The following is a 60948-nucleotide window of genomic DNA, read 5'->3' on the forward strand; positions in this document are numbered from 1 at the left end:
GAAAGGGAACCACAGCAAGCAAAGAAGCGGGCGGAGGAGTAGCCGCTGTCACCACCGCGTCTCTTCTCTCTCTCTCTCTCTCTCTCCCCGCTTCTCTTGCTTCCCCGCCGCTCCCCCTTTCCGAGCAAGTTGCTTCTCGGCCCCCGTTGCAGCTCGAAGGGGCAGCGGCCGGGCGGGTCCTTGACTCCCTGCTCCCTCCTTGCCTCCGCCTAACCTTTCCCGAGAAGATGCCGCCGCTGCCGCTGCCGCCGCCGCCGTCGCGGCTGCTGTAGGGTGGCTTGCTTGGTTAACTCCTCCCCATGTTCTTGCCGCCGGCTTCGGTGGCTCTGCTTCGCAGGCCGGGTAGAGGATGCTGTCCTGCTCGGTGCGGGGCCGCGACCAGGGCATCGCCGGCCGTTTCCTTCCCTGCCATTCCGGCCCCCGGGGTTCTCCGTGCCGCAGTTGGTAGCTCCTTCGCCGAGCGATGACTTCAAAGCATCAGGCGGACTGGATCCCTTACAGGTACTTCCCAAGGCGCCAGAAATGGGCTATTCCTTCTCTTCCCCCACCTTCTCCCTGGGCGCGGTTTCGAAAGAGGCCGGGAAGGGTGTTTGTAGGCAACAGTGTCATCTTAAATAAGTTTTGTATTTAATGCTGGGGGACACACAAACACACACAGGCACACACGCACCACCCTAATTAAATGAGAAGCTGTAAGTAAAGTTCTTTTGACATTCTTTTATAGGATTAAATAAAGGTACTTCTAGGAGGTGAGGAACAGAGAGAGCACCAGGCTGAGGGATAAACTAAGAAACAAGCCCTGCAGGAAAGGAGTTTTCATGAATGAAAGTGGCGAATAAATAGAAGTAGTTTGTTTCATTTGGGAGGAGATGTGGCCATTGCATTTTTGAAACGGCATCCTTTTAAAACACCAACAATTAACACCCTGGAGATGTCTGGAACTATTTTTAATCTCTATTGTACATCACAGTCCCTTGGAAGGGCTGGAAATCTTTGTTTCTTTTTTTTGAACTGACATGCGCAGCCAGTTCCTATTATTGCTTTTGTGTGTTTGCTACAGGGTGATTCTTTGGTGATGTGTTCTAGATTTATTTCAGTGGGTCAGATCGTGATGGGGTATTCTCATATGCTGTTACTGTCCCAGTTTCTCTTCAGATAAGTAATAGGAGTGAATATGTATCAAGGCCACTGTGCTAGCTCATGCTGCTCCATTATTATTTGCATCCATTCTTTTTTTTCATACTTCTTCCCCTCATTTATCTGCAAAAGTTTATGGCATCTAAGATAATTTCCAAGATCATTGCAATACGCATGACACCTGTGAAATTTCCTTTTCTTTAATTTAAATGTTACTTGCTGCCCTCAGGAACAGAGGACTTTTGTGGGTCAACATTGATGGTAATTCAAGATCCTTGATGGGTTGACAACTGCCTTGTATTTGACATTCAGTTCTGTTCTTCACGGCTTTCTCCAAAGCTAATTTCCAAATTTAAATTCTTTCTGTAGAGGAAATTGATGAACCCAAGGATTATTTGTCACAGGCGGTAAATGCATAGATCCCTTGTCATAAACATCATATATAAAAATGCATACAGCTTTCATGTAGTTACTTACAAATAATTATTTAGGTGTGAAGTATTTCAAACAAAACTTGTGGTATAGAATCAAATTCCAGAATAGATTGACATCTATTCTTCCTTGGAATTTATCTGAGGAATCTTGTTTTCTATGCTGGATCCCCCCCCCCCCAATTACCTTTAGGTTAAGATGATCAGAAACAATTATCTTATCAAATAAAATATAAATTTTAAAAAAGCAAAAATTAAAAGGGCTTTCTTTAGAGATAAGCAATTATAATCCTCCCTCCTAATCCAGTGTTTGTTGATCTGGGAATGGGTAAACAAGTAGATTTTACATAGGATACCTCAATTCTTCCTCTCTCTCCACTGAATTGTTTTGCTTGGACTCCTACCTTCCTATATAATATTGGCAGTCAAATACTTCTGCTACCATTCTTGCTGTCTTTGTGACGAGCAGGAATTGCCATGGCAGCATCAGCTGCTGTTGTCGGTAATTGGTTCCTTGGTTGCTATAAGCTACCAAAGCCTCGGCTAGTTCTCTTTCTGAGCAAGCATATATGCATGCCTCAGAAATAAGTGAAGAACAGTGCTTGACACAGAGGGCTAAATCCCCTTGCTTATAATGCCTCCTGACGAGGCAAGGAAAAGAACCCTAATTGATTGGAAACTCAGAATTGCTGTAACAAAAAAGTTGACAAGAGAAAGTGGATTTCTGTTCATACCAGAAATTCAGTAGATGTTTGGGAGCATGTAAAACATTCAAAACTTGATAGAAATAAAATAACTTTATTAACTTAAGCAACATTATCTGTCCCAACTTTACATCCATAATGCTAACTATAGTATGATCACTATCTATGCTCATTGATAAGAGCCAATTGGGGATACTTTTCCCCCTAAACTGGTGCTTTCTACAACTTGCTGAATGAGAGTGGTCAACATCTGGTATGCAGGCTCTCTGCACTTTTCAGCCAAGTTTTATGGCTTTTGGAAAACAGCTAGATTGCACTGTTACATTTCTAACTCAAAAGAGAACACTGAATTTTATTTCCTATAATATATGTATGATGGAACTTCATACATGGAGCTTTTTTAAAAAAATCACATTTGTCAATAAATTATATCTGTTCTGGACATATAATAGCATTTTTCTTCTGACGGTATCTCTTGTTAATATTGCTAAAATATTTCCCTAGATTTTCTTTTATGGAGACATTTTTTTTTAAATGTAGCAACTAGAGTAACAACTGTTCATTGGAACAACTGTTCATTTTGGGAAAATTGGTCCAAAATGCAACTATTAAATTATCAGTTAGTGTTAGCTGCCAGCCCTCATGCAGGAAGAATTTCACAATTATCAGCCAATGTTCAAATTTGTGTCAAGCTTCTGATTTTTCTTTTTAAAGCCTAACTCAGCGTTAGATGATTATTTGATGGAATGTTATTCAGTGATTGTGTTCACACATTATACTTAACCAGGTCAGTTAAAAATCGTTAAAATGCTTCATTTTAACCTGCAGTTGTTTGTGGTTGTTGCTGTTTCATGCTTTCTTATTATGTGTGCTGCTGTACTGATTAATTTTTAATATTCTTCCTTATTGTGAAAACATGCTTGAATTAAAGAAAATATGAGCTAAATAAGCAATGATAGAAAGTAAATATATTCTAAATTAGATTTGTCCTGTGGCTGGATAGTTCATCGTTAATTTTTTATTACTGTAATGGCTCCTTTGTTTGAAGTACCTAGAGATGTAATTTTTACTTGTAACTGATTTTCTTGCTCTGAGGTACATGTAACATTTTTAAAGGGTGAATCACAATTATTAACACTTTTTTTTCTCATGAGGAATTTAAAATAGCACATAGTTGCTTGCACAGAGAATGCATTATTTCAAATTTTATGTGTATGGTTGTAGCCATTCTAGTCAGTGTTTTTATCTCCCACAGAGAAAGAATGCACTCTGTATGCAAAGTGAGAAATCAGATCTCAGCATGGAGTGAAAATAAACTGTATACAATATTTTGGAAGCAAAGATTGTAGCATGCTGTATTTTTAAAAGAGAGGGGCAATTTCAGTTCTAAAACAGAAGGCTGAGGACATGGTCAGATGGTGAACGATGCAACAGCATTTCTGAAACCAATAAGGTATTAACTGATTGAGTTGAATAGAATATCAGCTAGAACCTCTGTATACTGACAGCACTTTGAATTGTGTGGAAAAAAAGGTTTTACATAAATACCTCTGTTACCTGATGGTTTAACAGTAGCTACACTATAGGAATACTGTACTAAGAATACAGTAGCACTGAAAATATTTTTCAGGAAATGCAGATCAGTTAGAAAACAAAATATATTGAGGCCCTAGAAAGAGTACAAGGAGGGCAACAAAGATAATAAGGAGCCTGGGGGCTAAACTGTAGGATAAACAGTTGACAGAACTAGATGTCTCTAGCCTAATGAAGGGAAGGACTAGGGAGTGAAATGATAGTAGTCTTACATCATTTAAGGGGCTATCATAGAGAATAGGGAGTCAACTTATTCTCCAAAGCACCTGAGGGCATTAAACAGAGATCTAACCTAGAACTAAGGGGAAATTTCCTGACAGTGAAAACAATTAATGAGTGGAACGGTTTGCCTCCAGAAGTTGGAGGAGGTCCATCACTGGAGGTTTTTAAGAAGAGACTGGACAACCACTTGTCTGGAATGGTATATGGTCTTCTGCTTGAGCAGGAGATTGAACTAGAAGACTTCCAAGGTCCCATCCAATTTTGTTATTCGATGTTCTATGAACTCAAACCTATGTTCATCCTGAAGATTTGCAGAAAGATAGTAGCAAGAGAGAAATAACTGCCTATGCTATCACTTTAGCAGCCACAATTTTATAGAAGGCTTTAGAATATGAATAAAGAAGGTAATAAATGTTTATCATTTCCCTTCAAAGCATCCTTTTTCTGTTCCCTGTTTTGTGTGCTTGAAAAACATAATGCAGTTGTTGTATTATTATTTTTTCATATGTAAAATTATTGTCAAGCACCAAGAATCAGGACCACTGTGCTGTCCTGCTCACTCACACATAACAGTGGTTTAGCGGGTTTAATATTCCCCAGCAATTCCCTTCACCAAAAACTCAGAACTGTTCCAATTAAGTCCAGCCAAAGGCAGACTAATGCTAGTCCACAGAGCAATGGCCAGTGAGTTCAGAAAGCACTTGAAAGTTTCCCAGACAAGATAAACCCACAAGACAAAATTAAACCCACAATATAAGAGGGTTTGCAAGGCACAATCCAAGTCAAGGCACAGTGTCATCCAAAGCAAGGCAAGGGTCACAACAACCAGGAAAAACATATCTACCCTGTTTCCCCGAAAATAAGACATCCCTTTATAATAAGCCCAATCGGGTTTTTGAGCGCATGCGCTAAAATAAACCCCCCCTCAAAATAAGCCCTCCCCCAAAATATTTAAACGCATGTGCAGCCGGTCCCTGCCATTTCATCTGGTTTCCTCCACGTGCCCCAAAATAATAAGACTTCCCCGAAAATAAGGCCTAGCACTTATTTTGGGGTTCAAAAAAATGTAAGACAGGGTCTTATTTTCGGGGAAACACGGTAGGAAATGAATACATTGTTCCCAGCATTATCTCCATCTGTCTTCTGTGCTAAATAGACAGTTTCCAGTGCGGCCCATCAAGAGGGGTGAGTTTGCCTCCTCTCAAGTAATCAGATTGACTTTAGCTGTTCCTGCCTTTTCTCTGCCCAAAGTTTTCTTAGATCAGGAGCAAGAAGGCAGTTCCTCTTCCTCATCATGCTTTCCTCACCTGAAGCCTCAGGGCTGTCCTACTGCAACTGTGCTTCAGCCAAATTCCTTTCAGACGGTTGCTCGGAGCCATTGCCCAACTCCCCTCTTGACATGCCTGGAGCTGGTTCATCCTCCTCTGAACTGATAATTGTAATGTAATATACTTGGATGTAATGTAATGTACTTGGATGTAATGTAATGTACTTGGATGGGAATGTAATAATTCCAGGATGATTCCTCTCTTGACTCCACCACCACACTCTACTTCTCCTTCTCCTACAATTGTTTGCAAATTACAACATGGAACATTAGGTATATAGAAATTCTGTGGGGGGGGGGGAGGAAGGGGCGTTTCCTAGAAATGTAAGCTCATATGCTCTCTATGTATGTGCTGGGCATTAAGAAAATTATCCACCAATCTTTAATAAGTTGAATAGACTTTATAGCTGCAGATGGTAGTACATAAAACAGCATACACACAATATGTATTATTCAAACCTTACTGAGAAGTGGAATAAAGTGGGACAAAATATATGCATCTGTTCTTCATTGTTTAAATTACTCACTATAGCTCTGCTAATTTTACAGAACATTCTGTAAAATTCGGCATGTCATGAAGTGGGAGAAGCCACTGTATGACATCTAATACAGCATTTAAGCATATCTGAAATGATAATAGGTATTGTTGCAGATAATCTCCTATAGAACAATATTGTTCAAAATATTCTTTAGTTATCCTATAAGTTGAAATATTTGCAATTACAGATTTCTGTTGTGACTATCCTACTTATATTTTATATAATTGTCCATGTTGTAGGCTGGCCAGATAACTGGGCTTCTTGTAGCAATAAAACATCAATATGTTCCAACAATAGGATGAAATAAACAATAGGATGAAATAAACAATCTTTAAGGAACAAGAACAGTATGTTATACAGAAAATTTAAAATTTGGTGAATTAAAAGTGCACAGAGGCAGAAAAATAAGTGTTTTGCTAGGAAAATGCAATGTTTGTAGGGCAGACAGAGCTGGGTAGAGCAGAGGCACTACCTTTTCCCAGTGTCTATTTATTAACTGTATTTCTGCACTCTCTGAAATGAGTCTTTGTTTGTATCGATTCACTTTAACTACCATGCTCCTGTTCATTTATGCAGTCCAATGAGCCTGACTCCATTTGATTCATGAATATGTCCAGGTAGATTTCTGGGCAAAAATATGGAAGTGGTTTGCTACTGCCTTATTCCAGATTCTCTCTGTCCAGCCTAGCCATCAGTCCATGGTCTCCCATCTAACTATTAACCAGTTAGTTAGTTAACCACCCCATTTCACTTTTAGACATTGAGCTGGGGGGGGGTTGGACTAGATGACCCTTAAGATCCCTTCCAACTCTGTTAATCTGTTAAATAGATCATTCCATTGTTACAGTTTGAATGCCTCCTGCCAGAAGTGTTACACTAGCTGTGCTATATATCAGTTTAAATTTCCATTAATTATCATTTAGGTAAGCATCTCTTACATCTAAGAAAAATGTAATTGTTATTAAGTAAATGCTGATGAAAAAAAGGAAATTTTCTAGCCTGACATAAGGTAGCATTCTTATTGTGCTAATTGTAAATAAAAAAGGTTTCATCATGTCAAAATTTCCTCATGCTTTGCTGAATGCATAGGATTGTTTTATATTACAAATAAGTAATTAGTAATATAAGAACAGATGACTAAAGAAAATCTGAATGTAGCATGCTGAAATCCATTCCTGAACTAATCTCTAGTTGACATTTTTCTTTGCCACATATTCATCAGGGAAAGTCTCAACTGATTTATATTCAGTAGGATGGTTGGATTTGCTTGGACATGCAGAAGAAAAAATAAGAAATAAAAGCACTTATAAATATGCAGAAATCTTCCAAGTGAATTTTAGCACTGATACCGGAACTAAGAATTCTGAAATTTACATTGACCATATGGAAAACATATCCATTAGATTTATTCCTAACATCCCTACGCTGCAGCTTGATCTCCCATGAACTCATTTTCATTCCATGCCTGATCTTGGGCCTCACTTTCTTCTCAACTGCAATAGTAGCTTAGCTTTTTTGTGAAAGTGTTTTTTTTAAAATATTAAGGGAATTATTTTATTGTGCTAGGAATGACATAGTGTAGCAGCAATGTAGTTTATACTGGCGATTTAAGTCTGAGTTCTCTGCTCATTTTCTTAAACTGTATTGTGGAGCGTGGATTTTTTTAAAAAAGTTTGTATATAAAGTGACCTTAATATCTGGCTTGTGAGCAGCAAGCAGTTCTATGTATTCTAATCTGGTCCCAGAGCATCCATATCTACTCCCTTGGTGTTTCAGCACCTTTTCCTCATAGGAAGAGAGTGAGATGATTTCCTACTCTCCTACAAACCCTTTTCCTCTTGGGTGTCTTTAAAATATGTCCCAGAAAATCATCCAACCTCTTAGAATGGAGGTTTTAAAATAACTTTTAATATAGTAAACTAATTAATAAAGTTAATTAGCATCAACATATATGACTATAGAATTAATGGAATAACTTCCAACTTAATAATCATAGTTATACTAATTAGAGAAAGGAGAAAAAGTCAGCCTGTAGACGGGCACAGGTTTCCCACAGAAAGAAACAGCATGTCCGTTTTCACAATTAGACATTTCCTCCCTAAAGATTGAATTTACTTTGAAGGAAGCTGTCCTGTTGATGATGTCATGTACCATCAACTTAAAAAATTAGAGATACTTTCTCAAACTGAATGGTACAGATTCATAATGATATAGGTACTTCCCCCAAGGAGGTTTATCCTGTCATGATCCTTCTGTAAATCCTCTACCAGTCTTTATTTTCATTCTATAACTTATTGCTACAGAAACAGGGCCCTTTCTTCCTTCCCAAATGAAGAAAACTGAGAAATATATTTATGTATTACTTATATTCTGTTTTATCCTCAGACAATCAAGACAGCATACATCAGCAGCCAGTATTTTCCACACAACGATCCTATGAGATTGTTTGGGCTAAGTGCTCTTCTGAACTGCAACCATTAACTGCATTAACTAATTCGTTCTGTGTAAACTAGCAAGGAATGTTGTTATTTTTTAACTATTTAATCTATTTAATTGTGTCTGTCTCTTGGTAACTTTATTGCAAATGCTCTCCATGCTAACCTGTCAAGCACACCTTCTTTTAATTGTTGTATGTTCAACTTTCTATCAGATTTGATGTTATCAAGCCAGTGTATTCTTTGCTTGTCCCTTCTTCTTTTGTCCACTAACCTTTTCTAGCATCATTGCCTTTTCCAATGACTTTGCATGCATAACATGGCCAAAGTAAATCAGACATACTCTTACGATTTTAACTTCTAGTTGTGTGTCTGTTTTTTTTTATGATTTAACATCTCTCTGTGATTATTCTAGCTGTCCATGGTACATGCAGTAATTTAAACTAGCACCACAGTTCAAAGGTGTCAATTCTTTTTCATCAGTCATTTTTGGTGTCCAACTCACACCCTAAGTCATGTTGAGTTATTGCCATAAAGTGTTCTGGTGAGATTCTTTTACAGAGTAGTTCACCATTGCTTTCCCTAATCCTTCCCATTTATACGTGATTGGGACCGGCATATGGTTGATAAATCAACAGTAAGGCTGAGTTATCAAGAAATGAGGTTGGTTTAAAAAGTCCTTTTCCAGATTTCAAATACATCTCCCTTTTGGCCACAGAATTAGTAAGAATTCTGCCTGACTAAGGTTAACATGGCTTGGATAGGTGATTCTTTTCCCTGCTTCTTTTCCCCTTTCACCCATTCCAGGAAAGAAAACCACAATTACCTTTCTTTTTCCACATCTCTTGAGATTCTTCTAGTCACTTGGATTAGGAAGGAGGAACTTGGCAGAACTGTAGTCAATTTTACTCTGTTAAAAAACAATAACACCCAAATGGCCAACTTTTCTGTTCTGTGCCAGTAACTATAAGTACAAGAGGCCAGACTTAGATCAATGGTCTTGACAGTGACTATAAATCTCACCACTGTGCAGGAAAGCTGGAGTTCAGGAAAAACAAACAACCTTACTTCAGAAACTGAAGTTTTATGTGGACAAATCTAAGATCCAGTCACGAGAGCAGAATGTAGCCTCGTATTAGTCCAGATGTCAGCCAGGGAATCAGATATTACACACACTGAGGAAGCCAGGTCCAAGGTTGGAAAGATTATTTGCTTACATGAGTTTGATTCTCAAGCCTTTCTTTCACAGTACTGCATCAGCCCATGCCTACTTTCCTGAGTCATAGCTCTTTCCTTGGAGAAACCTTGCTGAACTTCCCTGTTGTACTCACTCCATCAATCTTGTGCAAGGATTCAGGACATTTTCCTGTTCAGTCTCTGAAACTGTAGACTCAGCCTATTTATGGTTTGGCTGTTGGTTATGTGATTGCTCCAGAAGTGCAGGTTCATCATGTAGAACAGAGGTTCCCAATCTTAGCAACTTTAAGATATGTGAGGAATTCTGGGAGTTGAAGTCCACGCATCTTAAAGTTGCCAAGATTGAGAAAGAACTTCTACATCTGCTGTAGAAGATCTTTCTTTTTCTGACTTATTGGCAAATATCTGAGGGACCCTGAGTTGTGAAGTCTTGCTCTTCCAGTTCAGAGTCTGATTCATCAGATGGGGCCATATTAATTTCATCTGCTGGATCTGTTTTTTTTACATAGTCATTTTACACTTTCCCACTCAGTTGGCCTACTCTAGAGGAAGAAACTTGGCATTTTTTTATTATTATTTTTTTGCCGGTGTTATACAATTAAAAGAAATCAGGCCACATTTCACCATTCTTATGCTAAATCTGTTAAAGAAAACAAACAAACAAAATGTCCAGCATTTCACTGTTCCACGATTGAACCATGAAAGCAAAAATAAAATGGTAAAATTATGTCAGACACAATAGCAGCTCCGTACAAAACAGCCATTAAAGGCAGATGGTGGGGGATGAGGGAGAATGCCAGGCAAAGCATAAAGCATAGCGAGCCAGTTAAAAAACAGTATTTGTGTAAGAAAGTATGAAGTGCAATGAGTGAATGGATCAGACTTGCTTGTCCCACTGGAGGAAGAAATACACTACATTTGAGGTAGAACAAAAAAATTCAGGGGGAGGGGACCCTCTCAGAGGTTTGGGGGTGAGCTGATAGTAATACAATAGATTCCTGCCATCTTCAAATAATAGGGGGAAGGAACATTCTTGAACCAAGGCAAACAGGAAGTGTGAATCAACCCTAAGAGACAGTGACTGGCCCAAGGTTACCCAGTGACTGGCCCAAGGTTACCCAGTGACCTTTAATTGCTGAGAATGGACTTGACCGTGGGCACCTCCTGTCCTATCCTAACACCTCAACCACTGCTTAACATTTCCTTCCTGAGGAAAAATCAAAGCCTCAGAAACCCGGTAAGCCAGACTCGCCAAGGACCAGAACAAGGAGATCACTCTTTGGGGGGCTGAAGAAGAGGGTGGCATCTCTTCCTTTGTTATGAAAGATAGCCAAGGACTCAGGTTTAGAGGGTTAATACAGTAAAAAGTGCTAAGTTGTGGGGAAGAATGGTTAAACTGTATGCACCCTACCTGGATGAACTCTTTATTTTCAAGGACCTCTTCTAGAGAGTTAACTGATGGAGATGAATGCCTCCAGTATAGCTGAAACTGCTGTCAGATATAATGGGAGAAAGAAATTAGGGTGAGGAGGAAAAGCCTGTATCAAGACAAGGATCAGATTTTTAAAAAAATGGAGCTCAGGGTTGAAATGTAACCAGAGAAAATGTTTCAGACATTCACCCTCCTTAATTCCCACAAAGTCCTAGTTTTCATGAAGGAGGGAGAAGTACAACCAGACTATATTGATTTATTGATTATGTGCCACGAAGTAGTATTTGACTCTTAGCAACCATATCAATAGATTTTCTCCATGTGATCTACCCTTAACTTGGTCTTTCAGATCTTCTGACAGTGCACTGATTGCCATTGAAACTGCTTGCTATTGGTCATCCTGTTCTCTTGTCTTCCATTTTTCCCAGCATTTCATACTGTACCAGAAAACTAGGTTTTCGGATAATGTGTCTGAAGTAGGATAATCTCAGCCTAATCATTTGGGTCTTTAGTAAGAAGTTTGGATTGATTTGTCCAGTAATCCATTAGTTTGTTTTCTTGGCTTTCTACGGTATTCTCAAGAGTCTTCTCCAACACCAAAGTTCAAAGACATCAATACTCATTCTGTCCTGCTTCTTCAAAGTCCAGCTTTTGTTTCCATAGAATGTCACAGGGTATACTATGGTATGCACAATTCTGATATTTGTTTAGACATATCATGGCATCTGAATATCTTTTCCTAAACCTTCTGTCACTATGACCTTATAATAAGTGTGGTATTGGCCTGCATGGCTTAGGTTTCCTAATGTGATCTGTTTTGAAGGGATGTCATCAGATCAATTCTAAAGGAATATCTTTGATTTGGCCTGTCTGTATCTGATCCCCTGTCTACTTTTGCCTTTCATGCCGAGTCCCCACTTCTGGAGTTTCCCTCTGAAATTGAGCTGGTTAATTATCATTACTTGCTTATTGGACCGCTAGCCTCTTGGATTGGCTTTCACCTAATTACTTTCAGCCTAGAGTTGTCAACCTTTCTTGATCCATTTGTAATCTTGCCTGAAGGCACAGGTACCCACTAATTAAAAAAAAAAAGAAAACCCAGGGCAAAATCTTGTAATAACTATCAAGTTTATTAATGAAAACTATGTAATATTTTGTAATAAAATTACGATAGCTTATCCCTTTGGTTTATTCTGTATGGCATCCTGAAATCTATTTGAAAATGAGTAGCTGAAGATTCAAGTTGCTCTTTGTAGAGATGGAACCTTAGGGGGAAGACTAGCCTAATTGATACGTATGAATATGTCCTGCCATTATGCCTGACCTTTCATGGTAAATACCAGCATCCTATTCACAGAGAATATATAGTGATGTGTAGTCATTTGTAAAGCACAAACAAGGAATTAAGCTTTGCATTTCAATTACAAACAGCAGGAAATTTTACTTTGGCTACATAAACAGTACTACTTGGGGAAATACACCATGTTTAGAAATAGCTACTCAGAGCGCTAGGAATACATGACTATAACTTGTGGTATTATAAACAATCTCTAGATGTCTTCTCTTCAGTCTATTAAAAATGCAGGTACATTGTTATTTCAGTAAATGTGATCAAATATCCTCCTTTCCCTGTCAAATTCCTGCTTGGTGTTTAGGCATGATTTCTGAAGGAATAAAGGAGTTAAGACATGATTAGGCAGATAGTCTGTTTACATACTGTGAAGGATGAGATTTCTCCATCTCTGCATTATAGATTAATATTACTTAGTAGGTCTTTCATTTTCTCTATTACCTCTTGGCAGTTTTCAATAGTAGGCTTAGAAATATGACCCAGGATCTGATCATAACACGTTTGTGCAGCAGTAAATATTATTCAAATCAATGTTCTTAATATCAGTGGAAATAAGTTTAGCAACTGAAGATTGGATATTTTCTCCTCACTAAATGTAACAGAAATAAATCAGGCTTTTATATTCCTTGATGAAATAAAGCAATATTGTGTAGAAATAAGTTGCTTAGAGCTTCTGTCCTATACTGTATATGAAAGTACAGTTCACTTAATTCAACAATGTTTACTGTTGAGTAGACATATAACATTGTACTATATAAGTCCCATTGTTTCCCAAAGTCCTATTGGTTTCTCCGGACTGTGAACATTAAAGACTTTAGACATTTATGTTGAACTATTGTTGTCATGAAAACTTTCAACGCAGTTGATGTTGGAAAGCAACTGTACAATGAATTCATTCTTAGCCATTTTAATGAACTTGTGCTTTGCAATCACTGCCACCCTTAGTACAGTTTTTATAAACACAATTGAAACATGGAAATTATCATCTGGGATTCCTTGAGTTATTTTAAGTACTTGATTATTAATTGGTAACACTGTTTGTTCTAATTGCTTTAGGCATATTCAAATTTGTTGTACTATCTATTTTTCATACTGAGCATTGATGACTGTAATTTTATCTGTAATTGGAGTTGGTACATGTTGATAATCCTCCACGCTGCTTTGGGAACAAAGTTGTAAAGTTTAGCCTAATGATTTAAGATATTGGATATAGATTGATGGGATTCATTTTCAAATCCTCACTTGGTCAAAGAGCTCCCTGAATTATTTTGGGTCAGTCAACCTCTCTGAGCCCAAGCTACCTCACATCATTATTATTGAAAAGATAAAGGGATGCCCTTTTATCTAGTGGGAAACAGATGTGCATCTCTTTTGTTGCAGCTTGTCTTGTATCCACTAGGTCACACACTACTCAGAAGCTTCTATTTTTATTCAAAGATACGTTTTTTAAAAATGCCATGCTAATGTGGCATTCTGTCTTTTTGTTGTAGATTGAGTGGGACTGTCAAAACAGAATATCTGAATCGTATTGGGGGAATCTAATACAAACTTCTTTCTGCAGTTCAATTTTTTTTTTAAAAAAAAGAACCCTTGGTTAATCAACTGTTCTTAAGTCATTTCATTGAATTTGCAAAGGCATAACATTGTAGTTTCTTAGAAATTGTATAAATCTGTATTTATAAAAATGCCACTTTTTCTCTGCGGTGTTTGGCAGAGGCATCAGCCTGATCAATTTCATTGTCAGTTTTAATTCAAGCTGCAGTCCATCTTCCTCCTGATACTTGACTCTTCTCGGGGAAAACAGTCTCAGCAACACCTGTGACTTTCTGTATAAACGAAGCTCCTAGTATGAAAAGAGCCATGGTTGGGCAGTAGTTAGAATGCAGTAAAGGTAAAGGTTCCCCTTGCACATATGTGCTAGTCGTTCCCAACTCTAGGGGGCGGTGCTCATCTCTGTTTCAAAGCCGAAGAGCCAGCACTCTCTGAAGACGTCTCCGTGATCATGTGGCCGGCATGACTAAACGCCAAAGGCGCACGGAACGCTGTTACCTTCCCACCAAAGGTGGTCCTTATTTTTCTATTTGCATTCTTTACATGCTTTTGAACTGCTAGTTTGGCAGAAGCTGGGACAAGTAACAGGAGCTCACCCCGTTATGTAGCACTAGGGATTCAAACCACTGAACTGCCGACCTTTCAATCGACAAGCTCAGTGTCTTAGCCACTGAGCCATCGCGTCCCTATTAGAATGCAGTATTGTAGGTTAATTCTGCTGACAGCCAACTGCCAGCAGTTTGGCAGTTATAGTCTCACCGGCTCAAGGTTGACTCAGCCTTTCATCCTTCCGAGGTTGGTAAAATGAGGACCCAGATTGTTGTCATCATTTTGCTTTTATTCTGAAAAAAACCCTTTCCTAACATATTTCATCATCACCATATATAATTGAGGCGTTAAAAAAAAATAAGTCACTGTTCATGGTTCAGACACATAGAATCTTCTTGTTACTGCTGTTGTTTTTTGGCTATGTTTTATTGCATAATTTCAGTTATTAGTGTTTTTGAGCATTTTTGGAGAGCTTTTATTCCATAATCAATTCCCTAAAATATTCTTAAAACAACAGTTATGGAAAGATGGGGAAGGTTTTTTTTTTAAAAAATGCACATATATCATTTAGAGTTTTAAGATGTCATCTTTAAAGGAAGAAAGTCAGAATTTCAGTGTCTCTGAATTAATTTCAAAGCTTCTTTTCTTTAAAGGAATGGAAAAAGACTGTATATACATATTCATATACAATTCTGTAATTGAATTTTGGAAATGCAGACAGATTGTTAGAAACTAATTTCTGCCCTGAAGATTAGCATAAAATGACTAGTTGAAACAAGCATTTTCTCCTGTGCAGGAAGGAGCCTGTAGAATTTGACAATAAATCTCTGAATCAATTTTGAAAAGCGCCTTAAGTATTAGGATTACAATAAATAAATACACATTATATATAAAATCTGCTTACTCCAACTCAGCAGTGTAACAGACTTAGTTAGAATAAAATGTATGTGGTTTATTGTTCATTGTAATATCTTGTACTAATATCAAATAGAAAAAAATGTGTCTCTCGAAACTGGGTTCTAAAAGCAGACTTAAAAGAAAGGTAAATAAAATCCAAAACTCTATCATTTAAGAAATGCATTGTAGCATATATCTGGTTCAGCTCTGATAGGCTAATACATTTCAGATTAGCTAGCATACTTATTCAGTCTTTGTGTTTTTCATGGAAAGAAGAAATGATGGTCTCAAAAGCCCTTGCCAGTTTTCTTTTAGAAAATATATATAATTTGAGATGTGCAGCAGTAGTGCACATCTGCTTTCTACGAACCATGAAAGGCTTTAAACTCTAAAATAGAAGCACAGTCATGGCAATTCAATAGATGACAAGTTTTCTCTCCTCCTCCCATCTAATGCCAAACATTTCTGCTTTGTGTCCAAATGCTACAGAATTTCTGGAGTCTACAAGAAGGAACCCAGCGTATATTAACTGAAACTTTCTGTTTCTAATGTAATGTTATTTGAATTGATGCTTCTGGCCAAATATATAGTTCCTGACTTGCAGAGCTGTTGTAGATGCAAGATATTTTTCTGTTGATAATTGTATTTCCTGAGAAGCTTGACAGCAATTAGATGGGTACAGAGATAAAGGCTCACCCTGTATTTTCTATTTATGAAGAAATGTTTGTTTTGTCATTTTATTTTTTATTGTTTGTTTAGAATTTTGATATTTATGGCTTATCCTTGAACTGTTTGATGGCTACTTTTGAATTTTCCGTGTTTATTTTTTTTTATACTAAACTCCCAAGTCCAATGAAATTGTCAAATAATTTTAGGGCTGGATTTATGTGCAAATATATATATATATATATGTATATGAATAAGAGAGACTCAGAGAGAGAGAGAAAAGGAAACAGCTTGGAGTGGGTGGGGGACTTTCCCCGTTTCTGGTTCTCTTCAATTATTTCAAGTTCTTTTCCAAATCACCCGAAGGCCAGATAAGGAATAATGGATGGAAACTGACCAAGGAGAGGTTCAACCTAGAAATGAGGAGGAACTTTCTGACAGTGAGAACAATCAATCAATGGAACAGCTTGCCTTCGGAATTTGTGGGAGCTTCGTCACTTGAGACTTTCAAGAAAAGATTGGACTGCCATTTGTCAGAAATGGTGTAGGGTCTCCTGCTTGAGCAGGGAGTTGGACTAGATGACCTATAAAGTCCCTTCCAACTCTGTTAATCTGTTAATCAGGTTGCCCCAGAAAAAAAGTTTACTAAGAACATTTGAAAAAAACCCTGAAATAATTGCCTATCGATCTTTGTAGAATTTATCTTTGTTATGGTAGAGTGATAATGATAGCTTTACAAGGGTAATGCAGTAGTATGGTACCTGCATTGAAATGGCTAATTCAGTTGAATGGGGGGTGTGTGTGTTCAATGAGGATTAAGCTCCCTGGGTTTGTTTGTTTTTTTAGTCCATTGTGTTTTGCAGTATTTTAAAGGATATCTGCAACTGATATTTGGGGGACTGCCCAAATTATTAAATATTTTTCAACACCTACTATCCTATACCATCATGGTTTAAGACCAGCATAGATCTGTAACCCATACAGCATTATTCTCCAAAAGGCTAGGAAGGGCTACTTTGGAAGAAACATCCTCTCCTTCTCCCACTCCAAAAACAACCTGTCATGATGTCATTTCATCCCCCCCCCAAGCATTTTCTTTGGTAAAACAAAATTGAAGGAATTAGTGGGGAAAAGCAGAAGAGTTCCAAATAAGAGATGAGAACATTTGAGCCTTCCCAAACTATATTCCCTTGAGTAAAATTCGGTGAATATATTGTATGTTATGATCTGGGAGGGTTAGTCTACCTTATTGGCAGAGATCTTACTTTAAAAGTACCAGTGGAAAAAAATTAAGATATCAATCAGGCTGGACCTCTTGACACACCTTCATCTTTCTAGCTAGAGAGGTTTTAGCTGCTCTTCCAAGGACCTCTCCCATAGTCCTTCCATAAGCCTTTCCCTTGAATCCAGCTCTAGAGAAAATAGAAAGGAAGGTGCTTTGAATATTTTTGCCCAAACCCCAGAAATGGAGAATTTAATACACCTTGTGCCAGATATAAAATAAAAGTTATAGCTGTACAGTGGTGAAGTCTTGCCCATGGGGAAGGTTTTAATGAGAAATTCCTATTTGAAATGTATAGACATAAAAGGAATATATTGGAAAAGGAGAACGCAAGACACAGCAATGGTCATAAATATGAGTCAGTTGCCAAGCATCTAAATTTTGACCCTGGAAACGCTGCAGTGATTGTAAGTGTGAAAAATGGTCATTGTCACTTTTTTCAGTGCCATTGTAACTTTGAACCATCACTAAATGAACTGTTGTATGTTGAAGACTGTACAAATCTTCCTCTAAAATTCCTCTGCGAGGGAGATGGGCAGTAAATAATAAAGTGTTGTAGAAAAAGAATGAGAAATCTTCCTGACCACTTTCCCTAAAGCTTGCTCACTCCTATTTACTGCAATATAAAATCATTTGCTGACTAAAGTGTTGATTTGTATATAGATTTAGAGCTGTTCTCCAAAACCAGGTTTGGCTTTGAATACTCAGGAGTTTATATACTGTAGTGTGAAGTGCTCTATTTCAAACTCTCGGATGCGTCTGAAATTTACAGTGAAGTGGAAACGGATTTGAAAAATATCAACATGAAGTGGACACATTCCCTGCATTGTACTTGTCACATAAGCACCATTTATCTGTCTGTGCTTGTTGGGCATTTATTAAAAGACTTTTATGCACATTCACATACACATATATCTTATTCACTTCTGGGAGTAAAGTTCTATTGAAGTCAAATGTTAAAAATATGGAATAAAGCAACCGTAAGCTGTATCCAATTTTGATAGATGTTTTATTTTTAAATAAATTATGTTCCAGTACTTCAAAGAACCTTACATATGCACAGAGGACATGCAAGCACGTACAAGTTTCTTTGAAATAGCATAGCATATTTCTGATAAAAATCTGGATTTTCTTCTGTTAGAAGTGCTTTATGCTACTAGCAATATAGCCAAGTAATCTATGGTATAAATCAAACCTTATATTTTTCAGAGGGTAGATTCCAATCAGGGGAAGTATGCATTAGTTTTCCAAGTTTGCAGCATGGTGCACATATGCTATGATCAGCTTTAAGCTCAGATAGTCACAAAACTACAAAACCTAGAACTGCTTAGAGATCTAGAACTGAAGATAACAGGAACATCTTGGTCAGATTTAAAGACCTCTGGAACTGGCCATGATGCTGAAAAAATTATGTGCACAGTGATATCATGATGCATACCCCATCTTTTCATAATTGCTTTCCAATGTCAGGCACAAGTGCGTAAATCCCTGTGTTAAGTCACGTTCCATAATTTTCCTCCTCCTTATTCTTCCCATAGATGCCTGTAGTCAAAAGTATAGATCCTTGATGGCGAACCTATGGCACATGTGCCACAGGTGGCACCCGGAGCCATATTGATGGGCACGCGAGTGTTGCTCTAGGTCAGCTCCAGTGCGCATGCGTGCGCTGGTCAGCTGTTTTTCAGGCCTTCCGGTCCCACCGGAAATTGGCAAATGGGCCATTTCCAGCCTCCGGAGGGCCTCTGGGGGGGTTGGGGAAGGCCGTTTTTACCGTCCCCAGCCTCCTAGAAAGCCTCTGGAGCCTGGGGAGGGTGAAAAACGGGCCCACCATGCCATTGCGTGCCAAAAGCATGGGGAACATGGGGGGGTCGTGCGCACATGCATGGGGGGGAGGGGCACATTGAATTATGGGTATGGGCATGCGACCCCCCCACTTCCCCCTGCTTTTGGCATGCAACGGCAAAAAGGTTAGCCATCACTGGTATAGATGATCTTATAGTAACCTTTTTACATGGCTATCCTTTGGCTATATAGTAAGTTTCTTACACGACTATTCCATGGCTGTGGAATAAAGAGCAAAACAGAAAAGTCTTAATGTGGAATAGTCCTTTATGCTCTCTGAGCTTGTTTTCTTGCAATAACTGAAGATGCTATCTACTTTGGGTAACAAAACATCTGTAATGCACCAAGACAAATTCCTTGTGTGTCCAGTCACACTTGGCCAATAAAAAAAATTATTCTCTTCTATGTAATGAAACATCTGCAAGAAAACAACAAAGCTCATAGAGCATCAAGGACCCCTCATTACAACTTGGATCTACAAATATTCTCTTATCAGTCTTAATATTCATTGAGTTATCCAGCCAGACTGTAACTAATTTTGTGATGGTTGTAAAAATATACTTTTCAAACAAATGTGTGATAGCTTTTCTTCTCAGTTAAGAGTTTTGCTAGACATCATTACTGCTGTCTCTTGACTCAAATGTGCAGTTTCTAGATCTTAATAAAGCAATGATGCAGTGGTGTTCCAGTTTAAAATGTGGCATTGATCTTATTCTTCACCTGGGAATTTGAATCGCCCGCAAGGTTATGTTTGTTTCTTTTTATAGTACTCAGTCCTGAAAAAGGAATGCGAAATAACCACCCAATTTCTCCTCATTCAGTTCAGGAAAATTAAAATACGCTTAGTAGCAGTTTCTGTACCGATGTCCTGTTTCTCACAGGTGATTCCTCGGAGTTCTCAATTCGGCCAGCGTTTCTAGGTCGTGTTGCATTGCTGGGAGATTTCCCCACACCCAGCTATGATATCAAATATCAAATATCATTCAAATGCTGATAAAGGAGCAAAAAAAGTCTTGTAGAAGTTTTCTAGAGATGTGCCATGGGTTCTGTCTTGAATACTAAAATAATACTAAAATAAGAAACTCCTGTCAATGAGCTGTTAAATCAGGGGTGATCTGCATGAGAGAGTCCATACATGAAATAAATTATTAATCACCAGCTCAGGTGGAATGACTGAACTTTCCTACAAAGATTGCCCTAAAGGTAGTCCTCAACACAATTGGGACTGGAAAATTCATTGTTATATGGTGTGGCCGTTAGGCATCATATGATTGCACCCAATTTTATGACCTTTTTTTTTTGCCATGGTCATTAAGCGAATCATTGTAATAGTTAAGCAAGACAACAGTTGACTATGATTGGTGACCTTCCCTGCTGGCTTTCTCACTTTGCTTGTCAGGAGATAGTTGAGAAAGTTGCAGATGGTCGCATGACTTTAGGAAGCTGCAATTGTTGTAAGTGTGAGCTGGTTGCCAATTGCCTGGATCATGATCAAGTGGCTGTGAGGATGCTGCGATGGTTTTAAATGTGAGATCTGGTTGAAAGCCACTTTTTTCAACATTGTCATAACTTTGAACAGTCGCTAAACAAGGCAAGGAGTGCCTGTATTAAAATAATATAAATGCACTTAGGCCAAATTCTAACTTCATTTTCACCACTGTGGTTTCTGCAGGATATAAACTTTAAATGAACATATAACCTTTTAAAGGAAATTATTTTGAAACTTGTCAGATATTTAGCAAGGTGCATTTATTCTTTGAAAAGTGTGTTATATCAACCCTGTTATGAAAGGTGTCTAGCACTAGCTGCAAAATTTCATAGCATAGTAAATAGATTGGAGCCTCCTAACAGAAAATTTTGACATTATTTGATTCATTTTTTGATTTGTTTCAATCATTTAGAGTCTCAGATTGTGATATTAAATGTCAGCATGAAAGTATTCCCATTAATCATGCAAAACTTAGTTATGCACTAAAACTCACATTGCATAGGTAGAAAGTACCAGCAACTTCTAACAAAATGATTACTCCATGGATCAAAGCAAGCGGGATGTGAGAGATCTATGAATAGACTTTTCCTCAAAACCTTACCTGCAGTTTTCTTAGCAAGGTTTTTCAGAAATGGTTTTCCATTAACTCTATTCTAGGACTAAAAGAGAGTGAGTGGCTTTGTGCCTAAGATAGGACTAGAACTCACAGTCTCTTGGTTTCTATAGTCTTGTGCCTTAATCTCTACACCAAATTGGCTCTTTATATTAAACCATGCTAAATCTCTATTAGCTAAGATGTCTTTCTGCTGCTTGATCAAGATTATTCTTTTGCAGAAGGAGTATAAGTGAACTGTATTTTGGTGTTTTAGCTCTTCATTGCTGTTAGGGTTTCATTTTTATTTGTTTGAATTTTTAGTATCATATTAATTTCTTTTAATTCTCTTTATGGTGAAAAGGGATTACAACCATGTTAATCTACTCCTACTGTGATGTTATTGTAAGTTTGCATACAATGAACCTTGTGTATAAATTATATTATTGGATCATAATAGTTGGCTCTGATGAATCTATGACATCAAATTCCATCATGGCTGTTACTCGCTATGCTGAGGATATTATGTTTGATCATGCATTTTCCCCTTCATTGGGAAGAGAGATCATCTGCCTTGAAGGAGATGATGAAATAACTCTTCTTCTTTTTTTTCTTTTTTTTTACTATTTAAAATAACTTTAGACCAGAGTTAGCTTCATCACTTCCAGTGAAGGTAGGTCTGAGAGTGATGGTAAATCAGCTATTAGTACAGCTGTATAGTTTTCTGGGTCTATTTCAATTTGGTGTTCAAGAAAGTCATGACATACATATGTACTAGTTAGTCTAGTGGATGATGTTATAAAAGCTATATTTCTATAGCTTTTGATGTCATTAGCCGTCCTGGACTGCATTGGGAAGGGTTTTTGGGGAGGGGTTGGGGGAAGAGAGGAGAGAAGCAAGCAATGGCTCTGCTATCTACTACTACTAGTAGTATAGTTCTGCTTCTATCCTGGAGACAGATGTGTGATGAGATATTTGGGGAACTCTTCCATCTTGCAGCCCCTGTACTATGTGGTACCATAAGGTTCCTATTCTGACTGTTTTAACATCTGTATGAAGTTGTTGGTACGATTATTAGCAGGGTGGATAAAAATCGATGATTTTGTAAAAATAATGAAAAAATTGATTTTTTAAAATTTAAATCAGATTTTTAAAATTTTTTATCAAATTTATTTTAATAAAATGCTTTTTGAGTAAAAATCTATCCAAAGATAGTTTTCTATTTAAGATACATTAATAATTTAGTTTATTCAGCATGAAATGGAGCTTAGTTATATAACATGAGGCTGTATATTCTGCAATATTTACATTTTTGGTAAACTTATTCAATGAATCCAAGCTCTGCAAGCTAAATAGGAAACCTTCATTTTAATGAGGAAGTTGATCATCTGATCTGGAATTCTGCAATTATTCTACTCTATTCTATTCTGCTTATGTATTTTATTGAAATATTCTCCTATGGCAGTGATGTCAGACTTGTGTATAGATGAGCCTGGCAATGTAGTGAGGAATTGTTACTTGAACAGAAAAACTAAGACGATATATAATCCAAATCTCTTTGAATCTGAGAGCTGTTTTATAAAGCTTCTCAAGATGAAGATAGATAATCACATGAATCAGACTGATATACAATGCACATAGTTTTTATAAATCAGTCTTTTCTATCCTGGAACTTGGCTAGGGAGAATGGGAGGAAACATCTAATCAAATGTATATGGGACTGACTATTATGAGATATTAGAAATAGAAGGTATAAATGTGTGTTTATTGAAAAATAGCAAGAATTTCTTCTGTGAGTAGATTAATAATTTATGTTTTTTTAAATATTTATCTTGGCAGTGTTTTAGATGACGAGAGCAGCAACTTGCGACAACAAAAGCTTGACAGACAGGTGAGTTTTTAAAATGTTGCTTGTGCTTTTTCATGTTGAAAAATAGAACTTACATAACTGAACTTGTCTATAAGGAAAATATATTTTATTTAAAAGTCTGTAGAGATTCTCAGTCATACAGGTCATGGTTGTCCCAAAGATGCTTTTTTCAGGATGCAACTGGACTTTCTTGTTTTTTCTTTTGAAGACGTTTTGCTTCTCATTCAAGAAGCTTTTTCAGTTCTGACAGGACAGTGGGGAATGGAAAGATTTGTATTCCTTGCAGACAGCTGATCATTTGCATCCTTTTAGAGGGTTGTTGAAGCACTTAGAGGTTTATCTGTGTCCTCAGGGTCACCTGAGTAGTTCTCCTGGTTCCTGTAGTCTGCAATTTTTCCTCTGGAAACCCATTCCTACTCTCACACCATTCAAAGGGTGTTCATCCCAAATTGTATAGCTACAAGTCTGTAGAGCTGCTCAGTCAACCAGATCATGGTTGTCCCAAAGCGAAACATCTTCAAAAGAAAAAACAAGAAAGTCCAGTTGCCTCCTAGAAAAAGCACCTTTGGGGCAACCATGACCTGGATGACTGAGAATGGATAATGGAGTACAGTCCTATACAACACCTGAGATGCTTGCTGTTTTTGTTTTTATTTGAAATATCTAGCTTTCAGTTGTTTTCTTTTAATACTTTTAATACAGGTATTAGCAAAATGTTTTGTTAGTGTTACAATCAAACAAGATAACATTTGTTTCAGCACATCAACTAAGGTACATAGCAAACTTTATGTTTGCAGTTTCCATTCTGCTGTGGCATTTGAACTGATTTTTTGTCTCTTTGTATTCTTTACAGAGAGCACTGCTAGAACAGAAGCAGAAGAAGAAGCGTCAGGAACCAATGATGGTTCAGTCCAATGTAGATAGCCGCACAAGGACCCGTAGAATGAAACAATCTGAAGAACAAGCACCACTGGTTGAGTCTTACCTCAATAGTAACAGCAGCGCTATCTATCATGGTATATACCAATTTATTGTACAATGTTATGTGGACTGGCAAGATATGTTACACCAATAAATACCTCTGATAGTCAATTAGTTTTAGAAAAATAAGAGTAAATTTTGACTTAACACAAAGTTAATACTTGTTATATTGAACTTTAATTGATTTAAATATATATTACCCTGTTTCCCCTAAAATAAGACATCCCCTGATGGGGATGGCAATAAGGCCAAGCGCTTATTTCAGGGTTCAAAAAAATATGAGAGGGTCTTATTTTTGGGAAAACACAGTAGTTTTTTTTATTGCCATTGATTCTTTGTTGCACAAATAAAAGATACATGTTAAGCAGGGTGATAACAGCACTGAAGATGTTAGCAGTCTCAAAGGCCTATTCAAAGCCTCAGTCGAAGTGGTCTTTGAGTTGGCTTTATGAAACATTGAGGTGCTTGGTACTCATGGAAGGCCTTTGTCAATCTGCACAGGTCAGAGACAACCCCTTCAGGCAATTTTGGAAAAGCAACCATCTGAAAGAAAGTACCTTTCTTTGATGAGTGCTGCTGAGATGGCCCATCTTGCCACAGATCAAATCATTCCTTTGATCTAACTTGAGGCAGCTCCATGAAGCATTGCCGCTTCACACAGGCCTCATCATTTATATATGCAGTTCAGAATGAATTCATATAAATTCATACCCTGCTCAGCAAAGGGTAATTGGATTCTGTACTAATTTACTCAGCATAAATCATGTTTTATTTATGCAATCTGTCCATCTCATAGAGATTCTTTTCCCCCCTTCCCCTCAGATTGTCTCAGGGAACAAAGGCTATTGCTTTTATTAATAAACTGTAGCCTAGTCGAAAACAAACAAGCAGATCATTGAACAAATCAATTCAGAGTTCTCACTCGAGATATATATTGACCAGGGTCGAATTATTTTACTTCAGATATATTATGCCAAGCTCTCTGGAGAATGCTGTAATGTTGGGAAAGACAGAAGAAAAGAGAGAGAAGACGACAACCTGTAACCTAATAGAAAGCAATAACCCAAAATCCACTTGTTTTGTGGGTCTTTCCTTAATGCAAACAGTTTATAAATTTTGTAGGCTTCGAATATGCAGTATTTAGAAATAGCACTTAGACTTATATACTGCTTCACAGTGCTTTACAGCCCTCTCTAAGCAGTTTACAAAGTCAGCATATGGCCCCCAACAATCTGGCTCCTCATTTTACCCACCTCTGAAGGATGGAAGGCTGAGTCAAACTTGCTATTGATATTTACATAACATTCTGGATGGAGCATTCTATATTTTGGCCACAGATGTTTATCATTTCTGTTTCAGCCATTTGAGACTTACTCCTTTATCAAGAAGTAAGCACAGGGAGAATCCCTACTGTAGCCTGCCTGAGGCTGAAAGCCATTTGGTTGGAAACTGGTAGGGATGACTACAGACTGATATTCCTAACAATTCCTCCAAGTAGATAGAGGCCTGCACCACCTGCTGTAGCATTCCTTGTATTTGGCAACTAAAGGAATTGTGCCACATCTCAAAATTGTTCAAGGGTATTGAAGGAATTCTTGATTTTTTTAAACAAGAAAAATAATTTTTCTGATATCAAAATATGCTAAAATATATGTGGTGGAATGTAGTCCAGAATCACAGGAGGAAGGGGCTCTTGCCTAGGCAGCGGAAAAAATATCAGAGCTTGGAATCTTTTACGTATAGGAAAAGGCAAAGGCGATCCTTTCCCCCTAGACATTTACAGGGTATATCTAATAGTTACACAGTTAAGTACTTTAGTCTGGCAAGATTTCTGTCTATAGGCAAACAACAATAAACTACTCAGAAGTATCTCTAGGTGTCGTCCTTGGACCTAACAATATAACACTAATTGGAGCTGAAATGTAGCAATATGTGAGTTTATTGCTATTTATTTGGCAGTCCCATTAATTAGTCTTCAAGGCAGTCCTTCCATCGTTTCTATATTCTGGTTTAAAGCCGCCTCTTCAGAAGAAAGGCTTTTAAACTGTCAAATAATTAGCTCCCTTGGAGCTTGCCAAAATTCACTCGGAATATATCAGCAAAGCTAGATGCATAGAAGGTTTTTTTTGTTACTCAAATTAAGGGGTATCTTTTTGTCGGCAAATATTGCATTGTGTGCCTTTAGTTTCACTAGTTATCAGCAGATGGGTATTTTTTGGTCATGGAAGAAAACTACTTTCCACGCTATTCGTTATATTGCATTGTACTGAGAGATTTCTAAATTAAGAAATGTCAGTTCATAATGTCTTTGGCTTGTTACAAACTGGACCACAGGAACTCTCAAAAGCTATATCATTAGGCTAGAATTTTCTCTCTATTGACCTGCCAAAACCCACACTGAACTCAATTTGGGGCTTGCTTCTGGTTAGGCATGTTATATAAGATTTCACTAGAAATGGCATTTTTATCTTGCAGAGTAAAATATTCACAATAATTATATTTATTTATTAATTAAGCAAGTTACTATGACCTGAATCACAGGAGACTGTAGGTAGCAAACAGATACTAATATTTAACTTGATTAAAGTACTTTTATTGTAAATCTCCTTTATTGTATATTATTGTATCTTTGCTATTATTGCATTGGCTACGAAGGCTGCCTCTTCAATTGCAGAATTGAATTGAAACTTCAATTCAGAGTTCACTGATAAATGTTTCAATATAGTAAAAGAAACTCCAGTAGTAACAAATAGTACAAAATGTTACATTAATATATTAGAGCTAATATTAATATTAGAGCCAAGTTTTTACCTGCTTCTGGAAAGTTGTGGAAGTGAGGGCCATTCTCATTTAGAGAGTAGGATAATACACAATGGGTGATCCTTCAGCCAGCTTCCTTGGCTGGCTGGCTCTGAGCCAGTTTGGATGGGGCTTTCTTTTTGTGTGTGTTGGGAGAAAAGATCCATGGGAAGCCATGGTATTACACAAAGGAAGCAACCTTCCAGCTGGCTCAAAGCCAACGTAAATTTTAAAGGGAAAGATGCTTCCCCTTCTTTGTCCAGCAAAGCTTTAGCTGGCTGTCAACCGTCCCACCTCCATCAGAGAAATCAAGGAAATCTTATGTTCTTTTCCAAACAGTAGTGAATTTCTTTCTCTCCCTATGTGGTTTGGAAAGGATCTGAGCACAGCACATGGGAGGAGCTGGTGGGCCAGAAGGAACTTTCCTGAGGACAGAAGTAGCCCATGGGTCGTAGTTTGGAAACCCCTGATCTAGCAGATGACAGAGTTGGGTTTTGCTACTTTAGTAAGACCAATTCAGAGTGAAAGGGCACTTTAGATAAACAGAAGCTACAGATGCTTATACAAGAGTCATTTTGGTGAATTGGACTATTTATATAGAAGTCTACATTCTGTTCCTACAATCGTTTCTGCCTTATTTCCACTTTTCTCTGTTGCAATAGCTGTGATTGCTATCTGTGAATAATATAGACTCTTTCCACCTTATCACAGACATTTGCGGTCTAATAGTGGCTCATTCTGTGGTCAGGAAGATAGACTTTTTAAAAATCCATTTTTGTCTTAAATTCTATTTCAACTTGTACAATGAATAGTTTTAAAGAGAAAATAGGGGAAATTTTGGATGCACTAGTTTATTTTATATACTGTATTTCCCTGAAAATAAGACTCTGTCTTATATTTTTTTGAACCCTGAAATAAGCGCTTGGCCTTATTGCCATGCGCTCAAAAGCCCAATTGGGCTTATTATCAGGGGATATCTTATTTTGGGGAAAACAGAGTATTTAGGGATATGCAATGTTTTGGTAAGATATGTGCTGAAACACTATTAGTTGGAGCAATACGGTACAGCACATATTTGGCAGCATTCAAATAGCTATGAAAAATCGGTTGAATCTTTGTCAAGATGAAGCACCCACAAGATGAATTTCTAAATTTCTTTATTATTCATTGTTATGTTTATGTACTTAGTATTTGAGAGAGCCAGTGTGATATAATAGTTAAGTCACTGAATTAGGAGTAGAGAGACCAGATTCTAGTCTTCTTTAGGTTTAGAAGCCAGCTGCGTGGCCTTGGCCAGACATTCCCTCTCAGCCCTAGTCCATGACAGACTCTGTGACGAGCCAGCTAATAAACAAAACCCATCATTGCATTAATATTGATGGCTTTGCTGTAGAAGTTAGAAGTTTGCTGTAGAAGAACAATGCAAGAATAGGTGGAGGGACCCAAACATGCAGGAGAAATGCTAAGAAGGTCAACAACATTGTACTCAACATGTTTCATCATGACATAATCATGGATGTTTGGTCATTCCCTTACCTCTTCCTCCCCACCCCAGTCCTGCAGATGCCTACTGTTTTGTTTTTTTTTTTAATCACAAAGGATGTAATTTTAAACATCCAGGGAAGGTTTTGTGCTCTGCAAATGTTTTGAACTACGATCTCTTCTCTCTAAACCACAGCTAACATGATAATATTAATTGTAAGTATTCCCCGAGTCGTTTGCTCAGTGACCAAAGTTACAACGGCTCTGAATGAGGGGGACTTATGACTGGCCTATGTAGTTGCAACTGTTGCAACATCCCTGTGGTAATGTGATTGCTCAGTGCCTGGCTACAATTATGTTTGTTGTGGCCCATCAGTGGCCTGTGCAGCTAGTAGCTGATTCCGACAGTGAGGAGGCTGGTGTGGTGCTGCACCAGCAGCCTGTGCAGCTGGCACTCGAGTCAGACAATGAGGAGGCTGGAGAAGATGTGGTACCAGAGGTGGGGATTCAGCCAGGGCCTTCAGAACCTCCAGAAGCTCCCATAAGTGAAGAGGAAGAAGATGAGGAGCCTCTTCTCGATGCATGGGCACGCAGAGCTGCCAAAAGGCAGGAGTGGTTCCTCAGGGGGAGGTCTCCTCGAGAGTAAGGCTTGGGGCTAATTGGCCACTCCCTTAGCCTATTTAAGGAAGGACGACGACTGAGGCAATTTGCAGGGAACAACTTTGTTCACTCTCCTCCGCGTCCTGATCTTAGTTCTCTTATCAGTTTCCTGCAAATGGCTTCTGGGCTTTCTGCCAACCATAGTAGGATTACGATTATTTATTCTTTGGATTCTTGTAGGCTGTTAAGAAAGTTAATTAACAGCCTTTATTTGAAAAAGACACATTTAATTTAGTAAACTAAGGTTTGTACAGACTTTGTGTGTGCTACGTTCTTTGGGGTCCGTAGCTGGGGCAGAACAATGTTGTAGCGAGCTACAGTCAGATGACTATAAATTCTGTCATTCCCTGCCAGCTTCCCACAAGCAAAGTCAGTGGTCCCGCTGATCTTTTGCCCATCTGCACCACATAGCACCTACATCAGGGATGAAATCCAGCAGGTTCTGACAGGTTTTGAAGAACCGGTAGTGGAAATTTTGAGTAGTTTGGAGAACCAGCAAATACCACATCTGGCTGGTCCCAGAGTGGGGTGGGAATGGAGATTTTGCAATATCCTTCCCCGGGAGTGGGGTGGGAATGGAGATTTTGCAGTATCCTTCCCCTGCCACGCCCACCAAGCCACACCACGCTCACCAAGCCGCTCCCACAGAACCGGTAGTAAAAAAATTTGAATTTCACCACTGACCTACATGTGACACCCCAACCATTGTGATCCTTGTCTGTGCTCTAGCTCCTGCCCATGGCACCTCCCGCAACATTCTGTGGCCAGTTTACCTGGGACTCCTATGTCTTCCCACTTAAGAGACCGACTTAGTCTTGGGGTTACAAAGGGAACTGGGACTGCAGGATTGTTGTTGCTAATTGATACGGGGATATAACATCATGATTTATGACCATTTAGTGACATAAATTCTGGTCCCAAATGCCATTGTTACCTTTAGTTTGGGACACTTGGGACTGGACCACAATTTGGTTGGTCTTCTTTTTTGTATAGAATCATTAAGATCCATCTTGGATCACAAAAGGACACATGGATTGTTCACAGTCTTGCTGACATACATATGAAAACTTAAGGTCTAATAACCTTTGAAGTAATTCCTTCTCTTTAACACTAATTCCTCAAACTGCTGCTCACAGTAATAGCTTCAGGCTAAATGCTAATTAAAGTCTCCAATTACTGATATAATAGGAAAACAAGGGGCAGTTGTAAAAAGTTGTGTTATGTCTTAAAATAAGCAAGAGTAACAAAACATGCAAATCAGTTTGCAGACTACATCCTTTAATGAATGTTTGATATTTGTTAGGATTCACCAGGTTCAATTTTGGGATACTGAGAAAGAAAATACTTCCTATAATCTCCTATAACTTCAGTTTGAATGATCAGATGCTTGTTCAGTAAACCATGAGAGAATAGCTTCATGCACCCACTTCTTGCCCTTTAACCATTGTTAAATATAGTTTGGTAACTAATAATTACAAGGAACTATACTTAATGTTTTCGAAGTAAGCCAGTGTTAAAGTTAGCTACTAAATCCTAGCACATTAAGGTGCCATTATACAACATCCTTGGTTTTGATACAGTGAGAAGTTATAGAAATTTATAATTTCTTCCTATTTTTTGTCATAGATTTTTGAAATACACACACACACACACACACACACACACACACACACACTTCAAAAGAAGAGCCCTGACTATATTATGAAACTGGGAGATTTTAATTTATTTTACAGAAAACACTGCCAAAAAGTTTGGACCAATGGGGATATTGGCAGTTTGTGGAACTGGATATTCTCAGCAAATGGGAATAATTTGTCAGTTCACTAAATGACTATCATGGAATCATTTATGAAGAAAAAAAATCTAGTGATATAGCCCCATGCTATTTTTTCTTATTTATCAGAATATGGCCCTACGTTCTCAGTTTATTTTATCTTTTTAACAAATATATATATAGTCTCCCATAAGTCTCAGAACAAACAACACAAAATGTCTGATAAAGCCTGAAAGTGGTGATTTGAGATATCACCCCACTATGGCCATGTAAACAACTTGATCTACATAGGAAAAAAACCCTGACTAAAAAAGTATTTTTTTATATATATATAAGCCACATACCATTTTTAGTTTCTAAGGGTATGCCTGAGACATAGGTGTTCCTTTGGGATCCTGTAAGAGCTGTTGGGTTTCAGCTTTCCATGTTTTCTTCAGTGTGATTGCCAGAATTATTCCTTGCAGTGCATGGTGGGAAATTCTGGCTCTCCCATCATCCCAGAAAATATGGTTTCCTTCATGAAGGAGAAGATAGCAAACAGTACTGGAGGACCTTGAGAGGGACATCAAACCCACACCTTACATTATCCAATGAGCCCAGAAAAACAGGAGGTTTGACTTCAGTCCATAGACCATACCTTGTCTAGCAAATAAGAACCAACCATAAAGGATTCCATTAAAAATTACTCCATCCTTTTGTCTTATTCTGGTTTATTCTGTATTTTTCTCTTTCCATTTAATTACTTGAGGAAATGATTTTACAATATACTTAACTTGCTTCTCTGTGGCTTCATACACTGGTAACTTCCCTTCCCTTCCCTTTCTTTTCTTCCTTTCTTTTCTTCCTTTCTTAAAATTTCCTTCTTCTTTTTTTTTACCTGTCTCTTTGGGTCACCCCAAATATCTCAAGCAGTACAAGAGACTGAGCAAGAAGATGTCAAGGTGGCAGCAGATCCACAGGCTCTGAAGTCAACTAAAAAACCCAAAGCAGCCACAGGAGGCTGTCAAACAAGCAGCACTAGGAAGGAGAAGAAAGGAAAACAAAAAGGTAAGCTGCATGCCAGTCATGATTGAATAAGAACAAGGCATACCATTTAAAAGGGAACAGTACAGTCCTCGACTTGCAACAGTTCATTTAGTGACTGAAGTTACAACAGCTCTGAAAAAAAGTGACTGATGACCATTTTTCACACTTAACGACTGTTGCAGCATCTCCATAGTCACATGATCAAAATTAAGACACTTGTCAACTGACTGATATTTATGACGGTTGCAGTGTCTCTGAGTCATGTGATCACCTTTTGCGACCTTCTGACAAGCAAAGTCAATGGGGAAGCCAGATTCACTTAACAACGATGTTACTAACTTAACAACTGCACTAATTCACTTAACAACTGTGACAAGAAAGGTTGTAAAATGGGACAAAGCTCACTTAACAAATGTCTCACTTAGCAACAGAAATATTGGGCTCCATTGTGGTTGTAAGTTGAGGGCTACCTGCATTTAATGTGACTGATTCGTTTAAGCTACACATCCTTCAAGAACATTTAGTAGATGGAGTTTATGTTATCTACTGAAGTCATCTGTGCTTTGATTGGTGATGATGTGACTTATCTATCTCCTTCTGTATGTCTTCAAACACATTACAAGATTTTGGGAACACGAAGCATAGAATAGAATAATACTCTAATAATGATAAAAAGGTCACAATAATGCAGATTAATAAAATTCTCCGCCTTCTTAAAGTTAGCTTAACCCCTGCTCCCTAAATTTAAATGAGGAAAACTTGTAATCTTTTGAAAGGATGCTCATACTAGTTTCCACTAAGTTACTTAAAGTGGATAATCATGTGTAGGGCTTGCTGAACCCAACCCACACTTCTGCCAAATTATTATTTTTGCAAAAGGATGTTCAATGTCTGTTACACTAGGCGGTGGTGGTAGTGATGATGGTCAAAGTAGTTGCACTTATGTATGTGAGATGGTCCAGTTTCTCTTGTAAAAACCTTTAAATTGCATTTATCCTCATAACAACTGTTTATCTAGACCCGTGATAATGAACCACAGGGGGCAGGGCGCATGCAGGGGGACCTGCACGCATGCGTGGGGGGCGTGCGGGGAGCGTGGTGCAAATGTGGGGGGTAGGGCACGTGCGGGGGGGGCGTGCACATGTACAGGGTGTATGCAGGGGCATGCACGCATGCATGGGGAGCGGGGCACATGCACGGGGCAGGGCACGCATGCATAGGGCCGCATGCACATTGCATTTGGGGGTTCAGGCACACGTGCGTGCATTTGGGCGTGCACACTTTGGGCACTTGGTCCGAAAAGGTTAGCCATCACTGATATAGACATTCCCCTCCTGAAGTGTTTCTTGGTAAATCCTCTGTATTCACACAATTTACAATGCTTGTGGATGAGAAGCCTTTACGCCACAATGAGCGCGCAGGAGACTTTTACTGTTTTTAGAAACAGAAATTGAATACTTCTCAGCCATCAAGATAACTGCTATACTCCTGTCTCCTAATTCAATATTTATCAGCTTTGTTTTAACTAGCATTTTGGTTCTTGTTTCATTTTGTATCAATCCTGCTTGAAGTAGGGGAGAAAAGAGCAAGGTTCAGTATTAGGTTTATACATATGTTTCTTATTGCATATGCAACGCTCCATAAAGCCCTTTGCAAATGACACATGGTTGTTTTTTAAAAAAATAGTTTGTTTTCATGCTGGAATGTCATAAAGACCTCTGTTTAGTGATAAGAACTGCTTTGGATTTGGACATAATATCTCAAGAAGCTTGCTAGCTGTTTTGATATTTATTCATAAGCGAGTCTACTGTAAGAGTCTACTGTATTTGTATAAATATGAAACTCAGCAAAAAGCCTCTTTTCTGAAAGTAGTAGGATACTAAGATAAGTTGTATCTTACAATCTCTTTGGACTGTTGCCTTCTGGCAGAAGATACAGAACAATTAAAACTCGGATCACACGTTTTCTGAATAGTTTTTATCCCAGAGCTATAATTGCATTCAACAATGAACTAAAGGGCCACCATCAGTGAGCTGTTGGACAATATTATTTGGTCTGTTGTGTGAATGTTTGGGTGGTTTAGGGGTGGGGAATTGTAGTGAGTGGGAGTGTGTTTGGGGATTGTTATGTGTGTTGGACCTGGTCTTTGGATGTTAAGTGAATTTTGTTGTATGGGTATACTGTGCATACACGTACAATGACAATACAATTATTATTATTATTATTATTAATAGAATGGTTGATTTCAGAAGATACTGTTTCCCCATTATCATTCCTGGGGCTACTTCACTTATAGTCTAACACATTTGTGACTAAATTGGTGAAGATTGTTGTGGACTATGTTCTTGCTTGGATTTAGATATCTAGTTTAGTGGGATTATTCTAATATATATGAGAATTTAAATTACATCTGAAATATTGAGACACAAAAGATTTCATTGTTTACTATGTAGTCTTGTCTTGGTTCCATAATCACAGCTAGATCAGCCCTAGTTTTTCTAAGGCTGATTAGATTTCACCTAATTTTTCAAATTAGGTGAAATATGTTTAATGAAATATGTCTTTGCATAATTGTTTTTACTTTAACAGATGGTACACAGAGGTCTCCAAGCTGCTTCAGAACCATGGCGTATGTGTGCGTGTTAAATTATTTGTTTTTTTTAATAATAATTTTATAAAAGATTATAATTGAAAAAATACAAACTAACAAAAAAAGAAAAGAAAAAATAGAAAGCGCAGAAAATGAATAGAAAGAAAAATAGAAAAGAAATATATACAGAGGTAACTTCCCCTTTCATCACAGGTATAAACAATTTTAGTAATTTATATTTTCTCTTAAAATAGAACAAATGATCTCCTCTTCTCATATTTCAACTTGTAATCATAAATGAAATCCTAAAACCTCATCATTAATTCCTGAACAGAAAAAGTCTATTAAAAGTTACCAGAGACAGCTCCAAATCTATTTTAACCTTGATCAAATAATGGAAGTTTATATTCCTTCCTTACATTTTCAACAATTCTGGTTTTTAATTCTTCCAAATAATGTCCTAGAATTTGATATGGCTTTATTTTTTTCTTTGTCCCTTCTCAGAAAATCCTTTCAAATTTTAACAGGTCTGTTTTACTCTAATTCCAGTATAGAAAAATTATTCAAATCACTATTCTGGCTTGTTATTTGTACGTATATTTTAATAATTAAAACATCAACTGGTTTCATTTGTCTATACAGTATATCATCTTTTCCCATATCATTCTTGTATTTTGTCATGTTTAAATCCATATTCACACCCATTTCAGTTTTATCTGGCAGAGTTTGTTCCTCTTCTGTAATGTCATTTATACAATGAGTCCACTGTTCACATATATCCTTCAAAATGTCCAATGTTAAAGTATTTTGTTCCATTCTGTGTTAATGAGTCAACTTTACCAATAAAGAGAAGTGTCAACTTTAAGTATTCTTCTCCTCTAATTGTAATCTTTAGTTTCTTCTAGTTCCCTCTAGTGTCCAACCTTCAAAGTGCCATCCTCTCATTTTTCCCCCCCTAAAGAATTCTAATAACAGCAATTTTCCAAAGGATGGACTCTTATAATTAATTTTAGAGACTTATTTCAAATCCAAATCCATCTGGATCCTTAGTTCATTTTTAACTTTCCAGAAACAACATTTTAAACAACCTTTTGCTGTTTATTCCTAAAACTTTTTTTTTCAAATCCTTAAATCATATTTAAAACTTATTTTGCTAAGAAGAAGGAGACTCACACAGCGAATGCAATAAAAACTTACCATTTCAAAAGTTCTTAATATTTGAAAAGCAGTAAAAAAGTAATTCCAAAAGGGATTAAGAAACAAGGCACGGTCAAGCTTTATGAATACATATAGGCTGCATTACAACTGTGAGCTTAGCTGGAATCCTCCAACTTCCAGCTGCTTGATTCATAAGCTGACTGCAGAAAGTTCCGGTAGGCTGTTTATGAGAAGCAGCTGCCTGGAGTACATGTGGGCAATCTTATGATCTCTCCTTTCTCTAGAGAGATCCAGCATCCGGCCATCAATCTCATCATAAAGGCTGTCCCCATTCTTTCATCTAGTGCTCCATGCCCTCACCAGAAGTCTGTGTGTATTAAATTATTTGGACATACTACTTTCCATATTGGAATTAATTAATTCTCACACTTCTGCTATTCCAAATAATCTGGGCTGAGAATAATACATTTTTTTTTCAGGGATGATGGAATAGGGGTGATGGTGACTGATTATATACAGATTATGATTTTGATTCTGTTGTACAAATGCAAACCATGTGGCAAATATCATCCCTGGTTTTGGCAAGATTCTCACATTGCTGCTATGTTATCTGTACTAACTCAACTCATCCTCTGGTTTTGTTATTTTGAACAAGAGGTTGCTGAATTTAATGTATTTGTTTCTGAAGATGCATGCAGATTTGCAAAATGCTACCTTCAGTGGTATGTCCTAAAATAGGTATATAGGTAACATACCTTCTTGTCCAAAGTGTTCTGATTAATTTTTAAGTTATGCAGAGAAATAACATTATACAATGCTTGGCTAACAAACATTCATTTGATTTCTGACTTTGTAAAGGCTATTCATTTTAGCTGAAGTGCTGGTGTATTTTCTAATCCTATATTCAATAGACTGTACAAAATGTTCATTGAATGATTTTCTGAATCTCATTCATGAAAGACCCTCTTATAAATTTATTGAGACAGAGCCAAATACTGCAGGTGTTCTTCTACAATGCAACTTTTTCTTTTACTGTAGTTATAGATCTGGCCAAATATGCCTATAGACTATTAAATTTAAAACCAGTTGATTTTTCTTTTTTAAAAAATGAGCTACATATCTGCCCTTATTAGAAATTAATGGGATATTTATTTTCAAATAGTGTATTCAAAAGCTACTTTTTGATATCTAGTTTGCATTAAAAAAGGCAGAATTCTGCTTAAAAATGAAATTGGATAAAAAGCCTGAAATGAACGGCTGTTAATAATAACTTAGTTTAAATGTATGTTTGTATAGTACTAGTGTATCAATATATAATAATGTATAACAGTAATATATGTAACACCATGTATCCTAGCGCCTAATGTTTTGGGCTTGAAATCAGGAGCCTGAGTTCTAGGCCTACCTTAAGCATGAATGCTACCTAGGTGATTTTGGGCCAGTCACTCATTCTCAGCCCATCACCCACAGGATTGATATTTTGGGGGAAATAGGAGGAGGAAGCAATATTAGGTGTGTATGCCATCTTGAGTTACCCAATAATAAAGGAGGGATGAAATAGCTAATATTTATGTTTCTAAAATACGGTAAGATTAAGAATTGTATTCATTGAAGTGCATTTGCTGGGAGGACAGACCCTGTTGGTAGCATAGATGCTCCCTGACTCCTCCAAATCTACCAGAGCTTTGAGGACAATCCAGGTTCAATGGAAAGGAAAAAGGTACTAAAGAGAAAGAAAAAAAGGGGAAAGTCCTTTTATATGTTTGGATGTTGAAGGGTGCAAATTCAGCTGTCACATAGAAATAATGTGTCTTCTATTTGTACACGGTATTTGAACTTGGAGAACTTGGTCTGGGCAGGCAATAGAGTATGATAGTTGTAGGTTGAAGGAATGAATTTTTTGCTGAGATTCCACTATTGGTGGTGGTGATGGGGTTAAATACAGGTAGTCCTTGACTTCCAACCTTTCATTTAGTGACTGTTCGAAGTTACAATGGCATTGAAAAAGTGACTTAGACCATTTTTCATACATACAACTGTTGCAGCATCTCTATGGTCATGTGATCAAAATTTGATTACATGATCAAAATTCAATTGGTTAATATTTATGACAGTTGCAGTGTTCTGGGATTATGTGATCGATAACCTTTTGTGACCTCCTGATAAGCAAAGTCAGTAGGGAACCCAGATTCATTTAAAAACCGTGTTACTAACTTGACAACTGGACTGATTCGCTTAAAGACTGTGGCAAGCAAAGTTGTAAAATGGGGCAAAACTCACTTAACAAATGTCTTGCTTAGCAACATTTTGGGCTCAATTGTGGTCACAGGTCATAAATGTTTCAAATTCTCAGAAAATAAGTACTGCAGGCAAAGACATGATATGTGTAGAGAAAGCACTGTCTTATGCACATAAGTGGATATTTGTGTCTGTGAGCCGCATGCAAAGAATTTCTTGCTGAAAATAATTTATATCAGATCAATTATGTGGAAGTTTTCTTCCAAATAAAAAGTATTATTTTTAAAAAGCTGAGGAGAAAAGTTGCAAACAGTTTATGCTACACAGCAATAGTCAAAGTAAGCCTTAAAATGTGGGAATGAGTATAAGGAATAACTTGGAGATCTGTAGGCATTGACTTGCAATCACAGGCTAATCCTCTCTATTGTAGAAACCTATTTTGTTAGGAAACCTATACACCAACATTTGAGAATTTCCTGCATCATTTAAGTAGTGCTTCAAAAAGCCCTACTGTATAAAAATAAACAAGGTACATGATAGCAATGTTCTATTATCTAAGGGGCTGCCACAAAGAAGAGGGGATCAACTTATTCTCCAAAGCACCTAAAGGCAGGACAAGAAGCAATGGATGGAAACTAATCAAGGAGACAACCAACCTAGAACTAAGGAGAAGTTAGAACAATTAATCAGTGGAATTACTTGCCTCCAGAAGTTGTGGGTGGTGCAGCACTGGAGATTTTTATGAAGAGACTGGACAGCCATTGTCTGGAATGGCATAGGGTTTCCCGCTTGAATAGGGAGTTGGACCAGAAGACTTCCAAGGTCCCTTCCGACTCTGTTGTTCTGCTCTGTTTTGTTAAGTTACAATAAATTCATCCATTAAGAGGTGCTGGTTTTGGCAGAATGCAATGGAAATTCAGTAGATGATACACCAGAAAATACCTCCTCTTTGCACAATCCTCAGTTATCTAAAATCATGTTCTCGTAGAAATCATGTCATTGAAAATACTATGCTCCTGTTGGCTGTCTACAATTTTAAAATGTGGGACACTTGAAAATCAAGAGATATGAATTAGATCAAAGACTTGCTGATGAAGTGACTTTCTGGTAAGCTGTACACAAAAGTAAATGCTATTTTAAAAAGAGAGACAAGGCAGCTTTTTTTTTTTACTGCTATTTTCTGATCATTCTTATTTTAAAGAAATCCAGCCTTTCCTTCAAAGAGTTACAGAGCCAGCTTTCAGTAGGGCTGGAGGTTTTTTTAGTCGTGCTTTAGAATTCTAATGTGCAGATGTCACCATGGCGGAGACACTAGGCTTTTGAGTATATTAAATATTCCAAGGGAAAGAGCAGCAGCCGGCTCTACATCCGGCGAAACTAGTTTGTTTATTCTGCAGTGATGTATGCAGTAGGGCTGAACCAAAACTGCTTACACAAGTTCACTTTTGTTTTAATTGGAAGCAGATCCTAAACTAAAGAAATACAAGTGCACGTGTGGTAGAATTTCACAATGCAGTTTTAATAATAAATTAGTTTTACAGTATTTATTCTGTTTCTAACAATAATTATAGCACCTCCAATAACCTATTTTTGTGTTTTAATAGTTCTGCTTTTTTCTGGACTTTTCTTTTCCTTGCAGCTTAACATTTATGAAATTGAATTGTTGGTCTCTTCTGCTCTTCATATCATTTAGAGCCCTGGCCCTGTTTTTCAAGTTGTTGTACTATAGATAAAATAATACAGTAGGACCTTGGAGACACAGATTCAAGGCCACCCTCAGATGGAAGCTCTGAGATGATTTTAGGCAAAACAATCTTTTTTAGTCCAGTTTAGCTTGCACAGCAGTTATGAGGATTTTTTTAAAAAAATCCACATAACTATATGCGCCACATTCCTGAAGGAAAAGTAGAATAAAAATCTTAACTAACAAATAATTCTGAAACTTCTAAATAAATGAAATTAGTCTGGATCTTTGTTGCCATTTAGTGCTTATCTGGATAATTGCCACCTTATAAAAGAACCTTGTTTGCTTCTGTTTGTCCAGTAACTGGACTCCAGTAGGCATATGCTATCTTTTATAGGCATAGCCTTTCAAAACAAAACAAAACAAAAACAAACACCTCTTTTTGTTTCTGTTTTGTTCCAAAAATAGTCACTTATTTTCTTATTTCTGGCATTAGTTGTAACCCTCAGTTTATTTTGCTCAATTTTATCATCTTATTAATACAATTTTCTGCTTGTTTCTTGTTACAGTACCTTCGGTAACTCTTATTTCCTGTCAAATTGAATTTATATTACTTTGAAAGGCTTATGCTTACATATGTTAAAAATATGGGATGGGCTTTCAACAAGTTGTAGTTGTGGCTATTGTAGCATCTGTGGTTGTGGTCATGTGATGATGATTTTGGTACAATTACAATGGTGAAAGTTTCAGATTTTGTCATTAACTTCCAGAAAAGCAACCTCATGAAAACTTTGTAAAAGCATTCTAGTTTTGTGAGAATTTAAGTTTGATACCAATTAATGGTAGATGCCAGTTAATGGTTGAACAAATCTAAAAGAGTGTATACACAATCTGGCACTTTAAATTTTTATTGTGCAATTTATATGAGAATGAATTTAGTCCCCTTTTACTTTTTTAGTAAAAAAAAAAATAAGGTAGATGAAACAAATTAAAATTAGGGAATTAGATAATATTTATCCATTTTTAGTACATTTTTGCAGGAAAAATTGTTAGCATACTAAAATTAAAAAACCATGATCAGTTATACATTACAGTTTGAATGAGAAGTGTATAAGTTGTTTTGCAAAAGATTCAAAATATTGTATTAATTATTTCAAGTATACTTCCCTCTTTCCAAATTATAAAAATATATACGGACAGCAATTATTTTACTGTTTATACTTCTAATCAGTTCAATAATCAAAATTACTGAGTGGGTTACAGATTTCCTTTAAAAGCTATTTTCAAATATAATTGAAGAAAGATGTGACTTCTTAGATAACCTGTTGTTAAAATATATATATTTCAGCCAGAGTTTTTGAAAGACCTTAAAAAGGGTTTTGTTTGGGAATTTAGAAGATTCTGAGCTGTGATCTTAGCCAGGATTTTAAACATTTTAACTAACAAACTTATAATGACGTGGGAAAACACCCGAGATTTTAACTTTTTACATACACACACCTGCGAAAACTTAAGAATACACACACACACACACACACACACATATGTATATGTATATGTATATGTATATGTATATACACACATACACTTTATACTATATACTTTATATGACATATACTTTATATGACATTGGTGCAATTCTTGGTTGGTAGGCATTGATGGTCCAGCTGCTTTTCAAGATGAAGTACAGATAGCAGGGAGCCAAGTTCAAATTCTTACTGTTGGGGAATCTTGCCATGATGAGGATAATGGAGAGGTGTTAGCTACCAGCCAACAAGGCAAACAAGACCTTAGAGTAACAATGCAGAAAAAAGGTAAGAAATCACTGAAATATTCAAATATTTTTCATGGTGTTTGCAAGATATGATGAGGGAAGAGCAAAAGTAGACCTTTACTTTTTTTATGTCATCATCATCATCAACACACACACACACAAAATTGGGCCATTATGCATCCTTATAGAATTGTCAGATAACAAAAAAGATTGCAATTCATATACTTTGTGGGTGTTACTTAGGGCTAGTAAATTATGATGTCTACAAAGACATCATAATTTGTCTAAAGTTTAATTTTATACTTACCTGTCCCTCCATACAAAAAATGCTAATGGTTTGTATTGTATTATAGGATGATCAAATGCATCAAATATGAAAACTTAGTTTGAATCCAGGGATATGCTACTAGCACTAAGCAAAATTCATAAAATACAACAGTTAGCCATGCTTGGCAGCCAATTAGCTCCTCTCCAGCTGATATTTGAAATATGTCTTATTCCTCCAATGTCAGTGCCTCTGCACCAGTGGTGGGTTTTACTTACTTTTCCTACCGGTTCGCTCACGCATGCACCACTTCTGCGCATGCGCAGAGCATATTTGATGACTTCCGGGCGGGTGGGCGGAGCCTCCCGCCACCGCTACGACCGGTTCTCCTGAAACGGTGCGAACCAGGAGCAAGGCACCACTGCTCTGCACACACCATTTAATAAGCAACAGAAAGAAATTAGAAAACTATCTGACAGATATTTTGTATGCCCTTAGAGTTGTTTGATCTTGGATTGAATTTATCTGCTTAAAATGTTTGGTGGTAACACCAGTTTGCCATTAACTAATCTATGTTATTTCTCCATGAAGCTTCTAGGAACTCTTGTTGTAAATTAGATAAATGTAGATAAATTAAGTGGGTAGGAAATATGGATTAGACAGAAATGCACCAAATGTTTCATTTAATATTCTTTCCAAAACATATCAGTAGCAGCATTAATGATTAGGAAATATAGATTTCATTTCTTTTTCAATGAATCAAGTTGAAAGAACAAATAACATTTTGTTACATTTTACCAAAGTCCCACTTAGTCAATGCTGTTAATATTATTGTAAGAATATGAATGTGAGCAAACATTAGTAGATCTTACAAGGTCTTAAAAGCATTATTGATAGATAACTGCTACACTTCACTAATAAGAAGCATAAATAGGTGCAATCAAAGGTATGCTTTTTCTAGCACTTCAAAACTGATGGAAATGAGAGGCTCTGATATAGTAAATAAAATGCATGTTCTGAGAGCAAGCAGTTTGATTATGCAGTAGTTATATGGTCTTTAAATATAATGACTATATCTTAGGCATTTCAAGTAGCATGAATTTTGATGAAGAGGAGGATGAGGAGGATGAAGATAGCTCAAGTTCCTCACAGTTAAATAGTAATACCCGACCAGGGTCTGCAACAAGCAAGAAATCAAATAAGGTGAGTGATCTGATGTGGTGGACTTAAAAATACCTCAGAATTACCTAAACCAGACATTTAAAATAACGTAGACTTATCTTGTCTGTATGGATTCTTCATAACGGTTCTCCGCATCAAAAGATTTAATGTCTGTCGTGAGCTCCTTGCTAAAGTATAGAACCATTTCTTATTTTATTTACTCTTTTCACTTTTTGGATGCAACTGTAGCACCACATCTATCATGTGATATTCCGTGATTGTGAAGATGGAACACGAATTTGCTTCCACACACATTCTTTGCAATTTATTCTATTAATTCTTTCATATATACAAAGCTGAACAAAGTTGTTTATAAAAGGGTAAAGATTTCACAACAGAATCTGTTAGCATTCTGTGAATGGTGGATGATTGGCGGAACTGGCACTGCCAATGAAGATACTATTAAAAAAATGTAGCATATAAAATAGAAAGTTTTAGCATTGAAACTTAAATATAGAAGAGGCTCCATGACTACCTTCTAAAGTTTAGAAAGTAAGTGTAGCCCGTCCCTTTTACTCTCACTGCAGTGTGAAGCTAATGTTGGTTATAGTATTGATCTGTTGCCTACAAAAATCCTAAATTTACTCCCAACAAGATCCATGGTTTTTAATAACTAGTTTGGAAAATAGCAAAACAGTTGGTGAGATGGGAAGCATTTAAATATAATAAACATATTAATTATAAATAAATACTGGTGATAAAATGTTTTACCAAATACCATATTTTATTTTATATATAAATAACTAGACATGAATAACAGTTAAGGGAGAATTTAATTATCATTAATTTTCAAATTACCAAGTTAGATTGATCTTATTATACTGTTAACTATTTTTTTTTTTTTTACAAATATTCCTTTTCTTGAGGTTTGTTTTGAGTCCATTAAGCTGCTACCAGTTAAATGGTGATATGCTAGGCTGCAAGCCTAAGACCAACTAAAACCTAATAAAATTCTTCTGAGGTGGTTATCATCCTTAAATCTTCCAGCAAGACTTTGTAAATTTTCAAATGGTGTTCTTTGCTCCAGCAAAGATTTGAGTGAAGCATTTCTTGGAAACATCATTTGCAAAACAATGCCCCTCTCTTGATTCCAGGATCAAAGAGAAGCAGGCTGCTCTTGTGCTGCTTTACTGCATTTCATTTATGCACTGCATAACCTCATGTGATGTTTACAATACCTGAAGAGGCTAGATAAGAGACAATCAGTAGGCTGAAAAGCAACACAAGGTGCTTCTTCAAGGCACATTCAGTACATCTTTTCAGATCACATCCAGTTTTGTTCCATTGCATTACATTCTCCCATGTCTTCTTTTGTGTGGAAAGTGAGCTGTCCGGAATGCATGTATGTTCTGGGTTTCTTATGTTACCTCTATAGTACCAAATTTCCATTGAGATTTATCTCTACATTAATGGCTGTTTTTGTAGATTTAAAGTGAGGCAACTTTTCTTACTCTTCTAGGAAACAGCATCAGGGCCCAGCCCTTCAACCAATAACCCTGTAATAGATGTGGATGATTTGGAGGAGTTTGCTGTGAGACCTGCTCCTCAGGGAGTTACTGTCAAATGCCGAATCACAAGAGACAAGAAGGGAATGGACCGTGGAATGTACCCTACCTATTACCTCCATCTAGAAAGGGAGGATGGTAAAAAGGTCATAAAGCATATTTTCTTAGTTGTCAAAAAAGTAACAGTATAGAAAGCACCTAGAACTTGCATAATTATAGGTGTTTTTAAATGGGAGGGGGAGGTTGTATCCCTATCACAAGTATTTATAATGATGGGAAAATATAGATGAAAATGCAGCATGTCCCAAAAAGCAAGAAAGAATATCTGAGAGGAAAAAAAAAAACTATGTGGACACACTTTAGGCTACAATCTTTTTTGTTGTAAGTCCCATTAAATTAAGTCGAAATTGTTTATGAGAAGATTTCGCTGCAGAACTGGAATATGAACCTCCTCTGTGTCATAACATTCTTCATAATTACAGTGTAAGTACTGAATTGTTTATCACATATCAGCCATTCAATTACTGCACTTCCACAACACTCAGTCTCAACAATAAGAACTTCCCTGCTAGTTTGGGCAAAGTCTGTCTTAGACCAGCATTTTGCTTTTTGCAATAACCAATCAGATGTTTCTGGAGTATTCATATGCCCTTCCCCCCACCCCCACCCCGTTGTTGTCCTCAGCTGAGTGGCAGGCTGCTCCTGACATATAGCTAACATTGAACTTCGTAAGTGATAACCTCTGAAAGTCCTGTCTTCCATGAATTTATCCAGCCCCTATGACAGACTCTTTAGAAAAAGGAGATACAGTTGGAAACTCACAAGAGCAGACAAGAATAAGGGAGTTTTCTATGGCTCTTTAGTAAGGAGAGGAACAAGTTAACTTCAAATGCTGGACAGTGGAGCAGGGATGAAGAGTGAAGAGGGAGCAATGATAGTGATTTGCCAGGCAAATGCTATGCTTGTAATTTTAGCAGAAGAATATGCTAATTACCTACATGGAATGGAAGAAATGACCCCAGGAGGCTTGAACAGGAGAATGTTCAGCCATGACAAATGTAAGCCTACGCGCATCTGGGTCAGAAAAGTAAAATATGTACATATAAGGTTGGGGAGCCTGGCTTAGCAGCAGACACACGAAAAGGATCTGGAAATAGAATCATTTGTACAAGAGTAAGCAGCTGCTAAGAAAGGCAGTGCAATCTTGGACAGCATTTGTAGAATCATTGCATCCAGATCATGGAAGATACTAGTGTGTTGTTTGGACTGCATTTCAAATATTGTGTCCATTTCTAAGTTGGAATGAGTTCAGATAAATGCTACTAGAATGACAAAAGGTCAGAAATCCGGGGGGGGGGGGGGGATTAAAGAAGCTGAAGATGTTTAACGTGTAAAAGTAAAAGGCTAAGGAGAGATAATGACACTAACAATTTAGAAATATCTAAAAGGCCTTTATATAGAAGAATGTAAACTTTTTGGATTCTAAGAGCAGAAAAAGGACCAACTAATTGAGAGAATGTAAATTGAAGCTGAATATCAAAAAGAATTTCATGATAATAAGTTACTAAACAGCAGAAGAGTCTGCTAGAGTAGTGGTAGACTCCATTCTGCTAGAAGTTTTCAAATGGTTTAGTTAAATAGCCACCTGTCTAAGATAATTGAGTAAATCACTACAATAGACAGAACTAGAGTAAGAGCAAAAGAAGGAACACACTTTCATTTTTTTCCTGCTACTTTGCTAAAAACCAGGTACCTTAACTGCAAGGCTCAGTAATTAATTTGAAGAGGCCTAAGCTTTACCTGGCCTCCACCTTGCCAGTTTGCATTCTAGCTAGAAGAGCTACAAACCACACAACAGGAATATCTGTTTTAAAAAATAGAGTTTCTTAGAAAATATAAACAAAGATATGAACATAGATGGATATTTGGCTAAAAGAAAGAAGTAGCAAAAGAGGAAAAATGATCAGAAGGTAACAGGTAGCATCTAACTAGGCATCAGAAAAAAGATAAATTTTGAAGGAAATCAGGTGCTTGCCTTGGGCATGAACAAATAAAATAAAATTCTGACACCATGGTATTTACTTACTATACTTATTTAATATTCCTAAAGGTCTATGTGTGTTAGAGTTCCTATTTCCTGACAAATTTCATCACAACATGGAGGGGATCTGTAGTCTATTCTTTCCTTCTTCAACAAGCAAATCCGGCTTCATAATGTACCTTGTAAAGTACTCATTTGCTATTTAATTTCAAGGAGGGGGAAATTATTCTTGTTCAGAGGTTTAATTAACCAACTTCCCTTTTTCTTGCCCTTTAGAGTTAGATGGAATTGGTCTATAGGTGTAATGGTCTGTGAGAATGCCTTTGAGAGACAGGAGGAAAAGCCCAGACTAGACAATTGTCAAAAAAGAGGCAGCTCAGACCACAGAAGGAATGGAGGAAAAGGGTTAGAAGAGACCCTTCCTAGTTTATGGGACTGTAAAGGCAGCAGGGGGTGGTGGGAGAGATGCATTTTCAAACCTGCAAGATTCTGTTAATGTAGCGTTACAATAAAGTGGGAGTAAGCATTTCTGGATAGGCCTTTTGGACTATCTTGCAAGGCTGGCAATAGGGTATGTTATGCTTGAATGGTATTGAGTGTATTTACCCATTACCATTTGAGCATTATTTTTAGATACTCTGAAACTGGTAATGTGTCATCTAACCAATTTGCATGGAAATTTCATGTTATGACAACTCCTTGAGCAATAAACAGTACACCAAGTTATATTCAGAGGCAATAGCAGCATTTCTGTTGGGATATTTATTTTTTTGTGTCTATCCCAACAGAGACTGAACTTGGAACTTTCTTCATGCAAAGCACTCTGTCATTAAGCACTTCTTTCTTCTTTTAGTGTGTTTTGATATGCAGGCTGAAACTCTATTGTGAATTGGTACATTGCAATCCATCCAGATGAGTCCAGCATAAAGCTGAAAATGAATTTTTTAAAAAAATCTAAATGTTGTGTCATGCTTTGCAGCTGATAGGTAGATTAATGAAGGCTGACTCCACAGTACTGTATTTGCCCAACTGGAAGGTAAGTCCACCCCCCTCTGGCAAATAATTACCTATGAATTGATAGGTAAGTGGGGGGTCATCTTACATTCCATGAGAAGAAAATATAGATGTAGATTCAGCGCTGCAAATGCTTTGGAAGATAAGTTTGAAAATTACCCCTTGTTGCTTGCCTGGTGAATTTCACTCTGTTTATGCTGTCTAGATATAATGTCAAGTGGTTGATAAGTTGGAACTCATTGGGAAAAAAAAAGTAAATGAGAATAAACAATGCTTTAAATACACTGTTTAAAGTCTACTTTGCTCTTAGATAATTCCATGTTTGGATTCTTCAAATTATTTATAGCGGGATTCTGCATTCTGATCTGAACTGGAAAATGTTTTCCTTTCATTAAAAGGAGACTATTTAAGCAGAATGTAAATCTTTAACAAAATGTTCTAGGTTAATTATTTAAACCATCTATAATGGATCCAAGAGAGTAAAATTCTCTACTGTTTTTTTCAACCCATCTTTTCATAATTCTCATTTTCTTTAATTATTCTTATTGTCAAGAAAAAAATCCTCATGATTTCTTTTTTTCAATGGTTCCACCAGATTCTGCTTAGAATTTGACTTTTTTAAATTATATATGTTTTAGATATTTTTATTAGCTGGAAGGAAACGGAAAAAGAGCAAAACCTCAAATTACCTCATCTCCATTGACCCAACAGACCTGTCACGAGGAGGAGAGAGTTTCATTGGAAAATTAAGGTAAACATCTACTTTTAAAATGTATGCTTAAGTGTGAAATGGTTTGAGATTTAAAGCAATTCAAACCTCTTTATGTTTGTAAACTTGCATTGTCTCTGCATGTAGGTAAAAGGGAATAAGCTCTATACTTATTAGCATTGATAATATTGCCTAGTTGGGTAACAAAACATATGCAAGCAAATAACCAAGCTCAGAGAACATCAAGGATTCTGCAGACTTGAATTTTCCCAGTTCTAGTCCATACCCTTGTTATACAATACCTAATAACTTAGAAAATGGATACATTTAATGTCAAAAAGAGAAGATTTAGGGAAGAGGTGGGGAACTATTGCCCCTTTATGACTTGTGTATTTCAACTCCCAGAATTCTTGAGCCAGCGTGACTGATTCAGGAATTCTGGGAGTTGAAATCCACAAGTCATAAAAGGGCCATAGTTCCCCACTCCTGGTTTAGGGGAAACACAATTCCAGTTTTCATGATAATAAATAAAGTACCATATTTAGTACTGGACAGTGATTACTCTTTTACTTCAATAATAGGTCAAATCTCATGGGGACTAAGTTTACAGTTTACGATAATGGAGTTAACCCAGTGAAAACAACATCGAGTTTGGAGGCAAGTAATCTACGCCAGGAGTTAGCTGCTATTTGCTATGTAAGTATTTTCCTATGCAAAAAAAAGCAAATGTGTATTAGTAGAATAAATAACAATTGTTGGATTGAGTAATAAAATAACTTCAACATGTTTATAATTCCAGAATACGTATTTTCATGGACTCTATGTAAAGAATAGTTACTGTATACATATGCTCTTTGTATCAGGTGTTTACAGCTTCACACATATATTAGGGGTATATTAGTACCATAACAGCATAGTCTTTGCATTAGAATTGGACATTATAAGATTCATCTAGTATTGTAAAATGGCATTCCAGTATTCTCATTTTTAATTTCCAACGTTCATTTCTTTCCTGTTATGTTTTTTATACTATGAATTCAAATTGCCTTTATTTATCTGTATGCTACTCTACGTACTTCTCCAGTGAAAGAACAAAATATAATTTCTTTTAAAAAGAGGTTGTAGAACAATCATTTTTGCAAAATAAGAGGATGCTCAAGGGCCCTGTGCAATATTAAAGGAATTATTTTTATTCAGGATGATGGATATCTTGGAAAAAGTCCAGCCCCAACTTGGAATTACTGGGGAAAGCAACATCTAGATTGATCCAATTGGTTTATTCCTGTGCCAAATAATATTTAATATGATATGTAGCTACTGTGTTGCTCTCATTTCCAGGAACACAGACCATCAGTATGACCATGAATAAAAAACAGATTAAGCATCTACTTGCTTTCTACATTAGCCTGGCAGCATGATGATGCTATTTAACATGACATTGTATGAAGCATAGTTCAATTTTAGCCAAAGCAATGAATAAAAGGCCAAGAAATACTGTGAAATTAACCATTCTGTCACTTGTGCAAGACTGCTCTTCTCAGCTGCATGGACTTGGCATTGTTCAACAAGGGGTTCTTTGTGGAGTATTATTATTTGTGGAGTTACCTTTGAAGTCACCATCTGTAAAACATCTACAGTTTACAGTGCACTGAATTGGATGTATTAATACTGGTTTTAAATCCAGTGTAATTAAAAATGGTAAATATACCCAATTATTCATGAAGGTGACTGGATGATTCATCTGGGTACAACAAACATTCCCAGAATTTTCTACCCTGGAGTGACTTTTCCCATTGAAACCCTGGGTTTCCCTGAAGCAAGAATGATTCACTGATGTTTTAGATGCATGTGATCATTAAGATATAAAAAGAATTAAAATACATTCTAGGGAAAGACCCTGTCTTGCAAAATCTTTAACCATATTTCTTGAAAAGGAGAAGGAATTAGGTAACAAGATCTGAACAATTAATACTTTGAGTTTAACACTGAATTTATTTATTGATTTGCTAGGCTGGGGTCTTCATAAATCTCTTGTTAACTTGAGGGACAGGAGAAATGACTAAGCTTGGTCTTTGATAATGGAGGAGTATCTAGATGTCCTGAGCCAGCATTGTTTTGCAAATTATTATTAGTTTGCTCAGTCCTGCAAAGTCCAGAAATGTTTTAAATGACATTTTCTTAAAATAAAATTTAGCGTTTGTGTTGACTTTAGAAGCCAGCGGGAAGCATTCCTGACATACTAGATCATCTTCTTTATTCTTTAAAATGCCTGAAGTGTGTTCTAATATAATGGCAAAGGTGCCAAGTTAATACTAGAATGATTCAAGGTTACAGTATGGGAACTCAAGATTCAAGACCATCTTCCACCACAAAACTCACAAGGTGAATTTCAGTCAGTCACTCTCTTTAAGGCAGGGGTATCGAACTCAAGGCCCGGGGGCCAGATCCAGCCCACGGGGTGCTTAGATCTAGCCTGCAGGGCTGCCCTGGAAACAGCAAAGGATTGGCCTGTGGTGTCTCTGCCAGTGAAAACAGTTTTCGCTGGCAGAGGGTTGCAGGATGCCATTGCAGCTGAAAACGGAGCTTGCGAGGGCCACGGGCAGCCCTTCCAAGCTCCGTTTTCTCTGGCAGAGGATTGCAGGAAGCTGTCACAGCTGAAAACAGCTCAGGAGCCTGTTTTCGCTGGCAGAGCGCTCAGGCCACCACAGGCACCCCCAACACAAGTGATGTCGAGCTAGCCATGCCAACCCTGGCCCCCCAAGGTCAAACAACCCTGATGCGGCCCTCAATGAAATCGAATTTGACACCCCTGTTCTAAGGCAAACTACCTCATATAGTTTCTGTGGGAGGAAAATGAAGGAAGAAAATAAAATAAACAGCATCCTCCCTTTCCAGTCTGGCAAAAGCTAAAAGAAAATTAGGATTCTTTGCTACACATAATCGTTTAAGGCAGTTTAAGATACTTCCTTTTTCTCAAAATATTCAGGATAATCTAATCTTAGTGAAGAGTAATAGAAATGAAGAACTTCCAAAATAAAACAACTCGTATTCTTTTTCGGTCATATATTTTAGGATTGCTTAGTATCAGGAAGGTTTCTAAAAATATTGCTGGGAACATTGGAGAAAAACCTCGTCATAAATTGTTTTTTAAACCATGTTCAATTGGAGTGACCCAGGTTGAAGAGAAACACAAAAGCACAGGACCCTGGGCATGTGGGGTTTTTTATCTCTCTCTAGAAGAGTTGAGAAGATGTTTTATTTTGTAAATTCATATAAAAGTACTATGTGTAAGTTTCTATATTCTGTTTTATTACTATATACTACCGGTATTACAATGATAATTATTATCAAGACAACTACTATATTCTATACTATTGTAATTGAATATACTGTACTCTGGACTCATTATCTATATATTATGCTCTATAGCAGTGATGGCTAACCTTTTTGCCATCGCTTGCCAAAAGCGGAGGGAGTGCAGGGGGAATAGAATAGAAGAATAGAATAAAATTTTATTATTTATTATTTTTTATTTATTATTTTATTATCGACCAGCAATAGACAATAAATTAAAAATAATACTAATATTAATCGTAAGTAATAACATCTCTGTTATGAAAATACCTGATCTTAAACCTAATCTACATGCATAGGGGATCGCAGGGGGGAGTGTGCGTGCCCACACCCATAATTCAATGCGCCCCTCCCCCCCACATGCGCACGTGACTCCCCCGCTTTTGGCACGCAATGACACGGTGGGCCTGGTAGGCCAATTTTTCACCCTGCCCAGGCTCCAAATCTTGGATCCTGGGGAGGGCAAAAACGGCCTTCCTCACCCCCTCAGAGGCCCTCCGGAGGCCAGAAACGGGGTGGGGAAGGCCGTTTTCGCCTTCCCCAGGCTCCAAGAAAGCTTCTGTAGCCTGGGGAGAGCAAAAAACGGGCCTTCCAGTCCCACCGGAAGTCAGCAAACGGGCTGTTTCCAGCCTCCAGAGGGTCTCCGGCGGGGGGCGAGGAGCCGTTTTCACCCTCCCAGGCTCCTAGAAAGCCTCTGGAGCCCGGGGAGACCAAAAAACGGACCTCCCCCCCCCCCGAGACCCTCCGGAGGGCGGAAACAGCTGGTGAGCCTGGAATGCCCAAAAGTCAGCTGGCCAGTGCGCGCATGCATGCTGGAACTGAGCTAGGGCAACGCTCGCGTGTCCACCAATATGGCTCCGGATGCCACTTGTGGCACACGTGCCATAGGTTTGTCATCACAACTCTATAGTATTACTAGCATGCATCAGTGTTTCTTTCTTAAGCCTGTTCTATCTTAAGTCCCTTCTCTCTGAGATTTCTTCTTCTTTTACTGGCCAGCATGTAGAGCTATTGCATTCTTTTTTACACTGCTTTGTGTTGTTGGACTTCTGTACTCCCCCCCCCCTTGCTTTTGGACCATCTACTTCTTCTGAAGGAAAAACAGTACTTTCATTTGGCTACTGTACTTGGTTTCCTGGTGGCTTCAGGACACATGTCTCCACTCACATCTGTGTCAAGGTTGCAGCTTTTTTGGCAACTGCCACGCTGATGCTGGTGAGAAGGCTCAATTGAGAGGGAAAGGAGGAAGCACAGTTTTTTTTTTCTCAAACAGCTTGCTTTTGCTCACACAAAAACAATCAATTCCAATATTCTTTTTAAATGATGGTATTATTATAGCACTGGTAGTAAGAAAAACTGCATTATGCATTTTAATAAAACCTTTTCCTATTCATATAGAAAGTTTCCAACATTCATCCCGTCTTTAAAAATAATTACAAAAATTATTGTAATATCCATTAAGTGTTGAATTGTTGATTAAATCCTAGATGCAGAGACTTTTCATAATGTTGTTTAAGTAAAAGTAAAATAAGCCATGATTTTGCTTTCATTTTCTTGTTGCTGTTGGTCATTAATACAGCTGCCACGGCACCTAATGGTCACTGTCAAAACTGCAGCGGTAGAGGAATTCTAAATAGATTCATTAGAAATACAATCACATTTCGAAGGAGAAACCATCTGTTGTTGATCTCTTGGCCATTTAAATACGGATCAGTTTCATAAAACTGTTATTTGGAACTCAGTTCACGATTAACCAACTGGTTACAATGCCTTTAATTTTTTGTTGAAAGAAATGTAATAACAAAAATAAGCAGATGGGTTTTTGCAGCCCTGACACATTCAAATCTGCTTGAGATAAGCAATAAGCAGAATCTGAACACTAACTGCCAGTTGACAGAGGAGGGAATTATGGAACAAGACGTACTCTGCCTAGACTCCTTTAGTACACTCAGTAGTAAATGAAGAAAGAAACATGACTCCTTCCCCTACATCTCTCCCCCCTCTTATTTTGTCACATATTTTTCAATATGGGTTTTATATCTAAGATATAAAATTAGGTGACTAAGGGCTGAGCCCATCTCTCTCCTACAGCATCAGTATGTAGGTGTCCACTATTTCTCAACTTTCGCTGATAGATAGATGCAATATAGATTCCCCACTTCAAATGTTTTGGATTTTAATTTCCAGAAAACGCTCATGTGGTCTCCTTAGTTAAAGAGCATCAGGCTGAGGAACAATGCTTTAAAGTGACTTACTTTAGTAGATTACCATGGCATGTATCAAGTACATTAGAATGATCAAAGCACTACGATATATAAATGTTTAAAGTGCTAAATTACGTTGTTGATACTGCTGCTGTTAAAAATAAATCATTAATTACACAACTAAAGTGTACCCAGTACCAAATTCTGAGCCTATTTATGTTTTTCCTTCCTTCCTTCCTTCCTTCCTTCCTTCCTTCCTTCCTTCCTTCCTTCCTTCCTTCCTTCCTCCCTCCCTCCCTCCCTCCCTCCCTCCCTCCCTCCCTCCCTCCCTCTTAGATAAAGGTCTATTATATTTTCAGTATTTATCTTATTGTCTTAAAACAGGAAACAAACGTTTTGGGGTTTAAGGGTCCTCGTAAAATGAGTGTCATCATACCTGGAATGAATATGGATCATGAGAGAGTTTCCATCAGACCACGGAATGTAAGTCAGTCATCATTATCCCAATCACCATAAGCTACCTCAACCAAGTTTAAGGATGCAATTACATGTCAGTCCTGGGAGACATTGGTTTTTTAATTTCCTTCATAGGTGAAGAAGCCCAGAATTAATCTATAAATATTTTCATAGCCACTGAGGACAAATTCAGAGGATAGGGAAAAAAGGGATTGAATTCAGAGGATGGGCAGATGCTATAACACTATCCCAGATTTATATTCTTTGCAACAGGAGAGAACAGGTTTTTTTTAAAAAAAATTGTTGTTTTAATCTGAAAAAAATGTTTCTTAAACATACAAAATTCACCCCTCTGATCTGCTTGGATTTGTTATTAGTTAGATTTGTGTTCTGTCATTCCTCCAGGAAGTGAAAAAAGCCTAAATTGTGTTTCCTCTGCTAATGATTTCTCCATAGTCGCCCCATGAGATAGATTGGGTTTTCCCCAAAGGTGCTTTTTCAGGAGGCAACTGGTCATTCTTGTTTTTTCTTTGAAGATGTTTCTCCAAGAAACTTTTTCAGTTCTGCCGGATAGTGGGGGATGGAAGGTTTTATATTCCTTGCAGACAGTTGGTTATTTGCCTCCTTTTAGAGGGTCATTGAAGCACTTGGAGGTATATCTGTGTCCTCAGGGTCATCTGAGTAGTGCTCCTGGTTTCTGTGGTCAAAGAAAAAACAAGAAAGTCCAGTTGCCTCTTGAAAAAGCACCTTTGGAACAACCGTGACCTGGATGACTGAGGATCTCTACAGACTTTTAGCTATACAATTTGGGATGAACACCCTTTGAATGGTGTGGGAGTAGGAATGGATTTCCAGAGGGAAAAAAAATTGCAGACTACAGGAACCAGGAGCACTACTCAGGTGACCCTGAGGACACAGATAAACCTCTAAGTGCTTCAACAACCCTCTAAAAGGATACAATTGACTAACTGTCTGCAAGGAATATAAATCCTTCAATTTCCCACTATCCTGTCAGAGCTGAAGAAGCTTTTTGGATGAGAAGCGAAACGTCTTCAAAGAAAAACCAAGACAGTCCAGTTGCCTCCTGAAAAAAGCATCTTTGGGACAACCATGATCTGGATGACTGAGAATCTCTACAGATTGGGTTTATAATTCCCAGTTGTGTTAAAATGAGACTGGCAGGTCTTTGGGGTTTGAGTTTCCATTTGTTCCTGAACTGGCTGTTCTGAAGTCAGGGATTTACTCACCTTGTCATAATGACCCTTCTTCAACTTAGTGGGAAAAATAGAGAAAGCCATTTACTACTACTATGACTGTTACTAACATCAATTGTTAGCATTGTTATGTCTAAAATAAGCATTGTTATATCTAAAAAACTTGTCATGAAAAATAACACTTATCATAAACTAGAAAAAATGCCAGGTGAGGCTGGGACCTCTGAAAATTCATTTCTTATATATTATATAAGCAGTTACAGGAATCAGTAGCTTCCCAACTTAGTGTACCTGAAGATCTATGAAAGATATTAGCCATTTCTATATCACAGATACTACATATGCTAATTACTAGCACAAGTATGATTGGCCACAGATCATTTGATTGGTTTGTATTCATTGGATTTAGGTCTATGCATGTTGACTTTTAACATGCCGTTGTCAACAGCAGGAGTTGGTTTGCTAGAAGTTGTTTGCAGAGCCCTGTGCTTGGTGTCAAGGTTCACATAAGCTTTTCTGCAGACAGTACTAAAAGATTGCTAAAAGTTGTGTTCGGAGCTCCTGCTGAGTGTCAAGATTCACACAAGCTCTTCAGCAGACAGTACCGGGGTTACATACAATCAGTCTGTGTCCTAGTGGCAGAAATGCTGAGAATGGAGAGAAAAACATAAATGACAGCACAATATGTGCAGCCTTTAAGGGAAAAAAAGTTTGCATGTTTTAAAAGTGAATCAGGAAAACAATCCGAAATACAAATTTATTCTTCCAATTCTGCCTTTTCTCTGGCTCTTGTTGCCCACCCTCCTACCCCCACTCTTTAGGCTGTTGTGCTTTTTCTTTGTAAGCCAAACAAAGCATGAAGACATAAGTCTGTCAATGGGGAGGGGGGGAGGGGGGGAGAAATCTTAGAATCTTCAGTCTAAGTGTGAGGAGCAGGGAGAGGCCCTTATTCTCTCCTAGTTACACTGGTAATATAAGTGAATAGATTATGTTCAGCATTGTCTGCTGCAAGGAGTCTTCACATGTTATGGATGCTTCTATCTGATCTGAAGCACTCAACTATCCAGAGTTGTGGATAATAAACTGCAGTCATGCATACAACAAGGCTCTGTTGCCAGCAGTTATGCAGTAACTAATAGAAGATCTTCTTTTCTAACACCAGAGTAATGACTTGCTACAAGGAACTGTTTATTGCTACTTGAATTCTGCACTGAAACTATGAAGAGAGCAATGACAATAAAAAATACTACTTCTTAAAATCTGAGACATTGCTATCCCCAGATCTGTAAAAGTTTTAAGGTTTCATTCTTCTCATATCTTTTAATAAGAAGGTTAAAATGGAGTTACTGGAGTAAAGCAAATACTTTCTTGGCAAATATGGAAAAATATATTGACATATTCGTATCTGTCATTGAAGACATTTGCATTCTTTCAATTCTATATTTTTGCCTCAGCCTGATATATATAATTACGTTCTTATTCTTCTTCAACATTGGCAAGATAATAGGTGCCACTGCCTCCTGTTAAAACCAATAGAAATGCTTAGAGTATATCTATGTGTGAAGATTTAATGCTCGGTCACTTGCAAGTCTGCTATATCCATTTGCTATGACATATAGAAGGTCCCAAATGCAATGCAAACCTTGCCCCTCTAGAAATATGAACTACAACAGGACCTGGGAAGTACCGTATTTTGACATGGCTGTGATTTCCAAACTGATTCCAAACTAGCTTATACTACTTTACTATGTAAGTCTAGAATGTAACAAGAGTTAGTGTTTGTGTTTGTTAGTTGATCTCAGTATGCTCCCCAATGACAAATGGAGTTAGAATAGCATGTAGGTCTGACAATCTAAGCAGTTGATTTGGGAGGGCTAGGGATTTTATTTTAGGAAGGTTTTGAACACTGGAATGGGGAATTGGTATATATTCAAAGAGCGGCAGATAGCTTTCGGCTAAACTCAAACTTATATCCGTGGTTCTGATAGGAACACGAAACACTCCTCTCAAGATGGCAAAACAAAAACACAGAGAGTGTGATTGAGCTGCACAACAAAACTCCAGTCTGGAATGATGATACTCAGTCTTATGTTTTAAATTTCCATGGCCGTGTAACACAGGCCTCAGTGAAAAACTTCCAAATTATTCACGACAATGATCGTAAGTATGACTTCTCTAGTTAAACTTGTTGGAACTTTTCTGTTTTGCTTTTCTGAAATCTAATGAGATCCTCTGTACAATGATACTAAAGATATGTTAGGTTTCCTCAAACCAAAATTCATGTTGTATTTCTCTTACTGCAGTTTCCTGTTCTCAGATGTTGATAGCATACCTATGAATAGGGCAATTCGGATGGTTGTCATTCATTCATTTTGATGTTTTGATGAAGTTTTTGACAAGGGTGAAATCTAGGGCAATCGTTTCTAATAAGACTTCCCAACTATTTTCAGTTTAAAACACTCATCTGTGTTCTTCTGGCTTGAATATATTGTATTTTTCAGAGTATAAGACGCACCTTTCCCCCCCTAAAAAGGGATGAAAATTTAGGTGCATCTTATACACCGAATGTAGCCCCGCCCACTCACTGGCCCCCACTCTTTGGCCTCTGCCTCGCAGTTACCTCCTTGCAAGCAAACAGCAAGAAAAACCAGCTCCTTTCAGCTTCAGCACAGCCTAATTAGCACAAGTTGATTGGATTGGCCTCCCGACTCTTAGCTGATTTGCTCTCAGCTGTTTTGCGCAGGGCTCTGCTGCTTGCTGCAAAGAGGTAAATTGCTGGAGCAGATTTTTTTTCCCTTGTGCTAATCAAGCTATGCTGAAAACAAAAATGAAAGTAAAGCAGGCTGTTTGCTATTTGCTGCAACGAGGCAAAATTGCTCAGAGGCAGAGGGAGATTTTCTTCTTTTCCTCACCAAAAAAGGTAAGTGCATCTTATACTCCAGTGCGTCTTATACTCTGAAAAATACGGTAGTCCCTCTACTGTATCCTCAAGGGTTGAGCTAGCAGAAGCAAAGAGTAAAATGAAATAAAATATGAATAGCTAAGGCACTGATAGCTAGTTCTCAGAGTAGCACATAAACAGCTTCTAATTTAGCTGAAGAGTGCCACCCTACCTGCCACATAACACCCAAGACTTAATAACTTGTTGATAAGAAAGACAAAAAAGTTGAGATAGTGGATGTGGCAGTGTTTTATTTATGTATCAAACTTTTTAACCGCTCATCATCCTCACAGAGAGGCTCTGGGTGGTGTACAATTTAATCACCTGGAGATAGCAGAATAGAAGAGGAAGAATTAGAGAAGATAACAAAATACAATGACTGTGACAAAAGAAAGCAAAGGTAGCACCAATGGTAATAGGCACCTTGGGTTGGAGCATCACTTCAACATTATCAGCAGTGACATCAGTTAATTGCAAAAGGCAGCTTTACTCAAAACAGCTTACATCCTGCAACAATACCTTTAGGACCATCAACATCCACATCTGTCTATCCCAGATCATTGGGAAGGACTTGATAGGTGGATAAAAATGCCAGATCCAGTCTTGAATATCTTGACTAACTGTGTGACAAACCATAATACAATAATTATTTTTGAGAGAGGTGAAATCTTTATAATGGAGGCATAGTTTCTGGTCGGATGCATATTTTTTAAAATTTGCCCTCCTTAATTCAATCTATAAAGATATCCTAATGCCCACGGTTATCAGATGTAGTTTTGACCTCATCATTTAATGGTGATGGGGGGGGGCAGATGGTGTGCCTTCACCATTTTAACGTGTGCCAGAAGAAACATCATCAATCTGATGAAAGCCCCCCCAGAAATGCCTGCTTAGGAAGTAGTTCTTCTCTTCATCACTGGTTCATTCACCACATCCTAACTTTGCTCTAAGCGCTGGCTGGCAGGCTTCAATTTTGTCCTTTCAGCAGTGGGTTCGCAAAGCATGTTGGGAAGCAGCTATTTGGGGGATCAGCCGGCTTAACAATATGGAAGCTGAAGTGGAAGGAAAAAGCGTAGCTTGCTGAGTCTTTTCCAGTCACTGCAGCTGTCTTCTGATTTTGTTCTATTCATCCCACCAGCGTTTTTGGATCCTTTTCTGTTTCCTGACTTATAAAGAATGTCATTTATAAGGACATCCGTGCCATGTGCGGAAGTGGCGGATACCACACAGCTGGGCAACATTTCTTTTCTTTTTTTTTTTATCAGAACATTTTTAAAATCTATTTTAAAACATCGAGAAACAAAGTAAATGAGCTACAAAACTACAAAATAAATGAAACAAAAACAAAAAATAGTATATATGCAGACTTTACAAATAGTCATAATATTTAAAATTCAACATTTTATTGATGAAACAATTCATTATTTTATTGATGAAATAATTTAAAGTAGACTGATAATATCTTAAGAAATACTTGACAATCACTACTGAAATTTAGGTTTATAAAGAAGTCGCTAATAGTTATTCCTAAAATAGATGCACTTGATCTTGTGAACATAAAAATGTTCTTTTAAAAAAATCAGGAAAAGCAATATTAATCCTAAATTCCCTACTATTGTACCTAGTGATTAAAATATAAACATTAAAATAGCTTCTGTTTACTATCTTTACATCAAATATTTCCCCCTTAAATATAGTCTGAGTATCTGAGTTGGCCTAGTTGCGTGATTTGTAATACACTGCTCAAAAAAATAAAAGGAACACAAGCAGAAGACATCCGAGATCTGAATGAATGAAATAGCCTTATTAAATACTTTGTTCGTCACATACAGAAGTTTTGTGTTCCCTTTAGTTGTTTGAGCAGTGTATAAACTACTGTATGTAAAGAACAAAGTATTTAATAAGGCTATTTCATTCATTCAGATCTCGGATGTCTTCTGTGTTCCCTTTATTTTTTTGAGCAGTATATATAGGCAAGCCCTACTTGCTTAATTTTAGTCAAACTTCAGTTTTGAATGTACACTTTTAATTTTGCTGTGGCTTCATATTCCCCAGCTGCTCAGTATTTCATTGCTTTCTGAAGAACACTGTGTCCTAGTTCAGATTTCAGCTACCGTAATCTAAGGAGATAGACGTTACTTCTTTTTTTCTAATTATACAGTTTGGTTTAGTACAGTCCTCATAATCTAAAATGTGTTAAAAGTCATATCTTTATATTTCTTTATTCTTTCAGCTGACTATATAGTGATGCAGTTTGGCCGTGTGGCAGAAGATATTTTTACAATGGATTATAATTATCCTATGTGTGCAGTACAAGCCTTTGCTATTGCCCTGTCCAGTTTTGACAGCAAGCTAGCTTGTGAGTGAACAAGTTATGCCCTAAATTTCACTGCAGCCAAAACCATGTGCCACTGTAAGAAGAAAACATACATTCCACATTTTCTCTGGTGTCATCAGTGGTCACATATCCTTATGAGGCAGGTAAAATTTGTTTTCTGAAGGACCAACCTTTTTTGATGAAGAGAAAATATTTTAAAATTTCAAGACTTTCAGGAATGTTTTCCCCGCTTATTCTCTATTTTTCTGGAAGTGGCATCAGAGCTCTATAAATAGAAGTCCTATCTTAATGTCCTCAGTTCCGTTATAAAGATGCACATAATTGTGGCTTAAGTGAAAACACCATTGGGATCAATTATGTCTTTTTTAAAAAAAACCCATAAAAGCTATCACAACACAGATCTAGTTTTGGATT

The 60948-nt window shown here is 37.4% G+C and overlaps 1 protein-coding gene across 1 annotated transcript; it reads left to right on the plus strand.

Moving 5' to 3' along the window:
* Positions 1-14613: 14613 nt before the first annotated feature.
* On the plus strand, positions 14614-60563 carry TUB (TUB bipartite transcription factor). Its single transcript, XM_070957456.1, has 12 exons — positions 14614-14714; positions 23076-23127; positions 23960-24122; positions 31712-31849; positions 41151-41312; positions 42619-42740; positions 44218-44409; positions 47957-48069; positions 48609-48723; positions 53970-54068; positions 57244-57415; positions 60430-60563. Exons 1-12 carry the CDS (start codon positions 14614-14616, stop codon positions 60561-60563), a joined length of 1563 nt encoding a protein of 520 aa, XP_070813557.1.
* The last annotated feature ends 385 nt before the right edge of the window (positions 60564-60948 follow it).

The sequence above is a fragment of the Pituophis catenifer genome, unplaced genomic scaffold, assembly GCF_029215685.1.
Source record: "Pituophis catenifer annectens isolate HBS135680 unplaced genomic scaffold, rPitCat1.0.hap2 SCAF_1, whole genome shotgun sequence".
NCBI lineage: Eukaryota > Metazoa > Chordata > Lepidosauria > Squamata > Colubridae > Pituophis > Pituophis catenifer.

Excerpts from the sequence above, each read along its gene's own strand:
- TUB (XM_070957456.1), top strand. The coding sequence starts at position 14,614 with ATGCAGTATTGTAGGTTAATTCTGCTGACAGCCAACTGCCAGCAGTTT. Across the intron at positions 48,724-53,969 it reads AGTTAGCTGCTATTTGCTAT|GAAACAAACGTTTTGGGGTT; the intron begins GTAAGTATTTTC and ends GTCTTAAAACAG. Across the intron at positions 57,416-60,429 it reads AATTATTCACGACAATGATC|CTGACTATATAGTGATGCAG; the intron begins GTAAGTATGACT and ends TTATTCTTTCAG.